At 46.3% G+C, this 72,089-nt stretch overlaps 1 protein-coding gene across 1 annotated transcript; it reads right to left on the bottom strand.

Annotated features, from left to right (window-relative positions):
• Positions 1-2,469: 2,469 nt before the first annotated feature.
• Positions 2,470-6,930, bottom strand: LOC309405963 (N-alpha-acetyltransferase 20-like; the record flags this gene model as incomplete). The annotated part of the gene is given in 8 exon segments (XM_082000944.1): positions 2,470-2,553; positions 3,968-4,113; positions 5,080-5,132; positions 5,136-5,215; positions 6,502-6,568; positions 6,574-6,591; positions 6,711-6,735; positions 6,878-6,930. Coding segments are annotated over 8 exon segments (526 nt in total), but the record flags the coding sequence as incomplete, so codon positions are not given.
• Positions 6,931-72,089: the final 65,159 nt, after the last annotated feature.

Here is a 72,089-nt window from a genome sequence, read left to right on the forward strand (position 1 = left end):
TGGGTCACGCACGTAACAAGTGCCTGGAGCAGGTCTGCCCTGGGGCTCGGGGCCTGCCCCTGGGACACCTCGGCAGTCATTCCCGGAGCTGCGTTCGTCGCTCCGGCAGGGAACAGGCAGGTGGGCGGCTCCTGGAGCAATGGGCTGCTGGGCAGAGGCCGCCAAAAATGAGGAGTGGGGCACAGGACGGAAGAAGAGAGGAGAAAAGCGGCAGCTGGCTGGACAGCGGGGGTGTAGTGAGAAAGCATGAGGTGGGGAAGAGAATGGAGAAAGACAGAAAGAAGAGACATGGACAAGAAAAAGGACAGAAGCACAGGGAGAGAGGGGAAAAAAGGGAGCAGGACAGAGCTAGAGAAAGAAGCAGCAGGGACAGAGGAGCAGAGAGGAGCAGAGGAGGCCGAAAGAGGGAGTGGAAGGAGGACAGAGAAAGAAAAATAAGTACAAGGCAGCAGGGTAGAGATGAAGAAAAACCTGGAAGAGGCAGCACAACAGAGCGTGATTAAAAAAGAACAGGGGCAGGGGGCAGAACAGAACAACAGAGATTAAAAAAAAAAGGGGGAGCATGAGAGAAATGGGGGGACGGGAGGACAGATAAAAGGGCAGAGCAAGAGAAGGCAAGAGGAGCGATACCCTGGGACAGAATGAGAAAAGAGGGGCAGCGAGCAGGTAGAAACACAAGAAGGACAGAGGGATAGAGAGACAAAGAGGGAGACAAGGACTGCCAGAGATAATGACTGGGGGGGTCGGGCACAGAAAGACAGGGGTAAGGAGCAGCAGAGAGGGATGGAGAAAGAGAAGGATGAGGAGCAGCACAGAGAGTTATAAAAAGAAAAGTAACGTGGGAAAAGGACTGAGGAGCAGAGACAGAAAGGTACAGGGAAAAGGACATTGAGAAGGAGAACGGAATAGGGTCAAGGAGCAGGACAAAAGGACAAAGAAAAAGGAGAGGAAGAAGGAAGCAGAGATAAAGGTGGGGACAGGGAGTGTGACATACAGAGAGAAAAAAAGTAGGACAGAGAACAGGGGAGAGGGATTGAGAGATACAGAGAGAAATGCAGATTAGGACAGAGGGATGAAGAAGGTAAAAACAGCAACGGGCTGGAGGACCTGCTTCTCATACCATTCTCACTCCTGATGTCAGTTCTCTGGCCTCAAAAACGGGACATGGCACAAGACTGGGGAACTGGGGAGTGAAAGAAAAGTCACAGGGAACTTTAAAAAAAAAAACAAAAACAAGACAGAGCAAAATAGCAACAGGGAATGGGATAGGGATGGAGAGCAGACAGAACAAGAGCAGAACGAGGGAGACGGGACACTGGACAGAAAGCGAGAGGAAAAAAGGGATGGAAAGCTGGATATAAGGATGGAAGAAAAACAGGAACAAAACCTGGTATTTATTATACAGTGTGTATAATGAAAATGAAAATATTCTACCAGCTTGAACAGAACTGCTTACAATAGTGGCTTACCCTGCATCTTGTCTAAGTTAGCATCCATTTCTTGGCAGTGTACGCAGAACTATAAAACCCACTATAAAACACAGAGGGAGAAACATGCTTATAGGAGTAAGCTAAATGGATTATGGGCACAAGAGCTAATATTACTCTGTCTCAATCCTAGCTCATACAGTCAATAAATACTCAGATCTCCAAATATAATTTCTTATATTTCAATGTAAATTCCACATTTATTCATGCTCCTCAATTAAAAAAGATAAATGGCATTCTCTCAGTGTTAGATATAGGGTTGTTTGAAGATGCTGTGAATGTAAGGAGAGACTTCTCTTTTGCAGGTTATTTGGAAAACCTACATTGACCCTGAAGTTGAGCAAGAAGAGTATGAGAAAATGAGCAACACTTACTGCAGATTACTTTGGTGGACATGGCGTGTTAAGGTATGTACAGTCACCCAGAATGCAGAATCGGTCTCGAATCTGGTCCACAGTGGAGAGAAAGCCTCGACTGCTTCGGTTGTCTGGCTTTTTCAAATCAACGGTCACCCTAAGTTCAGTCCCGTGCCTGTGCCATGAAGGGGGAAAGATGTTTCTACGTTACGTAGAATGAGTTGATCTTCTATGCAAGTATTAATACATTGCTTTCCCCTGCTGTGTTTCTTGGGTATTGCACGGTATTTTCATTGGTCGTGAATAAATGCGGTTGAAGAGTTTTTACTATTACTGACTTCAGGTATTTTTTGTTTGAAAAAAAAACAGGAAAACACCATACAGGAATTAATTTCATTTTATTAGTCTCTGAATTTCCAGTATTTGAAAGGAAAAAATAATAGGGTAAGTGCAGTAGTATGCAGCCATTAACAACAGAAGCAGCATTAGCAAGCTTCTCAATATTGTTTTGTGATATTTCATGGGGAAAAACATTGAGCCTAAGATTTCTCATCTGTAACTTCTCAGGGGCTGGAGGCAGAAGGAACGTGATGCTCTTAGTAAGGTGCCTGAGAATCACAGCTTACGGTTAATGTCTTCTGGTCGCACAGGATGAGGTAGAGGTATAATTGCTTTCTTCTCCATATATCTGGAAAGAGCTTTTCTCATATCTGTGCAAAAGAGAAAAAATGCTATTATAATAAGACAGTCATGGCACAAAGCCATGTTACATGAATGGTCTGTTACAATAAGATAATTTTTAATCAAGAAGATTTCTGGAATCCTAGAATACCTCAAGTTGGAAGGGACCCATAAGGATCATTGAGTCCAACTCCCCGCTCCTCACAGGACTACTTAAAACTAAACTGTGTGACAAAGAGCATCATCCGGATGCTCCCCGAACTCGGATGGGGCTTGGCGCCGTGACCGCTACACTGGGGACCCCGTTCCAGTGACTGACCACCCTCTCAGTGGACCTTTTCCTAATGTCTGACGTGAACTTCCCCTGACGCAGCTTCATTCTGTTCCCTCGTGTCCTATTGTCGGTCACCGCAGAGAGGAGATCAGCGCCTCCCCTGCTGCTGCCCCGCCTTGAGCAAGTTGTAGACTGTGATGAGGTCGCCCTTGCCCTTCTCTTCTCCAAGATGAGCAAACTGAGTGACCTCATCCACGCCCTGTACGTCTCGTGTTCAAGACCTTTCACCATCTCGGTCACCCTCCTCTGGACACGCTCTAATAGTTTGATGTCCTTAGTGTTGTTCAGCAGCAATGTTATCAATTGTGCTATAACACTGTGTGAAACTCAACTGATGGAAATGGCAGGCTAAAGGGACAAACATATGATTTAAGGCATCCACAGCACTGATAGATGTCTGTCCGTAGCCCCTGTATTTTGTATTACTCCTGCATATCAAATGAACTGCATATAAAAGATACGCAGCATGGCCACATAACCCTTTAGGGATGATATTTGAAGGAAAGAACATCTAGAAAGAGGAAGTGGCTGGTATTTCAGTTTTGTTAACAGAATTAACATACTTCAATCTCCATGTTCCTTCCTCCTTAAATTGAAAATGCCACCCAATTCTCTGCCACTGTTGACTGCTCACGCTGGTAAATTTGTAGCTAGACATCTGAGCAAAACAAAGGTTTGAGTCCCTGTTAGGGGAAGAAAGGAGGAAAGCACTGCTGTCTCTTCCCCCGATAACATTTGCAAAAGGCTCAGCCACTGGGTGTGAGTGTTCCTTGGAAAGAAAAATTAGAAAAAAACTGCATTTTTATTTTCATCTTACCTACAGGATAAATGTCTTACTACTTAGTAATTTATTCTTGGTTTGTAGTTTATTTTGCCACGGACAGTACAAAATGTGTAAACTACAAGATCGTATTTTGTAACCAATGTAATCTTCTGTAGGAAAAGCTATCTAAAAGAGTATAAAAAATCCCATTCGTCAACAACTATCTGAACTTGTTTCATTTAAAAAAACAAACAAACAAACAAACAAAAAACGAACAAACCAACCCAGCAACCCTCAACATGAGGTCCCAAGGTCCATTCCACTTGGGGCAGAATGAAGTACTTACCGTAAGCATCTTCATCCGGCTCTCCGCCGCTAGCAGACTGGTACTCTAATATTGTCTGGTACACACTGTAGCCTGGTTGCTGATACGTATTTACCGCAACCTGATTTGATACTCTCACAAAGAAATTGACAAAAAACCCACCCTTTCTTGGAAAAAATACACAGTGAGGAATAGCAGATGAATGTATTTCTAAATAATAACCCATAGCTTGTAATCACACCAAGAGCAGGTCTGACAATGTGGTACGCTAATCAAATGCCTTTCACACCATAGTAATGGATGCGCTCCTTTCCCAAGCGGCAAATCCAGTATAAGCACAAATAGAATTTTATTTTTGTAACATGACCGCTCTTCTACACCAGCTAGTGGGTTCAGAATTATCAAGAGAAAGAACAGGACAAGCTAAATGGACACGCAAGCCTCATCTCCATAAGAAATTATTTGAAAAAAAAAAAAAATCCACATTTTAAGCTGTGTTGGCTTAGATACTGCCTCTTTCAAAGTGCATGGCAGGGGAAGTGGTGGAATCGGTCGCAAAATTCAGTTGTCTAATGGGAGACAGCCCTTTGCCTCCCAAGGCAAATTTTTCAGAACGTTGTACTATTGTCCAATTTTACCAACTATGGTGGGGTTTCCCTGCGAACATGAGTTGAGGACATTTCCCTGTGGGTTCATTTGACACTAAATTAAAGTTTCGGAAGGTACAAGCAACCAAGCATGAGGTGGAAAGTAAGCTAAGATACTGTCTGCCATACAAAATTTGTTCAAGATTGTGCCTGCTGGAATCACACAAACCCTGTGATTACCCAACAACCCCGACGTTTTGCGAAGCTCTTTTTCTGTCAAGAAAATGACCTTTTACACAGTGCCTCTATTGGAATGCACGTTCCTTCCTACTCATTCTGGCAAGTTAGCTTTCATGGAAATGCTAAGATCTTAAATGGCCAAGCAACGTTCATAATTCTTCTCTCACTACAAGGAATTTCAGCAAATCAGAACACCGCCTAAAGCAAAATTCTGGGTCTGTTTCAAATCAAATATCTAAGCCAGGGACAGGTGTCTGTAGAAAGATTAATTTGAAAGAGGAATTTAAAGATAAGGATAGTACTCACTTTTCTGAAATTTCTTCCAGTAGTTCCATCCATTTCGCAGCCAAACCCAGCCGTCAAAATTCTGGTGCAACAGAGCGAGCGGTAACGTGTCTGTGCAGTTCTTCCCTAGCTGCAGAGCCTGCCATTTTACCAGTTACTGTGAACGTACAGACCATCAATGCAGTAGCAAGCTTGGAGTAATGCACCACCCAGAGCTATACATCTTTACAAAAGAACCAAGCAGCGTATAAATGAACATTGCAATGATTGCAAACGAACATTGCAATGATTGCGGTGAAGGCTCAAACGGGGATGTCTACGTTATCACTCAGCGATTCAGCAACCGCCAGAAGTGTCATTTTGCTCAAGTATTACAGTAGTTTCTTGACTAGTGTAAAAATAAAATTTTTTTTGCAAATTCATCCTTTGAGGCGTGACTTCCAAATGCAAATTTTAAGCAATCTTTATGAGTCTTTAACTGAATGGAATTCAGGATCTGGCAAAAATAATGGAGAAACAAAGGGCTAGAAGCCCAAAACTAACTTGCTGTCCTGGCAACTGTTGGAGACTTTTGGTGACTATGGGGGAATAGAGCTTGGGAAGCTTTGCCAGTCGGGCAATAGAAACCTAAGGCCCCGCAAACACGGTATTTTTAAGAAAAAAAAAGGGGGGGAGGAGAACTTGTTTTGGGGAGCTTCTTTACAGTTCCTCTCCTTTCTACACAGAATGAAACCAGTGTTAGTTCACTAACGAATATTCACGCTTCTGCACGGTACTCTTATAAACATCGCAGTCACTGCTACTATGCAACTGATGTGGTGAGTATAGAGAAACCTTCTGTACAGTAAATGCTTTAAGCTTTCTGATGTTCAATACTTTATTTCCCAGTTCCCTGCAAAGACCCTTATTCTGCCCACCCCCCCGTGCCCAAAAAGAGGGTAAAACAACACAGAAAGAATAAACAAACCGAGTTCTACTTGGAATGATTTCTGAGAAACACAGATATTCCACAGCACATAAGCAACTGACATCCAGACACAGAGCTTTCCTTTACAGGACAATGCAAAAACCAAGCCCGGCATTTTTACTTACTGACGACTGACTTTGTGTGAGATCAGAGCTGAGCACAAGGATTTAATTCCAGGATTGCAGAAATGCTTTTACACGTACATTCACCCGTATGAAACCTGGGTGGACGTTACCGCACTCAAGAGTCCTTGCTGCGCTAGGAACATCAAACTGAAAACTAATGCTACGAGTCCTACATAGTACCCGTAGACTTTTATGGAATGGGAAGATGCTATGTGACATTCCTCTTCCTTGTTTGGTATTTGGAAAATGTGAAGAGTAAGAAAAGCTCCTGCATTATAATCCCCCAAATATGCAACACAGTAAGACAGTAATGCTGGAAAACTTGGCACCGTGGAGTCACACCACAGTCACCATAACCCACTGGCTCCCTGCCGGGCGCCTCAGCAACAATGAAATGCTCGGGCCAGCAGGCTGGGTACTACAGTAGAAGAGTATCCCATACTGCGGCGCTGGGTTAAGGAGCACACTGTCACCGCCAGGACTGTTGCCTCCAGGACTGTCAGCACCTGCACTAGGCCCCACACCTCCTTTGCAGTGACCAGCAGCAGCGGGAAGGATACGGTCTCCACCAGCGGGTCCAGGTTGCTGTGGAGGAGAGTGGTGCTCATCATGGGCCCAGGGTGAGGGGGAGTCCCTTGCATGCACCTGTGGGCCAGGCATTGCAGAGGGTGAGTATGGGGTTTGGGGGCATGAAGAAGAGCAGAGGGAAAGGCGGATGGGTGCTCACATGTTGTTGAAGCAAAATATGTCATCGCAGCTGAAGGTGTGGAGTGTTGTCATGCTGCTCCTGGTGCTGCCGCCACCCCAGAATCACTCCCACCACCCAAGGGTTCCTTCTGCCATGCAGAGGTGGCAGCAGAGTGCCCTGGTCCCACCCTCGCTAGGCCACATGCCCCCGTGGGCCATACCGGGCAGAAGTGGCAGAGGGGCTGTGGCTGGCCGCAGGCGCTGAGAGCGGCAGGGGGGTGGCTGGAAAGACTGGGCCTGCCTGTGGTGGAGGAGCAGTGGGGATGGGCCAGTGGGGATGCGGTGCCAGGATGTGCTGGGAGCCTGTCTCCGGGAGGCGGGGAGAGCTTGTGCAGTGCCCAAGGAGGACCCCGTGGTGACCCTCAGGCCAGGACCCCCAGCTCCACCCCAAACAAACACACACAGGTTGACACTGTGCACAACATGACTGTAGTATGCAAGAATGCCACAGGCAAAACAAACAGCTCCCAGAGGAGGGAAGAGGCCACTGGACATGAAGTCCTACAGTACCACAACAGCATGGTACAGATGCTCTATGGCAGACCTGGGAAAAACAGCCAAACGCCAGGCTCCATGACAAAAAGTTACGGTCAAAACTGGGACGGCGGATGCCCAAGAAGCCAGGCACTAAGAATTAAGACTGTAAGAATGCAGGGAAGAAACAGTAGAAGAGGATCCTGTAGAAACTGAGCACTCAAGACAAGAGAAGAGCTGCTGACACAGCCTGGATCACCACTGCAAAGATTACTGTCCAAAATCAACCGTGATGCAAAACATGCGAGACATATCCAGGCTTCTGCATATGACTGCTAGACAACCAGTGCATGACTAGCACTATGACAATGAGGAGATGCAGTCAAGACTCTACAGATGCCTACTAAGGTGCACACCAACCTTAGTGAGCACCTTAAAGAAAGGAGTGAGCATTAAAACCTGAGTATGGTATAGGACACAGAACACAGACTACACAAATGACACCACAGCACAGACGTAGGCTGGAAGTGCCTACCCAGCACATGCTCACCTCAAGTACAATAAACCCTACACCCTTGAATGATCTTGAACATACCTCTCCGCTGCTCTGACTTTAACACCTTGTGCATCACACACTGCAATCTCTCTCCACCCAAGCATACCGCTTGCCCTTCAACTTTGCTTTCAGAGCTTTAGGGATCAGAATCCATCCTTGAGAAAAAACACGTCATGTAAGCATGATGTTGTAGCAATCAGCAGGTGTATCTTCACCATCTGCAAACACAGGATGCTGGAGGCCACTCCCAGATCACAGAGAATTAACTCCAGGCTGGCTAGAGTGGCATTCCGGTCATGAAGACGGTGTTCTGGAGGCTAGAGAATCCTCTCCGATCCCAGAAATCATCATGAATATGTCCAGGACAGCTAGAGTGGCATTCCAGTCATAGAGACTGTTTTCCCATGGCTAGAACATCCTCTCCAATCTCCAAAGTCCTCCTGGATCATGGAGACATACCTCTGGGACTGCTACAGGAGACTTCCAGACATGGAGTTGCAGTTCGGGCACCTATAGAGTCCCCTCCAATCACAGTAGTGCTCCAGGATTATGGAGACATATCTCTGGGATGGCTAGACTGGCATTCCAGTCATAGAGATGGTCTTCTGGCACCTAGACAGTCACCTCTGATCCCAAAAGTCCTCCTGGATCATCAGAACACACCTCCATGAAGGCTTCAGTGAACTTATTTTCATAGAGACCGTATTCCAGCAGATAATCAGTCACCTTGGATCCCAGCCATCCTCCAGATCTTTTAGACATACCTACAGGACAACTACAGTAGCATTCAGGTCATAGTGTTGCAGTGTGAGAGACAGCGATAGTGATGAAAGTTAGTGTTGCAGTAGTTGGTCACCTCCAACCCCAGAAGTCATCCCAGATTAGAGAGACATACCTCTTGGATGGTCTGATTGCCCTTTGTGTCTTTGAAATGCCATTGCCATGGCAAGAGAGTCCCCTCTGATAACACAAGTCCTCGCAGATCACAGAGAAGTAGCTCTGGGACAGCTACAATGCTATTCAGGTCATAGAAATAGTGTTCCAGTGCCAAGAGAATCACCGCTGATCACAGAATTCCGCCCAGAACATGGACACAGACATCGCAAATGGCTAGAGAGGCATTCCAGTCATAAAGACTGTTTTCCCTTGGCTAGAGAGTACCCTCTGATCCCAGAACTCCTCCCGGCTCCTTGAGACATACTCCTGGGACACCTAGAGTGGCATTACGGTCCTAGAAATGGTATTCCCACAGTTAGAGAGTCACCTCCAATCATGAAGTTCTCTCAGATCATGGAGACATACCTGGGGAACAGCTAGAGTGGCGTTCCAAACATAGCAACGGTGCTGCAGCAGTTAGAGAGTCCCCTCCTGTGGAGTAATAGGGCATGGACTCTGGTGGGGATTCAGGCCAAAGACCTTTATTGCGACAAGTGCCTGCTTTTTATGCAGTTACAGCTCTTTCACATGCCACAGAATACGTCCTGGTTGGTTACCACACACAGTCCACGCGCTTCTCACAAAGTCAGGATTTGCTGCCTGCAAGTGTCCACACACTCCTTTACTTCCTCTTACTTGTTTACCAGAGCTCCTTCTCCTCAAGTCCAAGCCCTGCAAGGCGTCCAACTGTTTACTAGCTTCTCAATGCCACAGGTCCTTCTCCTCAAGGCCGAGCGTGCAGATGTCCAGCTGATTACCAGCTTCTCAATGCCACGGCTCCTTCTCCTTAAGGTCGAGCCCTTGCAGGGTGATCCCAACACACTCCTATTCCAGATGCCCTCCTTGATCATGGAGAAATACCTCTGGGATGGGGAGAGGGGCGTCCAGGACAAAGAGATGTTCTACCAGTGACTACAGAGTTGACAGAGGCCAAAAAAGGGTGAGAGGCTGCAAAGGTGTGGGAGGCTGGAGGGGAGGTAGAGGCCAGAAAAAATTGGAGAATGAAAAGGGGTGGGACACTGGAGGAGAGGTACAGGCCAGAAAAATTGGACACTGAAAACTGGGGAAGGCTGAAGAGGAGTGGAATACTGGAGGGGAGATAGAGGCCAGAAAAAAATGGAGGCCGAAAACGGGTGGGAGGCCGCAAAGGTGTGGGAGGCTGGAGGGGAGGTAGAGGCCAGAGAAAAGTGGAGGCCAAAAAGGGCTGGGAGAGGCCAAAAAGGGCTGGGAGAAGCCAAAAAGGGCTGGGAGGCTGGAGGGGAGGTAGGAGGCCAGAAAATGTGGAGACCGAAAAGGGGTGGCAGGCCACAAAGTTGTGAAGGGGTGGGAGGCTGGAGGGGAGGTAGAGGCCAGAAAAAAGTGGAGGCCAAAAAGGGGTGTGAGGCCGAATACGGCAGGAGGCCACATGAGGAGGGGGGAGGCAACATGCGGTGGGGGAGGCCTTAGTCTAAGTAGAAGCCACAGATGAGTGGAGGCCAGAAAAGGATGGGAGGTTGAGGGGGACGTAGAGGCGAGAAATAAGTGGAGGCTGAACTTGTGCTGTAAGCCAGAAAGATGTGGGAGGCCAGAGGGCAAGGAGAGGCTAGAAAAACGTTGAGGTTGAAAATTAGTGAGGGGCTGGAGGGCAATTTAGGCCAGGAAAAAACGGAGGCTGAAAAGTAGCGGGAGACTGGAGTGTCTCCCACATCACAGAGAAGTTACGTCCGGGATGGCTAGAGTGGCATTCTGGTTGTGGAAATGCTGTTCTGGAAGCTACAGAGTGCCCTCTGCTCCCACAAGTCCTCCGGGATTAGAGAGACATACCTCCCACATGGCTACAATGGCATCCCAGTCACGGATGGGATGTTCCGGCACCCGGAGAGACCCCTCTGATCCCAGCCGGCCTCCAGATCGTGGAGGTATAGCTCAGGGATGCCTAGACTGACATTCTGATCATAGAGATGCTGTTATGGCAGATAGAGACGGCAGTCCGATCCCAGATCGCCAAGACATACATCAAGGATGGCCAGACAGGCCTTCTTATCATTGTAATGGTGTTCCCACAACTAGAGAGAGTTATCTCTGATCCCAGAAGTCCAAGCAGATCATACAGACATACCTCCCAGACAGCCAGAGTGGCATTCCAGTTGTATGGAATGTGTCCCCGCACCTAGAAACTCCATTCCAAACCCAGAAGTTCTCCCGGATCATGGAGACATACGTCCAGGAAGGCTACAGTGGTATTCCGGTCACAGGGGTGGTATTCCCATGGCCGGAGAGTTGCCTCCGATCCCAGAAGTCCTCCGGCATCATGGAGACGTACCTGCTGAATGGCTTGAGTGGCATTCTGGTCATAGAGCTGGAGGTCCTGCAACTAGACCATCACCTCCGATCCCAGAAACCCTCCTGGATCACGGAGACATATCTCTGGGGCAGCTAGGCTAGTATTTTGGACCTTAGAGACAATTTTCCCACAGTTAGAGAGGCGAAAATGATCCCAGAAGTCCTCCCGGATCCTGGAGGCATACCACCAGGACAGCTAGAGTGGCATTCCCATCATAGAGATGGTTTTCCCACCATTAGATAGTCGCCTCTGATCCCAGAAGTCCTCCCGCATCATGGGGCTATACATCCAGGACGGCCGGAGTGGCATCCTGGCCATGGAGACGGTGTTCCAGCAGCTATAGAGTCTCCTCCAGTCGTGGAAGTCCTCCCATGTCATGGAGGCATAACCACAGGATGGCTAGACGGGCGTTGCAGTCATAAAGGCCGTGTTCGGGCAGATAGAGACACCCCTCAAAAGACAGCTTTCCTCCCACATCATAGAGAGTGGATAGGATGCTGGAGGGGAGATAAAGGCCAAAAAAATTGGACACCGAAAACAATTGGAGGCCGAAAAAGGGTGGGAGGCCGCAAAGGGGAGGTAGAGGCCAGAGAGAGTGAAGTCCAAAAACGAGTGGGAGGCTGGAGTGGAGGTAGAGGCCAGAAAAATTGGAGGGAAAAATGCCTGGGAGGCCGCAAAGGGGTGGGAGGCTAGAGAGGAAGTAGAGGCCAGAGAAAAGTACAGACCAAAAAGGGGGGGAGGCCGGAACGTTCTGGGAGGCTGGAGGGGTGGTAGACGCTAAAAAAAAAAAACGAAGGCCGAAAAGAAGTGGGATGCTAAAAAGGGATGGGAGGCCAAAAAGAGGAGGTAGACGCCAGAAAAAAGTGAAGGCCGAAGAGCGTTGCGAAGCCAAAAAGGAGTGGGAAGACAAAAGGGGAGGTAGAGAGCAGTAAAAAAGTGAAGGCAGAAGAACGGTGGGAGACCAAAAAGTGGCTGTAGAGGCTAGAAAAAAATGGAGGCTAAAAGGGGGTGGGAGGCTAAAACGGGGTGGGAGGCTGGAGGGGAGCTTGTAGCCAGAAGAAAAGGGAGGCCGAAAAATGGTTGGAGGCCAAAAAAGGCGTGTGAGTCTGGAGGGGAGGTAGAGGCCAGAAAAACTGGAGGCTGAAAAGAGCTGGGAAGCCAAAAAGGCGTGGTAGGCTGGAGCGGAGATAATGGCTACAGAGAATTGCAGATCGAACAGGAGTGGGAGAATAAAAAGGGGTGGGAGGGTGGAGGGGAGGTACAGGCCAGAGAGAATTGGAGATCAAAAAGGAGTGGGAGACTAAAAAGGGGTGGGAGGGTGGAGAAGAGGTAGAGTTCAGAAGAAACTAGAAGACAAAACAGCGTGGGAGGCCAAAAAGAGGAAGTAGACGCCATAAAAAAGTGAAGGCTGCAGAGTGGTGGGAGGCCAAAAAGGGGCTGTAGAGGCGAGAAAAAACTGGAGGCTGGAAGCCAGAAGAAAATGGAGGCCAAAAAGAGGTTGGAATTCAAAAAGGCATGTGCGGCTGGAGGGGAGGTAGAGGCCAGAAAAACTGGAGGCTGAAAAGGGCTGGGAAGCTGAAAAGCCGTGGCAGCCTAGAGGGCAGATAGTGGCCAGAGAGAATTGGAGATCAAAAAGCAGTGGGAGCCTAAAAAGAGGTGGGAGGCTGAAGGGGAGGTAGAGGTCAGAAGAAACTGGAAGCCGAAATGGGTTGGGAGGCCAAAAAGGGGTGGGAGAGGCCAGAAAATGCGGAGACTGAAAAGGGGTGGCAGGCCACAAAATTGTGGGAGGGTGGATGTGAGATAGAGGCCACAAAGGGGTGGGAGGCCACAAAGGGGTGAGAGGCCAAGGCCATGAAAAGTGGAGGCTGCAAAGGAGTGAGAGGCCACAGAGGGGAGGTAGAGGCCAGAAAAACTGGAGGCCGAAAAGGGGTGGGAGGCCAAAGAGAGGTGGGAGGCCGCAAAGGGGTGGGAGGCTGCGGCCAGAAAAAGTGGAGGCTGAAAAGGGGGTGGGAGGCCAAAGAAGAGTGGAAGGCTGGAGGGCAGGTAGAGGCCAGAGAAAGTGGAGGCTGAAAAGGGGTGGGAGTCCAAAGAGGAGGAGGAGGCTGAAAGGAGGTGGGAGGCTGGAGTGGAGGGAGAGCCCAGAAAAAGTGGAGGCCGAAAAGGGGTGGGAGGGCAAAGAGGAGTGGGAGGCTGGAGTGGAAGTAGAGGCCAGAGAAAGTGGCGGCTGAAAAGGGGTGGGAGGCCAAAGAGGACTGGAAGGCTGGAGGGGAGGTAGAAGCCAGAGAAAGTGGAGGCTGAAAAGGGGTGGGAGGCCGAAGAGGAGTGGGGGACGAAAGAGGGTGGGAGGCTGGAGTGGAGGGAGAGCCCAGAAAAAGTGGAGGCCGAAAAGGGGTGGGAGGCTGGAGTGGAGTTAGAGGCCAGAAAGAGTGGAGACCGAAAAGGGGTGGGAGGCCGCAAAGTTCTGGGACACTGGAGGCGCAGTAGACGCTAGAAAAAAAATGCAGGCCAAAAAGCGGTCGGATGTTAAAAAGGGCTGGGAGGCCAAAAAGGGGATGTAGATGCCAGAAGAAAGTGAAAGCCGAAGAGAGGTGGGAAGCCAAAAAGGGGTGGGAGTACAAAAAGGGGATGTAGAGACCAGTAAAAAAGTGAAGGCAGAAGAGCGGTGGGAGGCTAAAAGGGGGTGGGAGGCTGGAGTGGAGGGAGAGCCCAGAAAAAGTGGAGGCCGAAAAGGGGTGGGAGGCCGCAAAGGGGAGGTAGAGGCCAGGAAAAAAGTGAAAGCCGAAAACAGGTGGGAGGCCAAAAAGAAGAGGTAGAGGAAAGAAGAAAGTGGAGGCCGAAACGGTGTGGGAGGCCACAGAGGGGAGGTAGAGTCCAGAAAAAAGTGAAGGCCAAAAAGAGGTGGGATGCCAAAAAGCATAGGACGAGGCCAGAAAAATTGGAGGGAAAAATGCCTGGGAGGCTGCAAAGGGGTGGGAGGCTAGAGGGGAGGTAGAGGCTAGCGAAAAGAAAAGGACGAAAAGGGGTGGGATGCTAGAAAGGGGTGGGAGGCCAAAAAGTGGAGGTAGACACCAGAAAAAAGTGAAGGCCGAAGACCGAAGGGATAACAAAAAGGGGCTGTAGAGACTGAAACGGGGTGGGAGGCCAAAGAGGAGTGGAAGGCTGGAGGGGAGGTAGAGGCCAGAAAAAGTGCAGGCCAAAAAGGGGTGAGAAGCCAAAGAGGAGTGGGAGGCTGGAGGGGAGGTAGAGGCCAGAAGAAGTGGAGGTTGAAAAGGGGTGGGAGGCCGAAAAGGGGTGGAGGTAGAGGCCAGAAAAAGTGGAGGCTGAAAAGGGGGTGGGAGGCCAAAGAGGAGGTGGAGGCCAAAAAGGAGCTGCAGAGGCTGAAATGGGGTGGGAGGCTGAAATGGTGTGGGAGGCTGGAGGCTAGAAGAAAATGGAGGCCAAAAAGAGGTTGGAAGCCAAAAAGTTATGTGAGGCTGGAGGGGAGGTAGAGGCCAGAAAAACTGGAGGCTGAAAAGGGCTGGGAAGCCGAAAAGGCGTGGCTGGCTGGAGGGCAGTTAGTGGCCAGAGAGAATTGGAGATCGAAAAGGAGTGGGAGAATGAAAAGAGGTGGGAGGGTGGAGGGGAGGTAGAGGTCAGAAGCAACTGTAAGCTAAAGCGGGGTGGGAGGCCAAAAAGGGGTGGGAGAGGACAAAAAATGCAGAGACTGAAAAGGGGTGGCAGGCCACAAAATTGTGGAAAGGTGGAGGGGAGGTAGAAGCCATAAAAACTGGAGGGAAAAATGCCTGGGAGGCCGCAAAGGGGTGGGAGGCTGCAGCCAGAAAAATTGGAGTCTGAAAAGGGGGTGGGAGGCGAAAGAGGAGTGGGAGGCCGAAAGCGGGTGGGAGGCTGGAGTGGAGGGAGAGCCCAGAAAAAGTGGAGGCCAAAAAGGGTGGGAGGGCAAAGAGGAGTGGGAGGTTGGAGTGGAAGTAGAGGCCAGAGAAAGTGGCGGCTGAAAAGGGGTGGGAGGCCAAAGAGGACTGGAAGGCTGGAGGGGAGGTAGAGGCCAGAGAAAGTGGAGGCTGAAAAGGGGTGGGAGGCCGAAGAGGAGTGGGGGCCAAAAGGGGGTGGGAGGCTGGAGTGGAAGGAGAGCCCAGAAAAAGTGGAGGCCGAAAATGGGTGGGAGGCTGGAGTGGCGTGGGAGACTGGAGTGGAGGTAGAGGCCAGAAAAAGTAGAGGGTGAAAAGGGGTGGGAGGCCGCAAAGGGGAGGTAGAGGCCAGAAAAAAGTGAAACCCGAAAGCAGGTGGGAGGCCAAAAAGAAGAGGTAGAGGCCAGAAGAAAGTGGAGGCTGAAACGGTGTGGGAGGCCACAGAGGGGACGTAGAATCCAGAAAAGAGTGAAGGCCAAAAAGAGGTGGGATGCCAAAAAGCGTAGGACGAGGCCACAAAAATTGGAGGGAAAAATGCCTGGGAGGCCGCAAAGGGGTGGGAGGCTAGAGGGGAGGTAGAGGCCAGCGAAAAGAAAAGGACGAAAAGGGGTGGGACGCTAAAAAGGGGTGGGAGGCCAAAAAGGGGAGGTAGAGGCCAGAAGAAAGTCAAGGCCAAAGAGAGGTGGGAAGCCAAAAAGGGGTGGGAGTACAAAAAGGGGATGTAGAGACCAGTAAAAAAGTGAAGGCAGAAGAGCAGTGGGAGGCTAAAAGGCGGTGGGAGGCTAAAAGGGGGTGGGAGGCTAAAAGGGGGTGGGAGGCTGGAGACCAGAAGAAAATCAAGGCCAAAAAGACTTTGGAAGCCAAGAAGTCATGTGAGGCTAGAGGGGAGGTAGAGGCCAGAAAAACTGGAGGCTGAAAAGGGCTGGGGAGCCGAAACGGCGTGGCAGGCTGGAGGGCAGTTAGTGGCCAGAGAGAATTGGAGATCGAAAAGGAGTGGGAGACTAAAAAGAAGTGGGAGGGTGGAGGGGAGGTAGAGGTCAGAAGAAACTGTAAGCTAAAGCGGGGTGGGAGGCCAAAAAGGGGTGGGAGAGGACAAAAAATGCGGAGACTGAAAAGGAGTGGCAGGCCACAAAATTGTGGGAGGGTGGAGGGGAGGCAGAGGCCAAAAAGGGGTGGGAGGCCACAAAGGGGAGGTAGAGGCCAGGAAAGAAGTGAAAGTCAAAAACAGGTGGGAGGCCAAAAAGAAGAGGTAGAGGAAAGAAGAAAGTGGAGGCCGAAACGGTGTGGGAGGCCACAGAGGGGAGGTAGAGTCCAGAAAAAAGTGAAGGCCAAAAAGAGATGGGATGCCAAAAAGCGTAGGACGAGGCCAGAAAAATTGGAGGGAAAAATGCCTGGGAGGCTGCAAAGGGGTGGGAGGCTAGAGGGGAGGTAGAGGCCAGAAAAAGTGCAGGCCAAAAAGGGGTGAGAAGCCAAAGAGGAGTGGGAGGCTGGAGGGGAGGTAGAGGCCAGAAGTGGAGGTTGAAAAGGGGTGGAAGGCCAAAGAGGAGGTGGAGGCCGAAAAGGGGCTGCAGAGGCTGAAATGGGGTGGGAGGCTGAAATGGGGTGGGAGGCTGGAGGCCAGAAGAAAATGGAAGCCAAAAAGAGGTTGGAAGCCAAAAAGTTATGTGAAGGTGGAGGGGAGGTAGAGGCCAAAAAAACTGGAGGCTGAAAAGGGCTGGGGAGCCAAAAAGGCGTGGCTGGCTGGAGGGCAGTTAGTGGCCAGAGAGAATTGGAGATTGAAAAGGAGTGGGAGACTAAAAAGAGGTGGGAGGGTGGAGGGGAGGTAGAGGTCAGAAGAAACTATAAGCTAAAACAGGGTGGGAGGCCAAAAATGGATGGGAGGGGACAAAAAATGCGGAGACTGAAAAGGGGTGGCAGGCCACAAAATTGTGGAAGGGTGGAGGGGAGGTAGAAGTCAGAAAAATTGGAGGGAAAAATGCCTGGGAGGCCGCAAAGGGGTGGGAGGCTGCGGCCAGAAAAAGTGGAGGCTGAAAAAGGGGTGGGATGCCAAAGAGGAGTGGAAGGCTGGAGGGGAGGTAGAGGCCAGAGAAACTGAAGGCTGAAAACGGGTGAGACTCCAAAGAGGAGTGGGAGGCCGAAAGGGGGTGGGAGGCTGGAGTGGAGGGAGAGGCCAGAAAAAGTAGAGGGCGAAAAGGGGTGGGAGGCCGCAAAGGGGAGGTAGAGGCCAGGAAAAAAGTGAAAGCCGAAAACAGGTGGGAGGCCAAAAAGAAGAGGTAGAGTCCAGAAGAAAGTGGAGGCCGAAACGGTGTGGGAGGCCACAGAGGGGAGGTAGAGGCCAGGAAAAAAGTGAAGGCCAAAAAGAGGTGGGATGCCAAAAAGCGTAGGACAAGACCAGAAAAATTGGAGGGAAAAATGCCTGGGAGGTCACAAAGGGGTGGGAGGCTGGAGTGGAGGTAGAGGCCAGAAAAACTGGAGGCCGAAAAGGGGTGAGAAGCGAAAGAGGAGTGGGAGGCTGGAGGGGAGGTAGAGGCCAGAAGAAGTGGAGGTTGAAAAGGGGTGGGAGGCCGAAAAGGGGTGGAGGTAGAGGCCAGAAAAAGTGGAGGCTGAAAAGGGGGTGGGAGGCCAAAGAGGAGGTGGAGGCCGAAAAGGGGCTGCAGAGGCTGAAATGGCGCGGGAGGCTGAAACGGGATGGAAGGGTGGAGGCCAGAAGAAAATGGAGGCCAAAAAGAGGTTGGAAGCCAAAAAGTTATGTGAGGCTGGAGGGGAGGTAGAGGCCAGAAAAACTGGAGGCTGAAAAGGGCTGGGAAGCCGAAAAGGCGTGGCTGGCTGGAGGGCAGTTAGTGGCCAGAGAGAATTGGAGATCGAAAAGGAGTAGGAGACTAAAAAGAGGTGGGAGGGTGGAGGGGAGGTAGAGGTCTGAAGAAACTGTAAGCTAAAACAGTGTGGGAGGCCAAAAAGGGGTGGGAGAGGACAAAAAATGCAGAGACTGAAAAGGGGTGGCAGGCCACAAAATTGTGGGAGGGTGGAGGCGAGGTAGAGGCCACAAAGGTGTGGGAGGCCACAAAGGGGAGGTAGAGGCCAGAAAAAGTGGAGGCCGAAAATGATTGGGAGTCCACAGTGGAGGGGGAGGTCGAAAAGGGGTGGGAGGATAGAGGGGAGGTAGAGGCCAGCAGAAAGCGGAGGACAAAAAGGGGTGGGATGCTAACAAGGGGTGGGAGGCCAAAAATTGGAGGTAGATGTTGGGATCACTCTGCACGGCTCGACCTTAAGGAGAAGGAGCTGCAGCGTTGAGAAGCTGGTAAACAGCTGGATATCTGCACGGCTCGGCCTTGAGAAGAGGGAGCTGTGGCATTGGGAAGCTGCTAAACAGCTGGACATCTGCAGGGCTCGAGCTTGAGGAGAAGGAGCTGTGGTAAACAGCTAAGAAGCAGCACTGTATAAGAAAAACAGGATGGAACCCGGACCACGTAGCAGTAACCACAAGTAGGAGGAGTATGATAATGCAATCTTTAGAGTTAAGCCAATGATTGTAAGACAAGTATGCATAAGGTAGAACTTAGTGTATAAATATGTGTAAGGTTTTGCAATAAAGTTGAAGCTTGCCTTATCACTAATATTGAGTCAACTGCTTGCCTTCCCTCGCTCGTCACAAGTGGCGCCCGAACAGGGACCCCATCCTTGTTTTTCACCGGACAGCGAGATCGGAGAAGTACTGGTAGCAGCGACCAGGGAGCAGAAGATCAGCGGATGCTGCCGCGGCGCGCCTGATCCGTGCTTGAACCCAGGATAATTAAGAAGGGGTTCGCCGTCCAAAAGAAGGCTACCCGTGGGAAAAGGCTGCAAAAATAATTGACCGGATAATTAAGAAGGTCAACATAGCGCGCAATGGAAATAGAGGTAGCGTTCGAAATCTTAAAATGCTTTTTAGAAAAGCGGGGAGTAAGCCAATTAAAAGATCTGGCTGGGTTAATTGCATTAGGGAAAGCAAAAGGGTTTTTTAAAGACCCTGAAAGTATGTTTGAAGTAGACGAGTGGCATTCTTATGGAGATTGTTTGTGGGATCTAGTAATCGATGATGATAAATCAGCAAAAAAAATTAATGAAATCTTGGAGAGATGTTATTAATTGCATGAAAAGATATAAAACTGAAAAGTGAATAGCACAGGCAACAAAGACAGTATAAAATTTACGACGCCCTGGAGGTTGATCCTAGAGACATTAAAAGAACTAAAGGCAGAACGCATCACATGAAGAAGGGGCGATGGTCAGACTCCTGCCGCATATGCTCTCTAAGAGAGGACTGAAATATGATGAATATACACTTAGAAGGCTTCTAATTTGGTGCCAAAAAGGGTACCCCCCCGATGCGTCTGTGGCATTTAAGGCAGAGACGTGGGAGGAGATAGGAAAAATGTTATAGGAACATATTGGGAATGGAGATAAAACCACCGCAGAGTTAGTGACGGCATGGAAGTTGATGTTAACCACATTAAAAGCCTTAAAGGCAGAGAGAAAAGCTGCAGCTGATATGGAGGAGGCTGTTAAACCGTCTTCAACCAATCCCTTTTTAACTGAGTCAGAGGGTCCAGGACCTTCAGCAACTCTGACTGCACCTCCTGAGGTGCCAGATGCACCGAGTGAACCGGCTGCATAGATAAGTCAGAGAAACAGATCTACGATGATGTATGTGAGGGCAAGACGGGACAACGTTGCCCAGAACAATGTACTCAATGTTCCCCTGTGTGCCCATGTGAAAGATCAATGGGGTGAGTCTCGAAAGGAGATGGGCAAGCAGCGGAGCTAGCAACAACGTGGCGATTGCTATTTGAGACTGTTTTGAAGAGTCAGGGGCTAGCAGCAGACTCTGCAACAGCTTTTGAGTTACCTACCTGGGAGAAAGCAGGGAAATTGGTGTTTGAGGCAGCCTCTAAAGAGGATCATACGGCTGCGAAAGTGTTAACAACCTGGCGATTAGTCAGAGACTCTATAAAGGCGATAAAATCAGAGCGGACGGTGGCGGCAGCAGCTGCCGCTGCCACAGCCTCAGGAGAGAAGGGAGGCCGAGCTGGGGATGGCGAGAACGAGCAACCCCCGCCAGCCTCCCCCCCAACCCCTCCCGCCCCCCGCCCCCGCTAACGCAACCAACGGAGGTGGCAAGTCCTCCTTGGCCCCCGCCTCCTGACCCGTGCCGCAACAGGAGGGGGCTGCCTGGGATGATCCTTCCCCCAAGTCAAGATACGACCCTGCCCAACATTGGCGAGGCATGAGACAAGAGACTTTGGAAGAGAGGGAGGGGACGGTCGGTACGGCCGGCAGTAAGACCTGAAGATCTTGTCACACGTCCCACGGACGCAGTCAACTCCGACGTACCGCCAGCTGATGCTTTCACTCTTTTGTATGCGGAATGATGGCTCGTTGACTGTCTCAGCGGCACTCCCCAGACGTTCAAGACCAGGAACTTCAATATGCCGTATTTGTAAAACGGTGTTGTGGGTTTGTTCTATGTCGTTGTAATTATTGTCACAAATGTATCATTTCTTTTGCAGGGAATCGAAGAGTATATTTCAATTGCTTTTTTACCATTCCCTTAGCAGCTGAGGATGCAGAGAAGTTTGCCTTTATGGTACCATCGGTAAATAAAGGAGAGCTAGCAAAAAGTATCATTGGGTAGTGTTACCACAAGGAATGCAAAATTCACCTACGATGTGTCAGACATTTGTGGCATGGGCTCTAGAACCGGTGTGGGAAAAGTATCTAGATTGAATAATGTATCATTATATAGATGATATATTAATAGCAGGGACACAATTGAATGCAGACCACATTTTACAGCACTTAGAGCACTATTTAGGGTTTAAAAATAGCACCAAAAAAAATTCAAAAGAAGGGACCATGGCAATATTTGAGCTGGATTATTACCAGGGCAGCGGTCCACTCACAAAAAATAAAGATTAAGGTGAAAATAGAAAATCTTTCTGATGTCCAAAAATTAATGGGGGATATACAGTGGGTTCGCAATATTTGCGGAATTACTAATGATGATCTGAGAACATTGATGCCGCTCCTGGAGTCTTCGGTGGAGGCTCCAGAGCGACGTCAACTGGACGAGGATCAACACCAGGCTTTGCAGAAAATTACTGAGAAGATAGCAACAACCTATGCTCACAGATGTTCACCTACTGAGAGTATCTCGCTTATGATAGTTAATTCAGGAGGGGAATGGCAATATCCACTAGGATTGATCGTACAGTTAGGAAATAGAGCAAACAGTTTGAAAGTATTAGAATGGGTTTTTCTCTCCTACCAACCCAGAAAAATAGTGGTCACCAGATATGAATTATTTGCACAACTCATTATTAAGGGAAGACAAAGAATTGTAGAAATATCTGGATTAGAACCTGTAATAATTTATGTTCCTGTATCTCAAAAGTACTTAGATTGGTTGTTAGCCAGTTCTCTGGAGTTTCAGATCGCAATCTCTGATTTTTTAGAACACATTACAAATAGCTATCCGTCCGATAGATTATTGTCACTGTTGGCTAATCAACGGTTTGAAGAAATGCCTATGCAATCGGAGACCCCAGTGAATGGGATGACAGTCTTTACTGACACAGGACGCAAATCCCGTTGTTCGTGAGTCTGATAGTCACGTGTTTGATATACCAGGTTCAGGCGTGGTTTTCCGTTCAACCAAGAAGAAATATCTGGGTTACACTAGCTAATCAAACAGGCCAAGGCCACCTTTGCTTATCTATATCCACTGCTGAGAATCTGTTTACAACATGCTTAGTTGATCTGCCCTTAGGGGACTATGATTCGGCAATGGTGGTAAAGAAGACCGCCCCTGATCTAGCCTTGTTTTTAAAAAATAACAAGCACCTCTGCAGCTATGGATAAGTGGGATGGATGGATGACACACGGACCACGGGAGTTGTTGGAACCGCAGGAGTTGGGTATTTTAGGATGCATTACAGCCCCTACCTGTTTATATTTTAATTATACAGGACAGGACGATACCAGGTCACAGGATGTAAACCCCACGTTAGCCATTTTTCAGAATGCTACCAATTGGTGTAATTATACAACGAGCAACATCTCGCACTCTACTATTATCCTAATGAGACTCCCTAAAGGAATATTCTTGATTTGTGGTGATCGTGCATGGCAAGGTGTTCCCTCCCATTTGAGAGGTGGTCCTTACACATTGGGGCACCTAACATTGTTAACTCCCAACACTTCTATGATATTGAACCTTACCCGACGGCATAGAATAAGACGACAGATTTGAAAATATCAGGAAGAGTGCAATGACCAACTGGATTTTTGGACTGCGGACAAAACCATACTAACCTCTTTCCTTGCCCCTGGGGTCGCTGCTGCCCAAGGCTTAACCACTTTAAATAAATTGGGATGTTGGCTAGCGAAACAAACCAATGCTACTTCTGCAACACTCAGTGCTTTGTTAATGGAAACTGACTCAATAAGGCATGCGACATTGCAAAATTGGGCAGCTATCGACTTCCTACTTTTGGCCCAAGGGCACGGGTGTGAGGAGTTTGATGGCATGTGTTGTATGAATTTAACAGATACATCACAGTCGGTAACTCAACAATTGCAAAAACTGAAGGACTTAACGGACAGGTTACAGACAAGTTCACTAAACCTCGAATCATAGCTGTCAAGTTTGGGCCTAAGTGGATGTTTACAAGACTTAATAAAAGGGGCAGTTGTTATAGTACTTGTTATCTTAATACTAATGCTTATTGTACCATGTTTATTGCATTGTCTACAAGGAATGGTTCAAAAGGTAGTAAAGAATGCTTGGCTAGCTAATAACTCAAATGAGTATCTTACACACCCAATGAATGAGCTTTGTTAGATAATCACGCTCAAAACAAAAAGGGGAGAGGCTACCACATTACCCTAAGAACGTTTGAATAAAGCCTTATATGTGTTAAATTATTTGCGGAAGGACAAAGGACCTTTTCAACTGCTAACCAGGGGACGAGGTTGACGGTGGTGGCTGTTTTACCCATGGTTTTACTCATGGTTTTACCCACTTTGCAGGTGCCTCGAAGTGGGTGAGGCCATGGGTGGGGCAGTCGCCATCGTCATCGTTGGACACATCATGACACTATCAGAATCACAGAATCACTAGGTTGGAAAGGACCTTTAAGATCATCAAGTCCAACCATTAATCCAGAACCACCATGTCCCCTAAACCATGTCCTGAAGCGCCACATCCACACGTTTTTTGAACACTTCCAGGGATGGCGACTCCACCACCTCCCTGGGCAGCCTGTTCCAATGCCTGACCACCCTCTCAGTGAAGAAATTTTTCCTAATATCCAATCTAAACCTCCCCTGGCGCAACTTGAGGCCATTTCCTCTTGTCCTATCACTAGTTACTTGGGAGAAGAGACCAACACCCTCATCGCCACAACCCCCTTTCAGGTAGTTGTAGAGAGCGATAAGGTCTCCCCTCAGCCTCCTCTTCTCCAGACTAAACAACCCCAGTTCCCTCAGCCGCTCCTCATAAGACATGTGCTCCAGACCCCTCACCAGCTTCGTTGCCCTTCTCTGGACACGCTCCAGCACCTCAACATCCTTCTTGTAGTGAGGGGCCCAAAACTGAACACAGTATTCAAGGTGCGGCCTCACCAGTGCCGAGTACAGGGGCACAATCACTTCCCTACTCCTGCTGGCCACACTATTCCTGATACAGGCCAGGACGCTGTTGGCCTTCTTGGCCACCTGGGCACACTGCCGGCTCATATTCAGCCGGCTGTCAACCAGCACCCCCAGGTCCCTTTCCGCCGGGCTGCTCTCCAGCCACTCCTCCCCAAGCCTGTAGCATTGCATGGGGTTGTTGTGGCCAAAGTGCAGGACCCTGCACTTGGCCTTATTAAACCTCATACAGTTGGCCTCTGCCCATCGATCCAGCCTGTCCAGATCCCTCTGCAGAGCCCTCCTACCCTCCAGCAGATCAACACTCCCACTCAGCTTGGTGTCATCTGCAAACTTACTGAGGGAGCACTCGATTCCCTCATCCAGATCATCTATAAAGATATTGAACAAGACTGGTCCCAGAACCAAGCCCTGGGGAACACCACTCGTGACCGGCCGCCAGCCGGATTTAACGCCATTCACCACAACTCTCTGGGCTCGGCCATCCAGCCAGTTCCTCACCCAGCGAAGAGTAAACCCGTCTAAGCCTCGAGCCGCCAGTTTCTCCAGGAGAATGCTGTGGGAGACGCTGTCAAAGGCTTTACTAAAGTCCAGGTAGACAACGTCCACAGCCTTTCCCTCATCCACTAGGCGGGTCACCTGGTCATAGAAGGAGATCAGGTTGGTCAAGCAGGACCTGCCTTTCATGAACCCATGCTGGCTGGGCCTGATCCTTTGGCTGTTCTGCAGATGCCCTGTGAGCACTCTCAAAACCAACCGCTCCATAATCTTCCCTGGAACAGAGGTCAGGCTGACAGGCCTGTAGTTCCCAGGATCCTCCTTCCGGCCTTTCTTGTAGACGGGTGTCACATTGGCAAGCCTCCAGTCTTCTGGGACCTCCCCTGTTAACCAGGACTGCTGATAAACGATGGAGAGTGGCTTGGCAAGCTCCTCCGCCAGCTCTCTCAGTACTCTCGGGTGGATCCCATCAGGCCCCATAGACTTGTGGGTGTCCAGGTGGCTTAGCATGTCCTTGACTGCTTCCTCCTGGATTATGAGGAGTACATTGTGCTCTCCATCCCCGTCTTCCAGCTCAGCGGGCTGAATATCCTGTGGATACCTGGAGTGGCTATTAAAGACTGAGGCGAAGAAGGCATTAAGTACCTCAGCCTTGTCCTCGTCCTTGGAGACAATGTTCCCCGCCATATCCAGTAGGGGATGGAGATTCTCCTTGCCTCTCTTTTTGTTGTTAATATATTTGTGAAAACATTTTTTATTATCCTGGTGTTCCAGTGGTTAGAGAATCAACTTCAATCCAGGAAGTCCTCTCTGATCACAGAGAAGTACCAAAAAGGGGTGGTAGGCTGTAATGCAGGTAGAGACCATATAAAAAGTGAAGACCAAAAAGTTGTGGGAGGCTGGAGGGCAAGTGGAAGCCAGAAAAATTTGGAGGCCAAAAAAGGGTGAGAAGCTGAAAAGGTGTGCAAGACCAGAGGACCATTAGAGAACAGAAAAAAGTGGATGCCAGAAAAAAATAGAGGCCGAAGAGGGGTGAGTAGAGGACAGAACAAATTGGAGGCTGAAAGGGGGCTGTGACACTGGAGAGTGAGCAGAGACTAGAATAAAAGTGGATGCCAAAAAAGGGCAGGAGGCCGTAGGGTGTGTGGAGACTAGAACAAAGTGGAGGCCAAAGAGGGGTGGGAGGCCAAAGAGGGTGAGTAGACCCCAGAAGAAAGTGGAGGCCAAAGAGAGGTGAGTAGAGGCCAAAGAAGGGCGAGTAGAGGCTAGAAGAAATTGTAGGCCAAAAAAAGGGGTGTGACACTGGAAAGTGAGTAGAGTCTAGACAAAGTGGAGGCTAAAGAGGGGTAGGAGCCCAAAGAGGGTAAGTAGGGGCCAGAAGAAAGTGGAGGCTGAAAAGAGGTGGGAGACTGGAGTGCCTCTCAGATCATAGAGAAGTACCTCCAGGTCAGCTAGACTGGCATTCTGGTCATAGAAACAATGCTCTGGCATTTAGAGAGTCCTGTCTGATCCCAGAAGTCTTCCCAGATCATGGAGACATACCACAGGAGGGCTAGAATGGTGTTCCGGTCAGAGATGATGTTCCCACAGCTAAAGAGTCTTCTCTAATCCCAGAAGTCTTCTTGGATCCTAAAGAACTACCTCTGGGACAGCTAGAGTGGTGTTCCAATCATAGAGACAGTGTGCCAGCACATAGAGAGTCCCCTCCAATCCCAAAAGTTCTCCCGGATCATGGAGACATAACTGCTGAATGGCTAGAGTGGTGTTCCAGTCATAAAGACGGTGTTCCGGCAGTTAGAGTCCCCTCCAGTCCTAGACATCCTCCTTGATCTTGAAGACATACCTCCACGACAGTTATTGTGGCGTTCTGATCATACAGACAGCGTTCTGATGGCTAGAGCTTAAAGAGGCCGAAAAGTGGTTGCAGGCTGAAAACGTTGTGAGAGGCTGGATATGGAGTGAAGGTTAAAAAGGGGTGGGAAGGTAAAAAGATGTGAGAGGCTGGAACAGAAGTAGAAGCCAAGAAAAGTGGGTGCCAAAAAGGGCTGGGACGCTGCAGGGCAAGTGGAAGCGAGAGAAAAAAAATGGAGACCCAAAATGGGAGGGAGAAGCCAGAAAAAAGGGGAGGTTGAAGGGGAACTAGAGGCCAGAAAAAAAAGAGAGGCCAAAAAGGGGCTGGAGGCCACAAAAGGTGTGAGAGGCCAAAAAGGTATGGAAGGCCAGAGGGCAAGGAGAGGCTAGAAAAAAAGTGGAGGCTGAAAAGGGATAGGAAGCTGAAAAATAGTGAAGGCTGGAGGGCAATTTAGGCCAGAGAAAAGTAAAGACCAAAGAGTTGTGGGAGGAAACACTAAAAGAAAACTTAAAAAGTGACAGGTTATATGGAAGAAAGGGAGGCACTAAAATTTAGCGAAAGGGAAGTGGATAAAGGGAATTCTTGAAAGAGAAATTGAATAGCGATGAGTCACAAGATATATAGAGAAGAAATAAAAAAATAAAAAAACCAAAACAATAGAAGGAGCCAGATAGAGGGAAATGTAGAAGGAATTTTAAAAAGCAACTGAGTACAAGAAACATAGACAAGAGTTAAAATATAGGGACAGGGAGATAGACAAAGGACAACGTAGAAAGAAAATTAAAATACTGATGGGGTACAAGAAACACTGGAATATTAAAAAAAAAAAAACAGGGACAGGGAGACAGATAGAAGGAACCATAATAAGAAAATTTGAAAACCAATGGGGTACAAGAAACACAGGAAATTATTAAAAAATAGGAACAGGGAGATAGATGAAAGGAAACACGGGAAACTATTTTTAAGCAACAGTGCACAGGACAGAGCAAAGAATTAAAAAACAGAGATGGGGTGCTGGAAAGAGGGAACTGTAGAGCAAGAAATTAAAATGCAATAAGGTACAAGAAACACAGGAAAGCATTAAAAATGGGGAGAGGGAGCCACCAAGAGGGAAACACAGGAAAAAATCAATAGGTGAAATGGTACAGGGCAGAGTCAGCAGAAGAGTAACAGGTTTCAGGGAGCCGGACAGGTAGGTGGGCCAGCAGAGAGGGAGATGGAAGCAGGGACAGGCAGGGAGGCAGAAAGAGGTCTGGGGAAGGGCAGCAGAGATGGACCAGGACACACACGAGAGAACACGTGACTCACCGCAGCTCCTGGTGCCGGCAGGAGACCTTCACCACCCCAAACCTTCTCCCTCTGCCTCTTCCTCCTCTGCAGTGCCACCTGCTCAACGCTCACTTGCTCAGCAGTGCACAGCAAACGCCTCAACGCTCCTCATCCACAAGGCTTTGTCAATCCACCGCAGCTCACACACATAGCCACCGGAGGCACCAAGCTCCCAGCACCACATGCTGGTGGTCTGCTCTGCCAGGGACATTTTGGAGAGATCCCTCCTCGCTCCAGGGACTGTCTGTTCTTTGCTGAAGGCACCAGCCTGCAATACACCCCTGGATTCCCTCCCCAACCAGTTCCCCTTTACCAGCCCCCTCAGGCAGCTGTGCCCTGGCAGCCCCTTTATAGCCAGAGCCCCAACGGCAGCAGGGCCAGCCCCCACCTCAGCCTCACTGGCCACACCTGGGGTTGCCCCAGCCCCAGCTGGAGCCCGTCGGGAACAGGGACCATGGCCAAAGCCCCACAGCACATGGCTCCCACCCCTGCACCAGTCCACAGCCACGAGCTCTGCCCCCAGGGCTGCGACCACAGCGGGGGGGCACAGAGGAGGCAGGAAAAGGTTATTCATTAATGCACCTCAGGAATCCGGGCAGCGAGTCGACTGCGAGGCTCAGTGCCCAAAGGCAGCAGGACAGAGGGAGACAAAGGGAAGAGACAACAGGAGGAAGGACAGAGGGACGTAGAGAAGAGGTGTGGGACAGGGAGCCAGAAAACAGGACGCTGTGAACAAGAGATGGATGGGGAGTGGGACAAGAGCGTAGAGAGAGGAGTGCGGAGAGATTGAGGGAAAAAAAGAGAAAAGGACAGAGAGATGGTGGAATAAACAAGAGGGACACGGAGCAGGAGCGAAAGGCAGAAGGGACCAAATGACAACAAGATAGAGACATGACAAGGGCTGGGGAAAGTGATAGGGGAAAAGAAACATAGGCAAGAAATGAAAAATACAAACAGGGAGTAGGATAGAGGTAAGCATAGAAAGAAAATTTTGAAAAGCAGCAGGGTACAAGAAACATAGGCAAGAACTAAAAAATAGGGACAGGGAGATGTAGGGAAAAAAGGACAAGTGATGGGGTACAGGACAGGGAAGAATTAAAGACAGGGAGATGGATAGAGGGAGATATAGAAAATTCTAAAAGTAACAGGATACAAGAATCAGAGACAACAATTAAAAAAATAGGTACCTGGAGCTGCACAGAGGAAGATGTAGGGAGGAAAAGTGACAGGGCACAAGAAACACAGACAAGAAATTAAAATTAGGTCAGGGAGACAGAAAGAGTGAAAGGCAGGAAGAAAAAGTAGAAAGTGACTGGGTTCAAGAAACATGCAAAAATTTTAAAAATAAGAATGGAGAGGTAGAAAGTTTCCAAAGGAGGGGGATATTAGAAACATAGGCATGAATTAAAAGTAGGGACAGGGAGCCTGAAAGAAGGGGAGGATGACCTTGTCTGGCTGCTGGGTGCTCACCAAGCTTCTCTATTGCTCCCCCTCCTCAACAAGACAGGGGGACAAAATACAACAAAAACGCTTGTGGCTTGAGATAAGGATAAAGGGATGGCTCATCAATTACTGTCACAGGCAAAGCAGACTCAACTTGGGGGAAAATAATTTAATTAATTGTCAATCAAAATCAGGGTAGGGTAATGAGAAATAAGAACAAAACAAAACAAACCCACAACTTCCTCCCACCCCTCTCTTTTTCCCTGGGCTCATCTTCACTCTTGATTTCTCTACCTCCTCCACCCGAGCAGCACAGGGGGACAGGGAGCAGGGGCTGTGGTCAGTTCATCATGTGTTGTCTCTGCCTCTTCTTCCTCCTCACGTTCTTCTTCTGCTCCAGCATGGGGTCTCTCACATGGGGCCACAGGTGCTGCCAGGAGCCTGCTCCAGCAGAGGTTCTCCACAGGGTCACAACCTGCTTCAGGCACATCCACCTACTTCAGCATGGGGTCCTCCATGGGCTGCAGGTGGGTATCTGCTCCACCATGGACCTCAGTGGGGTTCAGGGGGATGACCTGCGTCATCATGGTCTTCACCATGGGCTGCAGGGGAATCTCTGCTCCAATGCCTGAAGCACCTCCTCCTCCGTCCTCATTGACCTTGGTGTCAGCAGGGCCATTTCACACTCACATTTTCTCTATCACAGCTTCTGTGTGGCATTTTTTAGCCCTTCTTAAATACAGCATCACAGAGGTGATGGGCTCAGCTTGACCAGCAGCAGATCCGCCTTGGAGGTGGAACTGGCTGTGCCCAACATGGCGGCCACTCCTGGTGTCTTCTCACCTGCAGCCCCTGCCTCCAACCCCAGCTAACAAAACCTTGCCACGTAAACCCAATATGAAAGCGATCAGCTGCCGGGCACATGAGGGGATTGAAAAATAGGGAAAGGAGCCACAGAGATGGATGGAAAAAAAAAATAGTGATGGGCTACAGGACAGAGAGGAGGAAGGGCGATGGAACCAGACTGAAAGAGATGGAGAAAAACAAATAACAGTGATGGGCCACAGGGCAGAGGTGGAGGAAGTTAAAGAAGGGGACAGCAAGGTGGGCAGAGAGACACTGGGAAATACCAAAAAGTCTTGATAAGCTAAAGGGAATGTTACCGGAAAAGTCAGCAAGAAAACCCTCTAACACTTAGTTTGAAGTTTTAGAAGGCAGGCATTCTTTATTGCAGCTCTGGATGCACGAGGGATCACTCCACCTAACGTGCATACCCTGAAACAAAAGTTTATCCTTTATATATCTTAAAGACATGAATATTCACACATTTTCTGAGAAATGTCCACCTCCCTGCCTATCTACTACACTTACATAATGCTGGCATTGCAAAACTATGCTACGCATGTGCGAGGGTCTCGGGTGGTCGTGGGTGATTGTTAGGGGAGTTAGCCCCCTACTCCTTTTTCCCTTTTATGGTCACGGGTCTCCTGAGGATAGTTTCTTCTCCTTGGCTGTTTGCCCCTTCTGTTGTTCAGCCAAGTGGTTCTTTCTTATCATCCTTGTTTGAGCACTCCTGCTAGGATGTTTCTATTCTCAAGGTTAAGATATCTTCTCTGTACTCATTAGTTTCTCAGTTCTTGCTCTTAACCCTTCTTTGTTTTGATTTCATGAGGCCTCTTGGTTCTACACGCACACATTTCTTGTGATTAACTACTTACACATAGCTGAAATGTTAGGATTGAGGCAAGTATAGCCTAAGGACTATGAAAGTAGGCTGTTAAACATAATCACACAGTTGTTAGGCTAAAGAAATCTGTCCAAAAGTTAAACCAATCATGTAATCAATAACCCTCCAGAAAGTACATAAATGTATCAGGGAGAGGGAGAGGCATTAAAGAGTAGGGACAGGGAGCCCAACAGATGGAAAACAATAAAAAGGAAAATGGGCTATGGGACAGAGAGGGAAAACATTACAACATAGGGACAGGGATGTGGAACGAAAGAATCTAAGAAAGAAAAACTCTATCTAGAATACAGGGAAGAGAAAGAGGAATTAAAAAATAGGGACGTGGAGCCAGACAGAGAGAATTGGGGCAGGGAGGGAGGGCCAGGAACTGTGAAGGGCTAAAGGGCAAATGGGGAGGAATTAAAACAATTGGCTTAGGAAAGCAGACAGATAGATTGAGAAAGACAAAAATAGTGACGGGCTGCAGGACACAGACACAGGATTGTCCTGGTTTCAGCTGGGATAGAGTTAATTTTCTTCCTGATAGCTGGTATAGTGCCACGGTTTGCTTTTGGGATGAAAATAATATTGGTAACATTATTGATGTTTTCAGTTGCTAAACAGTTAAGGACAGCCCAGCTTCTCATGCTGGCCGGCCAGCGAGAAGGCTGGGGGTGCATGGGGAGCTGGGAGGGGACACAACCAGGACAGCACACCCAAACTGGCCAAAGGGATATTCCATACCATACCACATCATGCTTGGTATGAAAACTGGGGGGAAGAAGAAGGACGTGGGACACGTTCAGAATTATGGCATATTGTCTTCCCAAGTGACCATCATGCGTGATGGAGCCCCGCTTCCTGGAGATGGCTGAACACCCGCCTGCTGACGGGAAGTGGTGAATTAATTTGTTTTGCTTTGCTTACATGTGCGGCTTTTGCTTTACCTATGAAACTGTCTTTATCTCAACCCACGAGGTTCCTCACTTTCATGCTTCCGATTCTCTCCTCCATCCCACCGGGGGAGAATGAATGAGCCGCTGCACGGGGCTTAGTTGCTGGCTGGGGTTAGACCATGACAAGGATGAACAAAAAAAGAGGGACAGGGAACAGGACAGAAGCAGAGAGAGAAAACAAAAATCAAGAGGCAGAATGACAGAGAAAGAGGGGGACTTGGAAAACAAGAGAGGGGGAGATGCAGGGAAGCAAAAAATAAAACAGCAATGAAAGAAAGAGGGCGGGGGGAGGCAGGGAGGGACTGGGATGCAGTAGAGGGACAAGATGGCCCCAAGGGTCCAAGACTCTCTGCAGCTCCCACTCTTGGAGCCGCTGGGAGAATTTGACAGTTTGGGCTCATCTTTGTCTCTCTCCCCCTCCCTTCCTCTTGTGTACCTCTAGGTACTTGACTGTCATCCACCTAAAAGGACAGACTGGCATCTGACAGCTCTCACAGCACGAGGCTTCCCAGACACGCAGCCTCTCATGCACACATGCTACATGGTTGTACTGTGCTTTTGGTTACGCGCACAGACCCTGCCGTGCGCGTTGGCGATCGGATCTGCCGAGGGCTACGCTAAGAGAGAACCTTCCTCGCCTGGAGAGGCAGGCTGTCTCCTGCCTGCAGCTGGGGGCAGCTGCCACCTGGATCCCCTTTACTTTATTCTTTGGTTGCTTTACCTTTTTCTGGCCTCTCCAGCTTCACCCACAGCATCTCCAGACCACAGCCAGTAAGGGTCCAGCCGTCCCTTTCCACCCATGCCGCCAGGAGAATGAGGCCAAGGGCAGCCCACACAAACCTGAGCTGGACGCAGTCAACAACATCCCCAGAGAGGAGCTGGCAACCGAGTCCTCGCTGCGGCCTCTGGGACAGGGAAAGAGGAAGCAACTGCTGTCCACAGGGACTGATGGCTGCAGCTCTCCTCAGGCAGGAACCCCTCCTTCCGTAGGAACTACTGGAGACGCCGCTCTTTCCCCGAGTGATGCTAATGGCACCTGCATTTATGGTGCAATAAAGCATATTCAAGGGCCAGCTTGCTGCTGTGAGGATGGGGCTTGGGGGCAGCCAGTGGCTATGGGACAGGCTTCAGGGAAGGTGCTGTTAAGATGACTGAGGAGACAGGACTCTTTACAAGACCAGGAGCATTCAGACAACCACAGGGACATGACTATTTATATGACCACAGGGAAACGACTGCTCAGACGACTGTGACTGTTAAGATGACCACATAATAAGGATTCTTTAGATGACCGTGACTCATAAAATGACTGCATAGATGCAACTCTTTAGGAGACTGGGATTGTTAAGATGACCGTGGAGTTGCGGCAGTTTAGATGATCACTAAGATGGGCCTGTTTAGACAACCAAAGAGATGGGACTATTTAGATGACCGTGACCATTAAGACGACAGCAGAGATGGGACCATTAAGATATCTGCATCAACAGGACTGTTAAGGCAAACGGGACCGTTTAGATGACTGTGACTTAAGACTAGCTCAGCGATGGGACTATTTACATGACTGCAGAGATGTAACTGTTTTGACAACTGTAGAGAAGGAACTGTTCAGGTGACTGGGACTGTTTAGATGACCACAGAGAAGGGACTGTTTAGACAACTGGGACATAAGACAACCGCGGAGACAAGGTTTGTTTAGACAGCCGTGGAGATGCAACTGCTTAGAAAACCGTGACTTAAGATGACCACAGAGATGTGACTGTTCAGACGACCACTACCCAGAGAGGGAAGTGACTGTTTATACGACACCAGAGAGAGACGAGACTGTTTATACGACTGTGACTGTTTGGATGACTGCATCTTAAGGAGTCTCCAGATGGCCGTGATTCTTAAAACAACAGTATGGATGGGATTGTTAAGTTAAAAGGGACTGTTTATACGACTGAGGTGATGCGACTATTTATATGAGTGGGACTGTTAAAGTGACTGCATATAAGGGATTCCTTAGATGACCGTGACTCTTAAGACAACCATATAGATAGGACTATATATGTCGAAAGTGACTGTTATATAACAACAGAGATGCAACTGTTTATACGAGTGGGACTGTTGAGATGACCACATAGTAGGGATTATTTAGACCACCGTGACTGCTAAGAATACCGTGGTGACGTGACTGCTTATACGACAGCAAAGACAGACGAGACAGTTTATATGACACCAGAAAGAGACATGACTTTTTATACAACTGGGACTGTTAAGATAACCGCATATTGGGGATTCTTTAGATGACTGTGACTGTTAAGAATACCGTGGCGACGCGACTGCTTATATGACACCAGAGAGAGACGTGACTATTTATATGACTATTTATATGTTAGCATGACTGCATATTAGGAAGTCTCTAGATGGCCGTGATACTTAAGATGATAATATAGACAGGACTGTTAAGTTGAAAGGGACTATTTATATGACGCCATATACGGGACTGTTTATACACCTGTGACTGTTAAGATGACTGCATATTAGGGATTCCTTAGACAATGGTGACTCTTAAGATGACCATATAGACAGGACTATCATGTCAAAAGGGACCGTTGAGACGATGCCAGAGAGAAGCAGCTGTTTATATGACACCAGAGAGAACTGACAGTTTATACGACTGGGACTGTTAAGACGACCGCATATTGGGGATTCTGTAGATCACCGTGACTGTTAAGGATACTGCGATGATGTGACTGTATACGACGCCAGAGAGAAACGTGGCTATTTATATGACACCAGAGAGAACTGACAGTTTATACGACTGGGACTGTTAAAACGACCGCATATTGGGGATTCTGTAGATCACCGTGACTGTTAAGGATACTGCGATGATGTGACTGTTTATACGACGCCAGAGAGAAACGTGGCTATTTATATGAAGCCAGAGAGATATGAGAGTTTATACGACTGGGACTGTTAAGACGACCGCATATTGGGGATTCTGTAGATCACCGTGACTGTTAAGGATACTGCGATGATGTGACTGTTTATACGACGCCAGAGAGAAACGTGGCTATTTATATGATGCCAGAGAGATATGAGAGTTTATACGACTGGGACTGTTACGACGACCGCATATTATGGATTCTGTAGACCATGGTGACTGTTAAGAATACCTTGGCGACATGACTGCTTATATCATGCCAGAGAGAACTGTTTATACAACTGTTTATACAACTGTGACCGTTAAGACGACCGCATATTAGGGATTCTTTAAGACCACTGTGACTGTTAAGAATACTGTGGCGACGTGACTGTTTATATGGCGCCAGAGATGTGACTGTTTATAGGACTGTGACTGTTAGGATGACTGCATATTAGAGAGTCTCTAGATGGCTATGACTCTTAAGACAACCGTATAGACAACTGTTAATTCGAAAGGGACTGTTTATTTGATGCCAGAGAGACGCGGCTGTTTATACAATGCCAGAGAGAGACACAACTGTTTATATGACGCCAGAGACACATGACTGTTTATATGACTGGGACTGTTAACGTGACCGCATATTAGTGATACTTTAGACCACCATGACTGTTAAGAATGCCACGGCGACGTGACTATTTATACGACTGTGACTGTTAGGGTGAGTGCATATTAGGTAGTCTCTAGATTGCCGTGACTCTTAAGACGACTGTATCGACTGCACTGTTAAGTCAAAAGGAACTGTTTATATGATTCCAGAGAGACATAACTGTTTATACAACTGAGACTGTTAAGATGGCCACATATTACGGACTCATTAGACCACCATGACTGTTAAGAATACCGTGGTGACGCAACTGTTTACACAACGCCAGAGATGTGACTGTTTATCCAAGTGGGACCGTTAAAACGACCACATATTACGGATTCTGTACACCACCATAACTGTTAAGAATACTATGGTGACGTAACTGCTTACACGACGCCAGAGCTGTGACTGTTTATACGAGTGGGACAGTTAAGATGATCGCATATTAGGGATTCCTTAGACCACTGTGAGTGGTAAGAATACCACAGTGATGTGACTGTTTATATGACGCCGGAGAGAGATGTGAGTGAGATATGACTGTGATTGTTAGCATGACACATATTAGGAAGTCAACCGAGGATCTTTACATCACTGTGACTGTTATGCATACTGCGGTGATGCGACTGCTTATACAACGCCAGAGAGAGACGTGACTCTTTATACGACTGGGACTGTAAAGATGACTGCATATTAGGAAATCTTTAGACCACTGTAACTGTTAAGAATATCGTGGCAACATGACTGTTTATACAACACCAAAGACGTGACTCTTTATATGACTGTGACTGTTAGGATGACTGCATATTAGGGAGTCCCCAGATGGCCGTGACTCTTAAAGCCACTAATAGACGGGACTGTTAAGTCAAAAGGGACTGTTTATACGATGCCGGAGAGACGCGGCTGTTTATACGACTGTGACTGTTAGGATGACTGCATATCAGGGATTCTTTAGACCACTGTGATTGTTAAGAATATGGCGGTGATGCAACAGTTTATGTTTAACTGTGACTGTTAGGATGACTGCATATTAGGGAGTCTCTAGATGTCCTTGACTCTTAAGACAGCCATATAGACAGGACTTAAGTCGAAAGGGATTGTTTATACGATGCCAGAAAGACGCGACTATTTGTACGACTGTGACTGTTAAGGTGACCTCATATTAAGGATTCTTTAGGCTACCGGGACTGTTTAGACAACTGTGGAGACTGGACTCTTTAGACGACTGGGGCTGTTCATAGGACTTCAGAGACAGGACCGTTAAGATGGTCATGGAGACATGATTGTTCCAACTGTGACTGTTCACGACTGCATATTAGGGATTCCTTAGGTGATCTTGACACTTAAGATGACTGTGGAGACATGACTGTTTAGATGACCACAAAGACGGGACTGTTTAGATGACCAGGAACTAAGGCAGCCACAGAGATGGGACCTTTAAGGTGAACGGGCTGTTAATAGCACTACAGAGACAGGACTCTTTAGATGACCAGGGCTGTTTATACAACCGTGGAGATGCCACCATTGAGTTGACTGGGACTTAAGACGATTGCAAAGATGTGACTCTTTAGATAACCATAGAGATGCTACCGTTTACATGACCGGGACCATTTAGATGATAGCAGAAATGGGACCATTTAGACAATCGGGACTAAAGACGTTTGTGGAGACAGCACCTTTAACACGACCATGGAGTCGGGCCCAATAAGGCAACCGCAGAGACAGGACCAATAAGGCAATTGTGAAGACAGGACTGTTAAGATGAACTTGAGTGTTAATAGGATGGCCGAGATAGGACTGTTTAAATGACCGCAGGGATAGAACTGTTTAGATGTCTGGGACATTGGGTGACTGCAGAATCGGTGCTGTTTAGACAACTGGGACATAAAAGGACCACAGAGATGTGAATGCTTAGACAACTGGGACTTAAGACGACTGCATAATAGGGATTCTTCAGATGATGGTGACTCTTAAGACAACAGTGTAGATGGGACTGTTAAGACGACTGTGACTTTTAAGACTACCACATATTAGGGATTCTTTAGACACTGTGACTGTTAAGACAACCACAGAGGTGCAACTGTTTAGGTGACTAGGACTGTTTACATGACTGCAGAGATGGGACCATTGAGATGATCGCAGAGACGCAACTGCTTAGATGACCCCGACTTAAGACGACTGCATAGACAGGACCATTGAGATGACTGCAGACACAGGACCATGAAGACAAATGGGATTGTTAATAATAACATGGAGATGGGACTGTTTAGACGACGAGGACCGTTTAGATGACTGCAGAGACACAGCTGTTTAGATGACTGGGACCATGAAGACAACCACTCATGGGAATATTTAGACGACCGCAGAGACAGAACTGTTAAGACAAATGGGATTTGTAATAGGATGGCGGAGACGGAACTATTTAGATGACCAGGACTTAAGATGATGGTGAGATGCAACTGTTTATACGGAGTCAGGCCAGTTTAAATGACCAGGACTGTTAAGATGACTGGGATTGGTAATAGGACTGAGGAGACAGGACGGTTTAGACGACCATGGAGATGGGACTGTTTAGACAACCAGAACTTAATACAATGGCAGAGGCGCGACTCTTTAGACAACCACAGAGACACGACTGTTTCGACGACCAGAACTGTTTAGACGACCACAGATACAAGACGATTTGTATGACTGAGAACATTAAGATGACAGTGGAGACATGACTGTTTAGATGATCCTGGAGTGAGGACCTTTTAGATGACTTGGACCGGTAAGATGACCACATGTATGAGACTTAAGACAGACAGTATTGTTAATAGTACCGTGGGGACAGAACTATTTAGATGACAGGGACTTTAGACAACTACAGAGATGCAACTTTAGCTGACCGCAGAGACATGACTGTTTAGATGAAAGCGGAGTCAGGAGTGTTTACATGACTGCAAAGATGGGACCATTAAGACCAATGGGATTGTTAATAGGACTGTGGAGATGTGACTCTTTATATGACCAGGACTTATGATGACCACGGAGGTGGAACTGTTTAGATGACTGGGACTTAAGATGACCACACAGATGGGACTGGTGGACCACATAGATGACCGTGGAGAGGTGACTCTTTGGACAACTGGGACCGTTTAGACGACTGCTGTGACAGGGCTGTTAAGACTACTGGGACCGTTGAGACGACGAGGGAGATGGGACCGTTAAGACGACCACAGAGACATCCTTGGAAGAACTCTTGAGAAAGAGAGGCAGAGACAAGACCTGATGGCATAGGCAAAACTAGAGGCACAAGAAAGACTTGCAAATGCACCCACAATGCTAAACCAGACTGGTGGCATCACACCACTACGTCATGCTACGAAATGAGATGTGTCTGATTGGCGCTATCCTGTAACTTGAGCCTGCTTAGATACAATGGACAGCTACTGCGATCACAGTAGGATGTGAATATGCCTGAGGCACCTCAGGCATGAAGGCTAATACAAATATCAACACCCAACACACCCTAGACATACTGCACAACTCTACCTACTCAGCTGTTTTACCAGTGCACACAGACAGATGTATCACTCTCTCTACCTGCACAAGGCTGACTCCCCACAAACTACCCTCCCATTATGTCAATGTTTGGACACACATGGTGTCTGCCACGCTCAGATTTTTGCCCTGCTACTTAGCTTTCATGGTACCATGGGTCACAGTCGATCCTCAATGGCCATCCTTGATAGTGGCCGCATCACTTAAATGGAAGGTTCCTTTAATCACCTCATGCCATTTGCTGATCTGCAAAAACAAAATACAAAAGCTGATTAATACACATTTCATCTGTGAGAGAACTGCCTTCCACACCTCTGCTCCAATTCAAAAAATACATGGTCAGAATCTGCCATGGCACTTGAAAATCCAGAGCATCATCATGAATGGTCTGCCCCAAAGCAACTGACTGCTCTGAGACCCGTCACACTGCTCCTTAGGCCTCAATGCCTCAACCGTTTCTAAAGGCTTGACACAAGGTACCTGCAAAATGAATAGGAAAACGGTTGCTGAGTTACTGGCTGACCTCATGCTGCCTCACAGTCCAGTTGTGATCTGCTCCACTCCCACTCACGTGCACACAGACCTCAAAGTCACTTTAACCCTCTACACTGGCCCTGTAATGCCATACAATACAGACACAAGTGTAGAACCGTGCAATGCACATGGAAATATAATGCCATACAATGCAACACACCCTTAGATCAGTCAAGACCAAACACAATACAGAGTGCTGCAATGGAAGATAAAACACAATACAGGCCCATATAATGCAAGACAGTGTCAAATGGCAGTCAATACAAGTACCAGGGATACAATAAAACACCAATACAGAGCCAAACAGTGCAATACAAATTCAAATACAGCAATACAACACAAAACACAACACGGGGCCATACAATGCAAGACAGTCTCAGATGGCAGTCAATACAAATACAGAGGAATACAGTGGAATACAAAATCAAATCCAGAGCCATACAATGCAAAGCAACAAATCACTGCAAAGCAAGGCAGTCTCAGATGGCAGTCAAAACCAATACAGAGTGCTGCAATGCAATAAAAAAACAGAACACTGGATGTATGAGAAACCAGGCTTTAAGACCTAAGCCCATAAGGACACAGGGATGAAATGCTGTAGGTTCTGGAAACAGAACTTTTAAGAGCTGAGCTGTCATTCCAGCACAGATCACCTCTGCAAAGGTGACCCTCCAGAAACATCTGTGATGCAAAACGCACCTTAAGCTCCACTCATGAGATGAGAAGTGCTTGACAGGCTCTGTGCTGAAGTGGTGATGCATTAGAGACCCAATGGACACCTACTGAGGTGCATGCTGAGTGGTGAGAGCCTGTGGGGCAAAAGAGACACCTATGAAAGGCACCACATACAAGACAGAACACTGGTGACACAAATGACATTAGGACAGACACAGGCTGGAACATTCACATCCTGTGGGATGGAGCCTGAATAGCCCTCTCTACAATCCACTGGCTCCACCCCACACACTGCTTTTACCTCTTGACTTATCCTTCAGAGGGCAGGGTCCAGAATCCATCCTCATCAGGAGCACATCATCTAACCAGGATGCTCCTGCATTCACTAGGTTCCTCTTCATCACCAGACACAGCGCTACCAGTCACCGATATGCCAGCCAGCACTGAATTCTACTGCAACAGCACCCTCCTCAGAAGTGCCACACTGCTCCCAAAAATCACATGTTGCAGCCAGCATCTCCCATGGAAGCTAGAAAACCAGAGAGATAAAGCACTCCTCATACTCAGAAGCAATCACCTACTCTGTGGTTCTCACGCTGCAGCTCCTCTCTCCTCCACCAGCTCACCTCAAATTCTTGGCCATTTGAGGAGAGCCCTCACAGTGCATGCAAAACCAAAGAGAAACACTTGGCCAAGTTCCCATGTGACCCCTAGCAATTCGAGCTCGTCCAAACCACTTAATAACAAGTTTCTCACCTTTTCTCAAACTGGTCATTGTTGTGTGGCTTCACTACTCTGGGAAGGAATGCAGGAAAAAGCACATGCTGAGATACCACCCAAACCCTTGGCCCACTCACAGTGATTCCTCTTTCCCAGTCCTTTACCTCGTCTGCTCAAAGTTGGATTCTTCGGTCTGCTGTGCCGAGGCCTGCCTGCCTGCCACCTGTAAAACTCAAACAACAGAGTATGATTTTAGCTAGACTGATAAGAGGACTCCTCAAAAAACTGCTATTTCAGTACACTGGTTATCACTCATCTTGCTGAAGTCTGCTCCAGTGCAGATATCCCGCTTCTCACATTGATTCGCACCTAGAAAATAAAACCTAAAAAGCATAAGCTAGTCAGTCACCAAAGTCACACCGATCCTCCAACACTGGATGCCAGCCCACCTCCATCTGCTGCTCTGCTCACCTCTTCCATTGCCCTTCAGCACACAGCTTGTTGCTCTACATATGAAAAACCCAAACAAACCATGTAAAGCAAGTCACCTGGATGCTGACCGATAGCTTGACAAGAGCAAAGGGTTGTCTTCTTTTTGCATATGCCTTCTAATTACAGCTAAAAAAAACCAAACCCCAGATATCGAGCCCCACATACACAAACTAAGGCACATTCAAGATTCAACCTGCTCGACAACCACACAAACTGCTGCTCCCAGAATTTCAGAGTCCAATCTCTGGTACTTGCAAAACACAATGAAAATAACTGTGCCAGCTGTCTACAGCTACTTACCCAGAGATGGACTGTATGGTCTCTACCGAAAGAATCTGGGCAGATCAACATACTACCACTGTTATAGGAGCCACTTTCTAGTTCAAAGAGAATCCATTGTATAGTGTTAGTAAAAAGCCTCAGGCTGCAAGCTGTGAACTTTCACCTAGATACTCATGAACTTATACTGAACTCTTACTTAGTTGCATGAGGGAAGGCCCTGAAACCAGTGTAAAATGGAAAGATAAGATAGCCACATCCATCAGCAGAAGTTGGCTCCTTAATAAAATAAAAAGAACAGCCCACCTGGAAACAGTGGAAGGATCCAAGGAGGAACAAGGAGACTCCAGACCCAAATACTACTGTTGGACTGAACCGACTCATGAGGGGAGGGGAACTTAGCTTGTAAGGGTGTAATTGCCCAGAGATTCTTTTGTTCAGGGTCCCTCTCCGGAGGCACCCAGCTTGAGCTGTTCTTCATCACTGTACCACTTGATAAAATTGTCTGGTGTACGTCACGTTGGAGATTCTGCTTTGGGAAACCCAGGGTCGAGCCTAAGGGAAGAGGAGGCACCTGAGAGTGTGTGTGTGGGAGCAGTCGAAAGGGGCACCTGTCGGCTCACTGGAGTTGCCTGCTGCCAAGGGACTACAGTCCCAGCAGTTAAAGTCTCGGGTGATGTATGCGCATGACTCCTTGATTGATGTGCGAACGCTCAGGCAGCAGCTTCTCCCTTAACAGCTATACCGCCATAAAGCTACACTATCCCTATCTTTATTATTGCTGCGTCCCTGGGCAGGGAAGCTCCAACCCTGACACAGACTGACACTGCACACAGACACCTCAAACATGACCGTGAGAGACGAGAAGACCACGAGTGAGAAGAATGACTCTCGTAGGGAAGATGATTATGGCAGAGAAGCCCTACAGCACCACAATAACGCAGATGCTTTATAGTGGCCCATGAGAGGAAGCTACCATCAAAACCAGAATGATGGGTGCTGTAGAAGCCAGGCTTTAAGACCTAAGACTGTTAAGGATGTGGGGGTGAAACCCCAGAAGACAAGTCTGTGCAAACGGAACTCTCAACAGCAGAGCTGCATGGGCCACCTAGCTTGCCACTGCCAGGGATGACTGCTCAGAAAGATCTATGACACAATGCACACCAAACAGATCCATGCTTTAAGCTGTAATTGCAAGACAAGAAGGGCTTGACAGGGGCTATGCTGTTGAGATGATGCACTTGACTCTCAGGAGGGCTACTAAGGTGTCTGCTGATCATAAAGAGCTATGGAGACATCAAGACCTGAGGAAAGTATGGTATAAAATACAGAAGACAGACTACACACACTACAAACAGACACAGGCTGGAACTGCCCGGCACATGCTAGCGTCATGCTGAAGAGTAACCCAATCCCTTTGCCTGCCCAAAGGGGACTGTTCCTGGACAGCCCTCTCACCTACCTAAATTTAAAACCCTTCCCTGCAATTGCCAGCCTTGTCCCCTCCTCCAAGCCCTTCCCCAGCCCTGCTCCTTCAACTTAGCTTTCAGAGGGCCCAGGGTCTGAATCCATCCTCAACAAAAAAAAACCCAAACTACACATTGGGTAGCTGGGACATTCCTGCAGTTGCCACCTTCCTCTTCATCTGCAATAAAAAAACCCCACGGTGCCAATAGTAGGCATCACACTGGTCAATGCCAACTTCTTGGCAAGTGCCATGGTGTTCCACTCACCTGCTTTGTGCTGATTCCAAAGTTGGACGCTGCAGCCATCATTGCTTGTAGCACCTATGATACCAGGAGATAAAATTACTGTTGCACTTGACAAATCACCAGCCCCATGCTCCTCCTCATTAATACCCAGTTCACCTCAAATCAATCATAGAATGATTTGGGTTGGAAGGGACATTTTAAAGGTCATCTAGTCCAACCCCCCCTTCAATGAGCAGCGACACCTTCTACTAGACCAGTAGGCTCAAAGCCCCATACAACCTGTCCTTGAAAACTTCCAGGGATGGGCCATGATCCAATTCCAAAGGCAGCTCAAACAGTGCGTGCAAAACCAAAGGTAAATGCAGAACCTGTTTGCCATATAATAATACTTTCCTGTTAGACACTGACCTGGCTGACAACCGTGTAATCTTCTCAGACAGCTTGTCAGGGTGCGGCTTCACCGCTCTGAGACTGTGTGCAGCACGTACAAAAATAAAAAAAAACCAGACACATGCTGAGATACTGCCTGAAACTGCAGCCTGCCTGCAGCAATTCCTGTCTCCCACTCCTTTACCTTGACCACTCACCAGCCCTGCCTCTGCCATTTACAGGTTGTCACACTGATGCTTCAGTACCACCTAGAAGCATCCCTTGTTGTTTGTCTTATAACTTCACTAACTTTACAACACCTGAAAAACAACTGCTACTTCATACCAACTAGTCATTGCTCACCTTGCCTGAGTCACCTCCAGTGCTGATATCCAACTTCACTCATTGCATTACACCTTCAAACCCGTCCCCAAACCTATAAACTAGTCATATAGCCACCAGTCGCCTCTTCCCTCTGACACCACATGCCAACCCACCTTCTTAAGGTACTCTGCTCACCTCTCTTCCATCGACCTTTGGCACACAGCTCATCCCTCTGCATCTGAAAAGAGAATATCAAACAACTAATCCAGATGCTGAGCGATAACGTAACAATTCCAGAGGTCTTGTTTCCATTTAGGTATACTATCTAGATTCTAACTTCAGCCTACCATTAAAAAAAATCTGGTCATCCCATGTTCCTGCATAGTACCATGGAAATAATCCTCCTCAGCTGCTGCATATATGGCTACCTGCTCTGAAATGGACTGCCACCCTTTGCCTCCAAGGTCTAGGCTTACTAACATGTTAAACACAGAATATTACTATTATTTTTCTGCTGACTATCACTGCTATGCCCCCAGGCAGAGCAGCTCCAACCCAGACACAAATATAGAATCATAGAATCATTAAGGCTGGAAAGGACCTCTAAGATCATCAAGTCCCACCGTCAACCCAACACCGCCATGCCCACTAAACCATGTCCCAAAGTGCCACATCTACACTTTTTTTGAACACCTCCAGTGATGGTGACTCCGCCACAGACCAACACTGCACACAAGACAAATGACATGACCCAGAGACATAAGCAATCTAAGAAGAATGACTCGTGGACCAGAGATGCCATCAGATGAGAAGATCTAGAGGGCTGTGAGGAAGAATCTATGGCAGCCCAGAGAAAGTCAACACTGTAGCCCATGACAAAAATTACAGCTGTAACTGAGATGAAGCATGTGCAAGAAGCCTTGCTTAAAGACCTAAGAATGTAACAATGCAGGGAAGTCCCAGAAAAAGGATCCATGAAAACAGACAGCTCAAGATCAGAGATGCTAATGCTGCATGGAATCATGCTGCAAAACCAAACCAACCAGAAACTTCCACGACACAAGACCAATCCATGCTTTAAGCTTGTTATGCAAGAAAGGAAGTGTCCAACTGGCACTATGCCGATGAGTACAGGCATTCGAGACCCTAGCAATGCTGCCTGAGACACATATCGTGCTCCTCGAGTGCAAATGGCAATGAGGACATTGCAACCCAAGGAAGGTCTAAGACAAAGGAGACAGACTACGCAAGCTACACAACACAGACTCAGGCTGGAACTGCACTGCCCAACACATGCTAGTGTCACACTGAAGAGTAATGCAACCCCTTTGTGTGCCCAAGGGGGATTGTTCCTGGACAGCCGTCTCCCCTACACTAACTTTAAAACCCCTCCCTGCAGTTCCCAACATTGTCCCCTCCTCCCAGCCCCTCCCCAGACCTGGTCCCTCAACTTAGCTTTCAGAGGGCTGGGGGTCTGAATCCAGCCTTGACAAAGTGAACAATATTGGCTAACTAACTGGGATGTTCCTGCAGTCATGAGGTTCCTCATTATCTGCACGTTTTTGTGCAAACTGTGCCAGCAGTAAGCATCATGTCAGTCACAGACCTCTTCCACAACACCATCTTCCTCAAAAGCAATGTGGCCTTCTGCTCACCTGCTCAGATTACAGTGTCAGATGGTGCAGGCATCATTGCTTGTGACACATAAGATACCAAAAGACAGAAGACTACCGTTGTGCTTCTGAGAAACCAGTCCCATACTCCTACTCACTCCTACCTCAGCTCATCTTAAATGCTCATCCAATTCCAAAGGCAGCTCGCATGACACCTGCAAAATCAGAGAGAAATGCTTTAACCAAGCTGCCACTTGATTTTCTGCTCTTGGATGCTGACCTGGCTGACAACTGCCTCACCTTCTCGGACCACTCATCAGCATGCAGCTTTGCCGCTCCGAGGCTGCTTGCAGCACCTGAAAAAAACAAAGCAAAAGACCCAGGCTGAGATACTGCCTGAAACCACAGCCTGCACACACCAATTCCTGTCTTCTGCCCCTTTACCTTGGCTGCTTGCCCAACATGCTCCTGCTGTTTACAGGTTGTCACACTGAGGCCTAGGTATCACCTGTAAAACACAAACAACAAAGGATGCTTATAACTTCACCTACAATGACACCAGAAAAATATTTGCTACTTCAAACCACTAGTTATTGCTCACCTTGTCTGAGTCAGCTCCAGCACAGATATCCTGCTTCACTCATTGCTTTGCATCTTCAAAATAAAAAATAAATTAAAACCTTTAAGCTAGTCATATAGCCACCAGTCACATCTTCCTTCTGACACCTTGCACCAACCCATCTTCTTACAGCTCATCTCTTTGCATCTGCGAAAGCAATATCAAAAAAGTCACTCAGAAGCTGATCGATAGCTTAACAAATACAGAGGTCTTGTTTCCATTTATGAATGCCATCTAGATTCCAACAACAGCCTGCCATTAAAAAAAACAAACAACATTAAGCCCTATACATACAAGCCTTAGCACCTTTCAGACTCAATCTGTTCAACTACCACTTGGGCAGCCTCTCCCAGATAGTTTCTGTCATCCTCTTGACATCCTCACCTGCTGCTGCAGGCTACTTCCTCTGAGGTGAACTGTATGGTCTGTAAGCAGTTTAGGGCTATCAACATTAACTATAGACTTTTACTGTTATTCACAGAATCACAGAATCATTAAGGTTGGAAAAGACCTTTAAGATCATGAAGTCCAACCATCATCCAACTAACATTGCTATGCCCCCAAGGCAGAGCAGCTCCAACCCAGACACATGCGTAGACTGACACTGCACACAAACAAGACAAATGACTCGAGCCAGATCCATAAGACAACTCTCAGTAAGAATTACTCCCAGAGGAAAAATGCCTTTAAGTGAGAAGACCCAGAGGGCTGCGAGGAACAATCTTCGGTTGCCCCAGAAGTCAAACACCACAGCCAATGGCAAAAAGATACGGCTGCAAGTGTGACGATGGACACATGAGAAGCCAGGCTCCCAGACCAAAAGATTGCAGAAAAGTAGCCATCCCACAAAAGGGCTCCATGAAAACAGACTGCTGAACAGCAGGTATGCTGATGCATCTTGGATTGCTGCTGTGAGAGGAGACGGACTGTAAACTTCTCAGACACTGAAAAATACTAAAACTCCATATACAGATGCATACAAGTTGTGCACCCTAACCCCTGCTATAAAATCTCACCATCTGTCCTATAAAGGAGGTTATATCAGCAACTTACACAATATACAGAAAAACTGGTAAAAAAAGACAAGCTTAACCTCGGCTGGTCCTGAAGCTCTTACCTCAGACACATCTGCTTCTTTAAATGTCAACACACATCTGCCATAATAGCTGAGACAGCGCAAAGGCTGCATTTGACTGCAGGAACAGTAGAGTGCTGAGCCCAGAGGCGCCCAGAGGCAGAATGAGCTCCCTGATCAGAGGCTGTGGCTCATGTATCCGGACCCTGCCCACCACCCTTCCCACAGCCACCCTGGGGGGCGCAACCACCAGAAGGCATAAAGGAGGAGCAGCAGCAAGTTTCCAGCATGTAAAGTGCTGAACAGGGAAAGTGACCCTTGCTGGAAGCAACAATACCTGCTCTTTTACTACAGCTAGAACGATTACGTCAGAAATGCGACTGGGTAGGTAATTAAACTTAGGTAGGTAGAAAAAGATAGATGTCTACGAAGCTATATAGGAAAGTAGTTCATTAAATACAATAACAATTTTATTGTAAAAAATCATGTGCTTTTGTTTCTTATAAAAAAACCAAAATGCTATGAGGTTTCACTTAATTTCTTTCAAGACCATGCATACTACATAACTTCTACCAGAACTACATTCTGGATAGGACTGAATGACAAAGCAGAATTAGATCCTGTAAGAATCCCTTCTCAAAAGTATCTCTGGTTGCAAAGTTATTTACTGTGAATCACTGATGTTTCAGTCACCTTGATGGCCACTCCGACTGACTTTAACAGAACTAGATGAGTCCCAAAGGACAGAAAACACAAAAAACCAGAAATACAAGAAATGTATCAGAAACTGTATGAAGCAGCCTAATTAACACCGTAGTAGCTAGAATAAAAATGAATTGCAAAACATAACAAAAAACACGCTGGGAGATGTTTGACAAAAATAGATGAAGGCTATTGCCTCCTTTGAGAAACTCAAGAGGAGATCTGAGCCGATGATAGACATCCTTGGGGTACCAAATAGAAACATACTATAAAACAGCAGACAAAGTCTCTGGAGAGTCTATTATGTACTGTGGGATGAATAACAGCTCACCAACTCTACCTCTTGATTCCGTGTTAGCAGCCAAAATGCAACTGAAGATTGTAAAGGTATAATTTGGGAAGCTTAAGGGAGAAAGAATTTTCTTTAAAGCCGTCAAGTCTTTCATACTTTGCAAGTGTTTTAAATTTACCTCAGTGAGGTTGAAAATCTACGGCAATTTGATTCTCTGTGTTACAGCATAGCAAAAATCTTTTATTCTCAACCAATGCTTATTATGTGTTACATCTCACGCATTCTTTAGAAACGAAAACCCACAGCAGCAGTGGCAGGTGCAAGACATGCTCAGCAAGCCATGCTCTGGGAGGAGACGGTGGGAAGGGAGGTGACAGCTTGCCCCAGCATGGCAGGCACCTGCACGCGGCCCCCGTGCCTGGCCCCGCCGGGCAAATGCGCAAGGCCGGGGCAGACCCCTTGTGCCGGCATGTAGCATGGCCGAGGCCTGGGCTCAGCGCTAGGGGGGTCCTGGGGAGTGTGGCCTTTGGGCCTCAGGCTTTGGGGTAGCTCAGGGCCTCACGGAGGACTGGGGCGAGGAGGTGGTGGTGTCTGTTCTGTGTTAAGCTCAAAATCTCATCTGTGGGCAAAGAGAAAACGCACTTTATAAATGTGGCCAAAAATTACTATATGTGTAATGGAAATCTTAACAGTTTAATCCAAGAATTGTTAGTAGTCCAGATCTCATTATTTCAGAAACAGAAAAAATATGTATATGCAGAAAATGTATTAATAATCATAGGAATGATAACAATAATACCATTAGAACAGTTATACTCGTGATTCCCTGCTTCTGCTTTTCTCAGTGCTGTGCTCACCTGTCATGGCTTAGCCCCAGCTGGCAACTAAGCACCACGCAGCCACTCGCTCACTTCCCCCCTCCCCCAGTGGGACAGGGGAGAGAATTGGGAAAAAACTCATGGGTTGAGCTAAAAACAGTTTAATAGGACAGCAGGAGAGAAGGAAACAATGATGATAACAACAATAATAATACCAACAAAGGAATGTACAAGAACAAGTGATGCCCAATACAGCAATTGCTCACCACCCAGCGATCGATAGCCCATCTCTGAGCAGCGATTCCCGCCCCTCGGCTAACTCCAGTTTATGTACTAGGCATGACGTTGTATGGTAGGGAATATCTCTTTGGCCAGCCTGGGTCAGCTGTCCCGACTGTGTCCCCTCCCAGCTCCCCGTGCACCCCCAGCCTGCTCGCTGGCCAGCCAGCACAAGAAGCTGGACTGTCCTTGACTACTTAGCAACAACTCAAAACATCAGCACATTATCAACATTTTTCTCATCCCAAATCCAAAACACAGCCTCACACCAGCTTCTGTGAAGAAAACCAGCTCTATCCGGGCTGAAACCAGGACATCACCCCCCCACTACTTCTTCGGCTGCTCAAGCCAGCGGTATCACTCTTGTGTTGGAGGTGGGGTGCGGGGCTGTTAAACCGAGTCATCAGCATCTGGAGCCCTTTGCTAGTGTGGGTATGTTGTAGACGTTGATGGTTTCTTCTTCCTCACCGTAGGATCCATTAGGGGTCATTTTTCTATGTTTGTTATCATGCTTTCGTACCTTTTTATTCAGCTCCATTCTGCAGCTTCATGTTGCATCTGTATTGTGGCTTTTCCCACAATAGAAATTATTGTTAAATTATTAAGAAATTATTAAGCCTTAGATAAGGCTTACCTTGTTCTCTTTGTTACACCTAAAGACAGTTTTGTCCAGCTCTCAGTCTGTTTTTCTATGTGACTTTTTATTAATGGTGTGTTGTTTATACCCACGACGTCTCTCATTTCAGCCTGTGCCCCATCTCTTATCACATGCCTGTGCTCCTCTGTGCTGCATCCTGAGCCTCCACCTCTCCCTCAGACCTCTGCTATTATACCAGACCTGTATTTCCCTACACTGCATCATTATGTGAGTCACGAAATCATGCTGGCATAATGCAAATATAAACAAAGACAGACAAATTGGTCATAGACACCTGATCAATTAGGAAAAATGCTGTTCAAGGTGAACTAGGTAAAACAAAAGCTTCCGGCAGCTCAAGAAAAATCCATCCAGAGCAGGCCTGACAAACCTCTCTCCTGAGGCCCTGCAAGCTCTGTACAAAGTTTATGGCCTGTTACCAGCAATAGCAATACTGAATCACCTGGCTGAAAGTTTGAGGAGATCAGAGGGGTCCATGGTGACTGGGGAAAGGAAATTGTCACACCTATCTTTAAAGGTGGCCAAAAGAATGATCCAGGAAACTACAGGTGGATCAGATTCACTCTGGTTCCTGAGAAAATCATGGAGGGAGTCCTCTCAGATTTTTTCGAGGAAATCTCACAAAGGAGAAGTGATTTGGAACATCTGGCACATAATTACCAAGTATAAATCACACCTGACCAACCTTCTTGCCTGCTAGCATGAAATGACATTCATTTGTGGATGAAGAAAGAACGGTGAATGTCATTTACTTTCACTGTAACAAGGCTTTCAACACTGCCTCCCACAGTTCTCCATAATAAGATGCTGTGGTCTCGTTGAGTAGTCGAACAGATGGAGAAGACCTGGCTGGGTGGCCGGGCCCAGAGCGTGCCAGCGTAGTGACCACCAGAGCACAGCAGGGGATCTCCTGGGACTGCTGCTGTTAAACACCTTTGTCAGCGACCCAGAGCAGGTGGTGGCGCATGCTCTTGTTAAGTTTGCAGATGACACCTGGGGACCTGGTCGAGAGTGCAAAGGCAGGGCTGCCATCCAGACAGGCTGGGGCCAGCTGGAGGAATGGGGTGATGGGAGCCTCATGAGACTCAGCATAGGCAAGTGCCAGGTGCTGCCCAGGCCGAGGAGCAACTCTGGGGAACGCCTGGGGTCCCTGTGGGCAGTGAGCAGGATGGAAACCAGGCCTCAGTGCATGACAGCCCTTGCCCAGCCAGGGCGAGCCTGGCAGAGGTTGCAAGACAGTCGAGCTGGAGCACTCGCCCCATGAGCTGCAGCCCCAGGCAAGGTGGCATTGTGGAAGCTGATGGGTGCTGTGCCAAACCCGTGAGGGGTTATCAGGGAGGTGGGGCCAGTGCTACAGGCAGGGTATGGTGGGAGTATGTGAGAGCAGGGCATATGCCAAAGCCAGAGTGGCTCGTCTGGACATGGGGAGAAATGTTCTCTCCCAGGCAGGGAAGCATGGAGGACAGCCTGTGGGATCTCTGTCCATGGAGGTTTTTGAGAGCCCACGGGGTAAAGCCCTGAGCAACCCGGTCTGAGCCCAGGGCTGCCCCTGCCCTGAGCAGGGGCTGCGGCAGAGACCCACGAGATGTCTTCCTAACTGAATTATTCTGTGATCTTATGAACGGATCTAATGTGTAACAGTTCAGATTTTTCACGTTAATTCTATTTTTTCCAATGCATTTAGACAGCTTAATGATTTAATAATTTTTTCTACATTCTAAAACACATCAGTGAGACACCTAGATTAATCCTAATTTTAACCAATTGTTTTTTCTTACTATTTATGTTGCTGCGGCCCTTTTGACATATAGATCTATAGTAATCAATCAAGTATTTTCACTACATCCAGGAGAGGGCACTGCAGCATGAAAAGAAAGCCTGCAGCCCCTTGTGAGTATCGCTGACTCATTATTTTTGGAATGAATATTTTGGAATTAATAATAAATATTAAATATAGCCAGGGTATTTGCTAAAGATTATTTTTAGCACATTCTATTTTCACTATGTCTGGTGTAAAAGACTAAGTATACAAAAAATATATGCATTTTTAGATTTTTCTACTTTAAAATACCAGTTTCAATCCTACATTTTTATGTCAGCATTTGAAATAGTGTTAATGTCTAGCATTCGTACTTGTCTTTGTTTTACTAGAGTGGGGGTTGTTAAACCAATTAAATTTTTTCTGTGTACTTTTTTCAGTCTAAAGGACAAATTTGACTGTGCTTATTTCTGTGTATTCTTAAATCAGTAGGAACAGACTTTAACCATGAAATTTCAGCAGGGAGCTACCACTCTTCATGAGAAGAATATGCTAAATGACCGTGATCTGTAGTTTTATGATCTTCTAATGAGGAAAATAAGCTTCAAGAATTGGAATGGTTTTATCAGTTGTACTCAATAATTTCTTAGTCAAAGTAAAAATGTGTGAAGGAAAATTTGAGTTATTGCAAAACTTGCAAAGAGGGGCACTGCAGTGCAATTGTATTTAAATGTATTTAAAGGGCTTAAATAGCATGTGGAGCATAATCCCAGAGTAACATTCCTCCTTCTCTCCTCCTTTTTGGAAAGAGTATAATCCTAGATGTGCCTAAGCATTTCAGTGTGCTGAGGAGTCAAGCCATTAGAGCTCAGCTGGCCTGACATGCGGTCGCAAGTCTTATCCCCAGACTGGTGATTAATGAAGAAGGTGATTGTAGAGACAGATGGTAGAGCAGTAGATGGGTGTAATACAAGGAATCAGAAGCCTTTCATTTGATTTCAGTGGTTTCAGGGCTGTAGAACAGATTTTGAGGAAAAGAATTCAGAAACAGAAGGTAAATGGCGGGGGGGGATCGTATTAATGTATCTCTAGTATAAATGTGCTAGACTATGCTAATGATAGATTTGGGTGAGAGAACTGATTTGCTAGACAAAGAAAGTCAGCAAAGCCCTAATTTAGCTGAACTTTAAGCATTGGATCACTTGAGTCATGGCACAATATTGGCTAAGTTGCAGAATATGACCTCAGAACTGTTAACAAAAGAAGGGAAGGTTTGGTAAAATTTGCTGTTGACATAACATTGGAAGGTAGTGGTAATATAGATGAGAATGAGAATACTGTACAAGAAAAGTAAATGGCCCTGTAGGCTGTATTAACAGAAATGCTATGAAAACTGATAATGCATCATACAAGATAAAGTACTTCTAACTCAAATAAGAACTTCTGCTGTAACTTGGGAGCTGATTATTAGGAGAGGGGGAATCCTATGTCTGGATTTCTTTTCCAGCAAACAGCAATTTTAAGAGAGACATAATGGCCACTGGTGGACCTATCCTTCATGAATTTTACCAGCTCTCTTTTAACCCATTTATTTTATTTTCCACATTATTTTATGACACAGAGTTCCACAATTTAATCAAGGCCTACTGCATTTTGTGTGATTCAAATGGCTGCACAGGTGATCAAGAGAATGGAGAGTTTGTTTCTGACAAGAGAATATGACAGTTTAGCTTGTTCAGCCTTGTCAAAAGAAGACTCAGTGGGATTATGATCATCCTGTACAAATACATCTGGAAGGTAAGTATTGGAGATTAATTATTTATATAAAAAGATATAAATTATGCAATTTAAATTAGATTTCAATCATTTAGATAGGAATTTAAGATAATTATTAAATGCAAAATTCTTAAGTGTTTCACTCAGTCTTTTACCGGATTTTGATCTTCTCTGTCTTATCTTTTCAAGCTCTTTAAAGACTCAGAAATGGGTTTCAGCTGTGGTAATGTATGTGATTTATATGTGCATTGGAATCAAATACTATTTTGGAAGAAATACCTGTCAGTGAACAGCAACTGTTAGACTTTAGCAGTTGTTGGTTTCATCTTCCTTATTCCAAACTGTGGCAAAATGTTTTAATTAAAATCAGGAAACAGAATGGATTTTTCCAGTTTTCATTTTCTGGTATTTGCACAGATGTCAAGAAAGAAGGGTAAAGCCATAAATACATGAGGAGGACTTAAATTCCTGGTAGGATGCCATCAGTGGGTGGAAATGGCTGATGTCCAAGGGAGCAGATCCCACCTCAACACCTTGTTTGGCTCAGAATTGAGGCACTGTGTTGAGGCTGCACATGAGCAGGGGAGAAGTGCTGCAGTGCAGGGTGAAGCTATGATTCCTAAATTTTCTTGGAGACAACAGAAAATTTAGTTGCTGAACATGAGCTACCAGTGACACTGAGCAATAGGAAGCACATAGTGGAAGGGAGATTCTTCCCATGGGATGCTGCAGATTCTTGAAGGTTACACTGATTAAAAACGAATTATACAAGTTAATGGAATAAAGTCCATGCAGGATTGTTAAATTTATGGCCACACTTCTGGGTTTCTAGGATAGTATCTGTATATACTTGCTCTGCTCTTACGCTCTACCTAGTGCATCTGCTTTTAGTCACTGTCAGGGATGCACACTGAATGGCTCAGAGGAATGCTGCAACTACCACGCTGCTGAAGACCTGCAGAACAAAACAGAACAAGCAAATGCTGGAGAACAAATGGTATCAATAATTGCTATTCCATTTATTCCTAGCTGTAAAAGTATTCAACCAGTATTCACCAAACCAAAAAATGAAAGATGATCCTTAGAATGAGAGAAGAGTTCTGGAACTGCAGGTTGCAGAACATAACTTTGGACTCAGTGATTGCAAGCTGATCTATTTTTTAAAACAAGCAGCTAAGTAGATCTTTCACAATGAACTCCTACAGTTTGCTTGAGAAAACAGGTTCAAAGCTGACCCATGTTTCATCCTTGGCTTTAAAACCAAAGGCTTTCGCTGGTTCTAATTTTTCTACTGTTCTTCTTTATATATTTTGAAATTTCCTATCTATCTGATCTGTCATCAGTCATCAATGCTCTGATGCCCGGATGAAAGTTGTGCAGGACTTCACCAAATAAGATAATCACAGATTTACAGAAAGAATTGAAACCAGTAAAGGGCTTTTAGAGGATCAAGTCTGAACATGACAGAAAATATCAACATTAAAATATATTGTTATTACCAATACGTAAAAAAAAATTGAAAGAATTCTTTCCAGATCCAGCCAATGCAGTTAGCACTGTGACTCTTAAGTATACTGTCAGAACACGACTAACAAGTGAATGCTGAAATAGAAAATTATTTGGAATATTTGTTTCATGAAAGCTTTCTGTTTCAAATATCTAGGTATTTATGTGTTATTTATGTATTTATGTATTGAAAATTTCTGACATTGTTGTCCCACAGTTGGGGCTGGTACCCGGTGTGCCATCGGCCAGTCTTGCACACACAGCCGAGACATTTATTTATGTCACGTTTGCGCAAAGGTGGGTGCCGGGTGGCAATTCCCCAAAGCTGGCACACCGCACGGAGGAACGACCGCGTGTGTCTCTTGTTAGGTGTTTAGTAAAGACAGTGGAAAACCCACCCAAATTTACATTCCCTGGCTAGTGATTACCCTGTCACTTGCTCCTGCTCAGGTATATTGAAATGAGCTTCGCTTGCTCTGTCAGTCGGCACGCCTGCTCTTGGCAGCCAGGGAGGCAATTTGCATGGTCCCTCCATGGAGTCGGTGGTCGCGATCTCCCCCTGCCGCCTCTACCTTCATCCCGGTCGCTGTGGGTTCTGCTGACTTCATACCAGCGACGTTCTTCTGTCCTTGTTACATTAACATCTTGTAGCAGGATGTTTCCCTTTGCCCATCCCTGAAGTTCCTCTTTTCGGTTTTCCTCTGGAGGCTGGTGGTGAGCGAGGCGGGCGAGTTTACACGAAGCAGCCAGGCCTCCATTAAACAGTGTCACTGTCCCCCAGGCGCTAACCCAGACACGCAGCTTTAATCAGTTCACAACATCAGGAATGACCTATATCAGGAAGATCTTTGTACCTAGTCCTAAGACATTACTTTAATCCAAAAAGCAGAAGTGTACTAGTTAAGTGTTGAAACAGCATCTCAACATCCATCACCTTACAGCTGGTTTGTATGTGTTACATCACATCAGCCACTCTCTGCTGTGGATGATGTCTGAAACACAAACAAAGAGCAGGATCTCCTGAGCAGTTAAGCAGTATGGAGGGCTGCGCGCAGAGGTGATGGAGTGAGCCAGACGACAGAGGTATCCTGTGACACTGACCAAGAGGCCCTGTCTGGAGAATCCAGAAGGCCTGTACTGGCTCTGGCTAGAGTGGAGCTAATTTTCAGATAATAAACAGACAGCACTGATTTCTGATTTTGGTGACCCTAAAATGCTCCACAAGCAAACTGTGGATGGCCAATGAGCTTGACACATAAACCTTTTCACCTTTTAAACAGCATCGCCATAGAAATAGAGATTGATAGCCAAGTGAAGTTCAGATTTGGGACTTGAACCCATGTGTCAAGGCTGAAGAAAACATGTGATGCTATCAAGACTAGCCATGTCTTAGAGCACTGCTGTGTGCAGTCAGCTCTGTGTAGCACTTGGGATCTAAGAAAGACACTTCCCCTATTCTTGGATACTCCCGAGTCCAGTGACACAGGTACCTATATGCACCCTTAACAACAACAGAGTTGTGAATTCTGGTGAAGAAATCACAGAATTGGTACGGTAGCTTTCTTTTTTCCACTTTTTTTTTATTTGTTCCAAGTCAGATATACGGGTTAATGAATTTTTTATTAGGAAACATCTTCCACCTATGCTGTGAATATGTCCTTTTTACATTCCTTTCCATGACCTAAAGAATATTGCTTCCTATATAAAACAAGTAACTGCAAAATTCTTATCTTTCTAGTTTGAAAAATGTTCTCAGTCTGCAAGGCAAGTCTCTCTGCTTTCTTCACTCCAGGTCTATATGTTCCTAATGGACTTTCAACTCATTTCTTTTATGTCATTCTTGGTTTTACATGGCCTTTTACTGCCTACAGAAGCCAAGAGTGAGTGTATGAAATTTCATTGAGAGCGTGGTGATGGGAATGCAGATAATGTCACACTCAAGCAAATCTGTAACTAGATCTTACCACCAAATGGCTAGTAAAAGCAAGTTTGAGATAATCTAGTCACCTGGGATTTACAAAAAAAAAGCAAACCTAAGGAAATGTAAAGTTTTGAAGTCTCATTCACACAGGAAAGTAATTAATAGCTGACCTCACCCAGACTGCACATTGCTTCAATCAACAGATAGAAAGATAGCCTGTTTCCTGAATGACTGTAGTTTTACCTTCTCAAGGGCAGTGGGAGACAGTGCTTGTATCTTCCCCAAACCTGGTGTGTGTGGTTGTGCGTGTGCCATTTGTTAACGAACTCGAAGCTGGACTAGCCAGTGAGTAGGGGACCCATGAAGAGGGTAAGAGGGACTGAGATCCAGGCAGGGGTGTCGGGCAGACAGAGGGATCATGCCAATGCTTTGGGGGACCAGTGAATGTGTGTGTGCTTGTGACTTGAGAGAGTGAGAGGGGTGTGTGCCTTCACTAGTGACCATCAGTCCTGACGAGTCAAAGAGGAGGAAGGCACTTAGCTGCCTGCAGTTATGTTTCATGCCAGTCCTATATATGGGTGCTGTGGAAAGCAGTGCCGTGCAGCTGGCTGTGTCCATGTTCTGTGCGTGTGCTTCTGATATGTCCTCAGCCTTTCTACTGGTTGAACCTGCAAACAGGAAAGTGGCAGTTGTGTCCCTTGGCCATGGATGGAAACCCCTGGGCTCCAGCAGCCAGAAGGAGGAATCCTCAATCCCCAGGGCAGCTGGAGGTGGTCACCACTTATGACATTCCAAACAAACAGTGGTGAAACCACCCTAATGGTTGCTACAGACTCACAATACCTACCTGTGGCTGTGTAGTGAAGAGAGGAGAGAAACACTAGTTTGAGAACAAACGAGTGCTGTGTAGTTCTAGGCAGACCAGAATTCAATTAGATACAAAAACTGAAGCCAACTGTTCCCCAAGCTACCATCTGCCCTGCAAGAAACAGAGGGTTTTGTTTCATGCATTTTCCCCTCTTCTAGTCACTTGCTTGCTAAAAGCACAAAACTTTGCAACTGAAAATCTGGGATTCTAGTGCCTCCCAGATGTTTGTAACATTCATCTGTTCTATTTTCCAGGTGTTTTAATATCTTTATTGTGCAATCAAAAGCTCTTTATATACCAGCAGTCAGTGATCTGTGTCTTCAAGCTGTCTTCTTATCCCAGGCAAATCCAGCCTTCAGCTCATATAAAAGTAAGTTCTCACGCTAACAGCAAATTTGGGTGACCCCCCTTGCCTCTGAGACTTCCCATCTGACTCAGTTGTTCCAGTCCTCTTCTATGGCTCAGAGCAGCTGGCAATAAATGGCACATGAATAGAGCAGTGCTCCAAAACCATGTCTCTGTTGACAGACCCTTGTTTTTAATGCCTGGCTAAGTGAGCAAATGTACACATTCATCTTTATTTTGCTTTCATTCAATGGTGTAAAAATATTAAAGAAAAGATAGACATGAGTCTGAGGCAGTATGATTGAAGAACAAGCGCTAAAGGAACATAGCATGAATTGTGCTAATAATTCTGCTCTGGTAGGCAAGGAACCATCAGCTTTCTGGTGCAGAACACAGCACAGCTCTGAGTGGTCATTGTGTTGAGTCTTTCATGCCTGCATCATTTGTCTACACTGTAAAACTCCTAGGACAGATCATGGTGTAAATATTTCTGTGCATTCAGGCTGAATTTAGAACCCTTGCAAACAGGACAGGAAGTTCCCTCTAAGGATCATGTATGGAATCATGGACTGGTTTGGGTTGGAAGGGACCTTTAAAGGTCATCTGGTCCAACACCCCTGCAGTGAACAGGGACATCTTCAACTAGAGCAGGTTGCTCAGACCCCTGTCCAACCTGACCTGGAATGTTTCCAGGGATGGGGCATCTACCACCTCCTAATCCAAAAGTGATTTTGATTTCTGTATGTTCTTAGCTGTTTTTTTGGGTCAGGCACACAAGTGAGCTTGCCTTTGACAGGCACAGGTGAAAACTTGTGTGGATAGAGAATTCCACCTACCAAAGATCCTGCATCACTCTAACTCTGCAATGAGAGAGATCCAGTCTGTTTCCCTACCTTTTGCAGTCACCAGCCATCCTCTTACAAAGCAGCTGGAACTAACATCTGAACTACTATCCTTTCCTCTGCTTTCCCTTTGGCAGCTACTGCCTAATAGCGACTATTTCAGCAACATAATAGGGTTCTTTCTGCTCATTGGCTATCTGGTGTTGTGAACAGTGGAGCTTTTTCCCCCCGTTTTTTCAAATGTAAACTGACCCACATGTATCTGAAGCACTTCCAAGGCTAATTGAGATTATTCAAGTTATTTTAATAGGAATATATCTGACAAAAGTGGTTACATGCTAGGTGACATGTATTCCTTGAATACAAGGAAGGAAAATTCCATTTAAAATTCAGAATGGGAAGGACTTCTTATTTTTAATGAACAGGTCTCACTTTAGAGCTTGGTCTTTTTCTCAGAAACATTATTTCATTGTTCTTTTGTTCCATCTTCATAGAAGAGTTCTTTATCAGTTCTGAAAGAATATCCATCATTCAATCCACCTTTGGTTGGACAACTGATTTTTTTGGTTATTTTACTTGAGTGGAATTAACGAAAAGCCAAATGTGATTATGAAAAATAATGTATTCTCATGATGTGGTTGAAGGCAACCTTCTTTCAGTACCTTGGGCAAACCCCATATCATTGAGCGTCACTGATTTCAACACAGCCTCTTATCAGTATGAAAACCTCGCAGACAGGAGTTTGCTGTGCCTTTTGTGAATATCTGCCAAGAAATTAAAGTATTAGAAAGAGGATTATCTATTAGTGTTTCAGAGTTGCAGTATATAGTGGCCAATGGGAAAATAATAAGAAAACTCAGAGCTGGCTTGTTTTTCCAAGCTGCAAATTTGTTTTACATTGAATAGTGCATGCTTCTTTCTGCAAACGTATGTGTACATTGAGGCTTTATAGAGGGGGGTAAAAATATTTTTTGTGAAGCAACCAGGGTTTCTAAAAGCATATCTGTAAAACTACTACACAGTAAAAAGGCCCAAACAGAAATTATTTGTTTCATAAGGGTTCATAAAACTCCTAATCAATGGCCTGAACCAGGGCCTGTGAGTTCACTTTGCTCTGCAGGAACAGAAGTGTTTGGAGGGGGAGGAGAGCGCTTTCTGCATAGACTGTGGTGAAATGGGATGGTGGAGCAGCAGGCTGGCTCGCAGAGGAAGACACAGTCATGCTTTTCCCAATATGCATTAAGTCCAGTAATGACATATTCATCTCTGGGTGGTAATAGGGCACACTATGATATGTCTTTTGATGGGGATGTTGCATATTAGGGCTATTATAACAGCAACCAACTTAATCGGTTTAGGTGATTTAAACCCAACCTGGCCCAGGAAGTCCTTGTGCTGCAAATTGCTGGAAGCTGGAAAAGAACTAAGGAGAGGCATATATTCCCATGCTTTCTTAAGCTCCTGTTAAGGCAGTGACAGATGGGATGAAGCTCTGAGACAAACTGTTAAAGATGCTTTTATGTTGTTCTCGATAAGGATGGGTGATTTCTGTGTACTAGTAAAATACCTACATTTGAAGCTATTACCTAAACAATTAAGAAAGGCTTAGGATCATGATACACAACTATCAAAATCTTTCATCCTTATTGTGTAGACAGAAGAAAGTACCATTTGAAATGCAAGCTGAAGGTAAGGCAAGGTCTTGGCAAGAGCACGTGTGCTCCCACTGTGACCAGCTCTGGCTAAAGAAAAACATTTTGTGATAACCTCAGCTCCCTGATAGAATTACTTAGCCACCAAGAAAATTTGCAGATTCTCAGCCTTCAGTGCTGTGAAGGGAGGCATTACTGCATGTGGAAATACCCCTGGGAGGGGTGGCCCTATGAAGCAGCGCGCATTGGTGAGTGCCACTTTCTCTGACTGGGCACCCCGCTGCTTAGAATCACAGAATCATAGAATAGTTTGGGTCGGAAGGGACCTTTCAAGGCCATCTAGCCCAACCCCCCTGCCATAAGCAGGGATATCTTCAAGTCGAGCAGGTTGCTCAGAGCCCCATCCAACCTGACCTGGGATGTTTCCAGGGATGGGGCATCTACCACCTCTCTGGGCAGCCAGTGCCAGGGTTTCACCACCCTCATTGCAAAAACTTTCTTCCTTACATCTAGTCTAAATCTACCTGCTTTTAGATTAAACTGTTATCTCTTGTCCTATAGCAACAGGCCCTGTGTCCTGATTTCAGCTGGGATAGAGTTAATTTTCTTCATACAAGCTAGTGTGAGACTAAGTTTTGGATTCAGGATGAAGAAATGTTGACAATATACTGATGTTTTTAGTTGCTGCTAAGCAGTCAACAACTTTTCAGCTTTCCGTGCTCTGGCCGACTAGCAAGAAGGCTGGGGTGCAGGGGAAGCTGGAGGGTACACAGCCAGGACAGCTGACCCAAACTGGCCAAAGGGACATTCCATACCATATGATGTCATGCTCAGTACATAAACTGGGGGAGTTGGCTGGGGAGGGACCACAGCTTGGGAACTAACTGGGCATCGGTCAGTGGGTGGTGAGCAATTGTGTTGTGCATCACTTGTTTTGTATATTCTTTTATCATTATTATTAACATTTTTTTCCCCTGTCCTATTAAACTGTCTTTATCTCAACCCACGAGTTCTAACTTTTTTGTTTTCTGACTCTCTCCCCATCCTGCTGTTGGGGGGAGGGTGAGTGAATAGCTGTGTAGCTGTTTTAGCTACCTGCTGGGTTAAACCACAACACCCTGCTGAAAAGTTTTCCCCATCTTTCTCCTCAGCCCCTCTCAGGCCTGGCAGCTGCAGGAAGGTCTCCCCGGAGCCTTCTCTGCTCCAGGCTGAGCCCCCCCAGCTCTCCCAGCCTGTCCTCCCAGCAGAGCTGTTCCAGCCCTCGGAGCATTGCTGGGGCCTCCTCTGGCCCCGCTCCAGCAGGTCCATGTCTCTGCTGTGCCGAGAGCTCCAGAGCTGGACGCAGCCCTGCAGGGGGGTCTCCCCAGAGTGGGGCAGAGGGGCAGAATCCCCTCCCTTGCCCTGCTGGCCACGCGGCTTTGGGGGCAGCCCAGGACACGGGTGGCTTCTGGGCTACGAACGCACGTTGCCGGCTCCTGTCCAGCTTTTCATCCACCAGGACCCCCGAGTCCCTCTCCATGGGGCTGCTCTCAGTCCCTTCACCCCCAGCCTGTATTGATACCGGGGGTTGCCCTGACCCAGGTGCAGGACTCTGCCCTTGGCCTTGTTGAACCTCATGATGTTCACATGGACCCATCCCTTGCGCTTGTCCAGGTCCCTCTGGATGGCATCCTGTACCTCAGGCGTGTCAACTGCACCACTCAGCTTATGAAGGGTTTGTTTGTATAGTTTCATGTCTGCCGTAACAGAAATTAATTACTTTCATTCATACAATGCAACAGTTCTGAATTGTTTATTGGGTTTCAAAAATTTTTAATACTATGACAAGAATGCATTTAAAAATACTATTTTTCTGAATGGACTTTGAATTTCCAATAAGTTAGTTAGTTTCAAAGATGTTAATCTTTAAGACAGTTGGGTAGCAGTCATTAATACGGATTACTATTGTGAAATATGTTTATCTGATTCGTGTGATGAAGTGTAATCTTCTGTACTTTCATGGATTTCTCCTGCACCATAAAAAGGGGTATTTTACAGGAGAAAGTTAAACTACTTTGCTGGTATATCAGCTCAAACCAGTTTGACCACTGACCGCATAGTATTGTGTAAAGAAAGTGCATGCATAAGGTTTGGGGTCATCCTGGGGGCACGCCGAGGAAGATTCGAGAAGACTCTAGCAGGAGAAGAGGGCATGCGCTGAAGAAGACACGCCTGTTCATTAATATGTATTAGAAGACACGCCTATTCATGAATATGTATTGGCGAACAGGATCAGCTGAGGAAGAGGCGAGAAGATTCTAGAAGGAGAAGAGGGCATGCGCCGAAGAAGATACGCCTATTCATGAATAAGTATTAACGGACAGGATATAAACCAGGAACAGGAACTGAACCGCGTGCATCTTGGTGGAGCAGAGACTCCCGGCGCACCCAGCGCTGTTTGCTTGCCTCTATTTGCTTAATAAATTGTAAATTTGAATTGGAATCCTGTTTGGGACTAAATAATTTATAACAATTGGGGGCTCGTCCGGGATGGTCTTGGTTCCTGAATTCTGACTTGATCTAGGAGGGGCGCCCCACCTTTTGGTGGCTCCTGATCGGGTCGGGTCGGGTCTAACGCCATCCTGAACCTGAATAGGGGCAAGCAAAGAATTTGATTTTTTATGAGCTCCCTTGCCGGCTGCAGCAGTTTATTTTGCCCGTAATTCTGCGCGCGAAGATCTGAACGAAGACGACGGAGTCGTAAGTATTTAAGGTGTATACCGTTCGGTTGGGTAGGATTCGGTTGCCTGTGTGTGTAAGAGTGTGACTGAGATGGAACCTAGTTCCGAAGCGATTGTGGAGGTCTTCTAACCGCAGTTCCAATCTCCCGTGAGGGACTTGGCCGGTGAAGGACCGAAGCGATTCTTAGAGGATTCGTGGGTGGGTGATAGGTCCTAAACCCCCTGCAAGACACTCTTACTGGTAGCCAAGGGCTGTAGGAATTGCCACAGTAAAAATTCCTAGATGGGTCAGACGAAATCGAGAACCCAGGACCAGAAGAAAGGGAGCGAATTACTAGAAATACCTCCGAGGAGTCCATTAGGAATAATGATTGAAAATTGGAATGATAGGGGCCCCAGAAAAGGAAAAAGTAAATTAAAATTAGTTCAATATTGTATGGTAGAATGGCCAAAAGAACCTTTGAGACCACATGTCTTTTGGCCTGTGTTTGGATCTTTTGAAGACTGGGTCTGCCAGGCCTTAAATATATATGTTAATTCAAAGGAACCTTTTAGTCAGGAGGAAAGTGATTATGCAGGATTATGGGACAGAACTTTACGTTCTTTTCCAGCCTCAATACTTACATTAAAAACAGATGAAAAGTTTGAGGAAGAAGAAGAGGGGAAAAGTGAAAAGGAAAAAGATGATAAATGGGAGCCACTGGATAACCTACCGCCTCCATGTTCTAATAATCCATCTCCGGCGGCGGCTCCCCCTCCGGTGGCCGTAGTACCTCTATCTGTACCACCGTTGCCCCTATCTCCACCACCAACAGCACCGGAATTAGATCGACCTCCAGCTGCATGTACGAGAAGTAGGACTGCTGTAGCTGAGGGAGCTTCTCTATATCCCTTACGAGAAGTACCCCTCGGAGGCAATCAGGGAAGCATCGGGTTTGTGGCAGTCCCATTAAATACCACAGATGTAAGAAATTTCAAGAAAGAAATGGGGACCCTATTAGATGATCCCCTCGGAGTAGCTGAAAAATTGGACCAATTCCTAGGCCCCAACACTTATACCTTGGAAGAAATATAGTCCATTTTAGGGATCCTATTCACTGTTGAGGAAAGGGGAATGATTAGACAAGCTGGAATGAGAATTTGGGAAAGACAGAATCAGGCAGGACCCCCGGGAGATCAGAAATGGCCAAATGTAGATCCCCACTGGGATCATCAACAACCCCAAGGAAGATTTGAGAACGTTAATCATACAGGGAATAAGGGAAGCGGTTCCCCGAGGGCAAAACATTACTAAAGCATTTAATGAACAACAAGGGAAAGACGAATCTCCAACAGAATGGTTGGAGAGGTTGAGGAAAAACCTACAAATGTCTTCTGGAATTGATCCGAATACAGTGGCTGGGACCGCACTCCTTAAAACACAATTTGTAGCTAAATCCTGGGGGGATATAAGAAGGAAATTAGAAAAATTGGAAGATTGGCAAGAAAGAGGATTAGAGGAGTTACTTAGAGAAGCCCAGAAAGTCTATGTTAGGAGGGACGAAGAAAAACAAAAAACAAAAGCAAAAATTTTTGTAGCAGCAGTAAGGGAAAGTCAGAAAAATAAGACGACTCCTGGAGAGAAAAGGGAAAAAAGAATAGAGCAGACACCCTGGGGACAGCAAAGAAGACTAGAGGTGTCAGGGGCTCTATCTTCTGGGGACTTCAACATCAACAGAGCCCTTGATAAAATTATTAATTGGTCCCCATAAAGAGGAAGTTTTATTTTTAGTGGATACAGGGGCCAAAAAGTCAACCATTCAAAAACTTCCAAAAGGAATAGAAAAAGGGAAGAGTTACGTGTCAGTAGTAGGAGCAAAAGGAGAGCCTTTTAAAGTAAATATATTGAAAGATGTAGAAGTAGAAACAGAAAAGAAAATTTGTCTTAATGATTTACTTTTGTTCCCTGAAGCGGAATACAATTTATTAGGAAGGGATTTGATTTTGAAGTTAAACTTGAGCATTCAGAGTCAAGGGGACAAACTGCAGATTAAATTATACACTTTAACACAAGAGGATGAAGAAGCTATTAACCCCTCAGTGTGGTATAAGGAAGGGGAAAAGATAAAAATGGACCCCATAAGGGTTCAAATAATAGATCCACACCGCCCAATTAGAATCAAGCAATACCCTATACCTATGGAGGGTCGAAAAGGATTAAAACCTGTAGCTGACAGACTTTCGGAAAAAGAAACCCTAGAACCATGTATGTCACCTCATAACACGCCCATTCTTCCCGTAAAAAAACCGGATGGGTCATACAGGATGGTGCAGGACTTAAGAGCTGTGAATCAGCGAACAATCACTAAATTCCCTGTGGTGGCAAATCCTTATACTTTATTGAGTCATATATCTCCCAAACATACTTGGTATAGTGTAATAGATTTGAAAGATGCTTTTTGGGCCTGTCCTCTGGATGAGGGATCCAGAGATTATTTTGCCTTTGAGTGGGAGGACCCCAAAACAGGACGAAAACACAATACCTAAGGAGGTAAAATTATTGCAATATGTGGACGATTTATTAGTAGCAGGAGAAACTGAAGAGGGGATCCAAAAAGCCACCATTAAATTGTTAAATTTTCTAGGGGAAAAGGGATTAAAGGTGTCCCGATCAAAGCTACAGTTTGTAGAACAAGAAGTAAAATACTTAGGACATTGGCTGAGTAAGGGAAGGAAGAAGTTAGATCCTGATAGGGTATCTGGGATTCTATCCTTAAGACCCCCACAAACTAAAATGGAAATTAGGCAAATACTGGGATTATTAGGATATTGTAGACCATGGCTTGAAAATTAGAGTGATAAAGTAAAATTCTTATATGAAAAATTAACTAATAACCAACTTAAATGGTTTATTGAAGATGATCAGAGATTTGAGGAAGTAAAAAAGGCATTAATACAAGCACCTGTATTGAGCCTCCCAGATCTAGAAAAACCTTTCTATCTCTTTGTGAATACATCAAGCCAGACAGCATACGGAGTTCTTACTCAAGACTGGGCAGGAATCAAAAAAACCTGTGGGGTATTGTTCTAAGTTACTTGATCCAGTAAGCAGAGGATGGCCAAGCTTTGGTTGCTACAGCATTATTAATAGAAGAAGTTAGGAAGATTACCTTTAGTTCTCCTTTAAAAGTGTATACCCCACACAGTGTCAGAAATGTTTTACAACAAAAAGCGGAAAAATGGTTAACGGACAGCCGAATCCTAAAGTATGAAGCAATACTAATAGACTCCCCTGACTTAGAACTGAGGGTGACTTCTGCTCAGAGTCCAGCACAATTTTTGTTTGGAGAACCATCAGAGGAATTACAACATAACTGTTTAGAGGTAATTGAGACCCAGACAAAGGTGAGACCAGATTTAAGAGATGCTGAGTTGAAAAATGGAGAAGCGCTGTTTATAGGCGGCTCCTCCAGAGTGGTAGAAGGGAAGAGAAAATCGGGTTATGCAGTAATAAGGACTTGGAACTTGTGGAATCAGGACCTCTGAGTCCATCATGGTCAGCTCAGGCTTGTGAGCTGTATGCCCTATGTAGGGCCCTGGAATTATTAAAAGGAAGAAGTGGGACTATATTTACAGATTCTAAATACGCATATGGGGTGGTCCACACTTTTGGAAAAATTTGGGAAGAAAGAGGTTTGATTAATACTCAAGGGAGGAATTTAATACGTCAAGAATTAATACTAAAGATTTTGAAGGCGTTAAGAGAACCAAAGGAGATAGCAGTGGTACATGTGAGGGGACACCAAAAGGGATTAGATTACCGAACTAGAGGAAATAACTTAGCAGATAAAGAGGCCCAGGAAGCAGCCTTGAGGGCTAAAGTTGCCAAAATTAATGTAATACAAAGGAGGACACCAGCAAAGAAGAACGAGAGGAAAGAGAGAAGAAGTTTACGCCAGAAGAACAAACAAAATTGGAGAAAATAGGAGCTAAATTAGAACAAGGAAAATGGACACTGCCTGATGGGCGAGAAATGTTGCCAAAAGCCTACACCAGGCGAATATTAGAACGTTTGCATGCGCAAACACATTGGGGTACAAAAGCATTAAGTGATCATTTTCTTAAACAATTTGGTGGTATTGGAATTTTTGAAATAGCAAAGCAAATTACACAAGGTTGCTTAACCTGTCAAAAGGTAAATAAGACAGTGTTTCGACAAACAGCCACGGGAGGGAGAAAAACAGCTTACAGACCTTTTGAGAAAGTACAAGTCGATTTCACTGAATTGCCTAAGATAGGGAGGATAAAATATTTATTGGTAATAGTAGATCATTTAATGAATCAAACAATAAAACAACAATTGGCTAAATTAATGATTGAGACGCAAATGCCCTGGATGAAATGTTTACCATTGGCACTTCTAAACATAAGAACGAAACCATACAGTGAGACTGGATTATCGCCATATGAAATGTTATATGGCATGCCTTATTTTCAAGGAATGCCTCTGGGGAACAATGTAATTGAGGATCATAGTATCCAACAATATATAATTACCATTGGAAAAAGATTAAAAGAATTAAGAGAGATTGGGATGGTGGCCCAAACACCACCTTTAGGATTTGCAATTCATCAGTTAGAACCAGGAGATAAAATTCTGATAAAAACATGGAAAGAAGGAAACTTATCTCCCCTCTGGGAAGGACCTTTCCTTGTTTTATTAACTACAGAAACAGCTGTGAGAACTGCTGAAAAAGGATGGACACATGTGCCACGAGTGAAAGGTCCAGTGAAGGAGTGGAAGGTCACATCTGACTAAATTGCTGTGGGAATTTTATTGCGGCTACTCCTGTAATGAAACAGGAGTGAAACATGAAATTCCCACAGTTGCTAAAAATCTATTTGTAAAGTCATTGAATATAACTAATTGTTACGTTTGTGGTGGAACAAATCAAGGTGAACGATGGCCATGGGAAGCTATGGAGAGAAATGTAAGTAATCCCCAAGTTTGGAAAACAATGGGAAAGGGTAATAGGAAACAACAATGGGTACTCCAAACGAGTATAATCGGAAGGAGTTGTTGGCAAAAGAAGAACAGGAAAAAGGAGCTGGAACTAGAATTTGTCCTTTGTGTAGAAGGTGGTGTGTATTTGTAAGATTAGTGTTGCAGGCTAACTGGCAGTTTTCTGTAGCCATAAAGCCTTGCAAATAAAGAGGATTGCCAGGCTTGGGCAACTGCTCAGGTCTGGACAAACCACTGATCTAGCAAAGCTCTGGCCTTCACAAGCAGTGCTCAATTAATTTGGGTACTAAGAAAGCACCCCCTTAAAGGAAAGAAGAGGGCAAGACCGGAGGGTAACTGGTGTTGTGGCTTAAAAAGGGTCTGCCAAGAGCTGCAACCCCTTCGGGCTGTGACCGCCGATCACTATGGCCCTGACCGGACCTCTTCTAGTTCTACTTGGGGGTGAGTTCCTTGGAACAAGTCCAGCTGGGGTTTACCCCAGAAAAATGGAAAAAGTGAGGACCTTTTCTAATTGTACAGCGCATACCTGTAATGAACAATAAAACCTAGTTTTTTCCTGTTACCCATAAATTAGGGAGAACGAATGGCCTCCTGAGAGACAAACTTGGAATGGAATCAATCTAGGAGGATTTTGGGGAGATTTTATGGGTGGTGATCGGCTTACTAAAATGGGGATAGTTGTATTGAGGATATGTGGGGGATTGTTACTAGATTAATCTACTCGGTTATACTCAATTGGAAATGAAAACACGAATCAATACTATAAAGAAAAAGATGGGGGATTGTGAAATATGTTTATCTGATTCGTGTGATGAAGTGTAATCTTCTGTACTTTCATGGATTTCTCCTGCACCATAAAAAGGGGTATTTTACAGGAGAAAGTTAAACTACTTTGCTGGTATATCAGCTCAAACCAGTTTGACCACTGACCGCATAGTGTAAAGAAAGTGCATGCATAAGGTTTGGGGTCATCCTGGGGGCACGCCGAGGAAGATTCAAGAAGACTCTAGCAGGAGAAGAGGGCATGCGCTGAAGAAGACATACCTGTTCATTAATATGTATTAGAAGACACGCCTATTCATGAATATGTATTGGCGAACAGGATCACGCTGAGGAAGAGTCGAGAAGATTCTAGAAGGAGAAGAGGGCATGCGCCGAAGAAGACACGCCTATTCATGAATATGTATTAACGGACAGGATATAAACCAGGAACAGGAACTGAACTGCGTGCGTCTTGGTGGAGCAGAGACTCCCGGCGCACCCAGCGCTGTATGCTTGCCTCTATTCGCTTAATAAATTGTAAATTTGAATTGGAATCCTGTTTGGGACTAAATCATTTATAACACTATTAATACGGTAATCATACTTAAAAGATCATGTGTCTGTTTCAAATATGAGATAATGAAAAAAGACAGCATAGAATTCATCTGCTTACCTCTGAAACTATGCATTTAAAATTTGTAATTTGCCAGGAATACCAAACCTGCAGCAAGGGAACAGTTCATATAGGTGAAATACATATTGCCTTCATCAAGTTAAACTCGGAAGCCCGCTGCAGATTAAGACTGTATCTTTTGAAAAACTTATGTGAGCCAATGACAAAATATGAGAAGAAAAATAATCTATGAAACCAGCCATACTATAGTTTTTGGCAGGTCCTTGGTTGATTGATCAGATTATTAGCTGGGACTGTCTTTCTCTAAGAGGCTACTCAGAGGCAGAGCACTATCTAGGGTGATCTTAGAGGTGCACTGCAAGGGAATTTAAAAAGTGTGGAGGTGGTGGTGTGCAGAGGAGAAGCAGTGCACCCAGAGAGTAACTGGCCACTGGATGCAGAAGAAAGTAACAAGGAACTGGAGGGAGACCTCCCCTTTTTCTTGGCTCAACAGTCTGAGACCATGCTGCTGGGACAGCTGGAAATATTTCTGCTCCTTTGGCCCGTGGTGCAGGAGCAAAACTGTGTACCAGTTTTATGTGAACCAAGTTCAGAGTGACATTTCTGGAAGTAGTTGGAGAAAGAGGACAGGGACCCCATATCCACGCTCCCATAATAATCCTCTTCCCCTGCACTCTCCCGTAAGAGATGCCCACACCAGCAACTGGGGAAATGTACAGGCAGTCAAAATAATTCTTACCCAAGCATCAAGCAGCTTTCCATGGACCTTACAGCAGGTACAGGCTGTTCTGAAAAATAAGCTCTGTTTTAACTTTTGAGTTCTGACTGTCTCACAGAGTTTTGGAAAACAGAGCTGGAAGGGATCTGAAGTATTCCTTCCATCTGTCTCCCCTGAGATTTGTGTCACGCTCTCTCCAGCAAGTAATTCCATCATGAGTTTTACTGTTAGGTAGTCTGTTGTTATTTGTTCCTTAATAAAAGAGAATATTCTGAATTATCTTGTCATATTACATACACAAACCATACAAATATTAAATAATACTAGATTCAGGATGGACCTTTGTGTAACTCTGTTCTACACAGCTCCCTAGTTTGACAGTGAATGGCTGATAATTGTTCTGCAAATAGGGTTTCCAATCCATTGTTCATTCACCTATTTCAGTTTTCCTCAGTCAATATTACCCTATGCTGCTTATAAAAATATCAGAGCTGAAGTTTTAGTAAAAATCAAGACAGAATACATGCACAGTTTCTCTGTATCTACATGACTCAACTCTGTTACAGACAGAAATTAGCTTTGTGAAGGAAAACACTGCTAACAAACACCTAGTTGTCTTCATAAACTATTTTTTATTCCACTATTTTCCTGCAACTTACTGTTAATCTCACTGACCTAAAATTTATTCTGCCCTCTTTCCCTTTTTTGGAAAAGGCCAGGTTTTCTACTTCCAAGTTTTCCGTAACCTCATTTAACTTCTATTATTTCCCAGAGATAACCATTAATGCTTGCAACTGCCCCAACCAGTTTTCTGTCGAGCTGCAGGATCATTTCTTCAGGGACAGATGGTCTGAAAACATCTTGCCTATCTAAGGCAGCGGTTTGACAGCAGTGCCAACTTAGGTAGCACGCCGCTCCTGCCTGGGCCAGGCATCCTCCACTTTACCCCTTGGCTGCAATAGATCTGAGGGGCCACGGAGAGCACACCTCCTCCTCCAGAGCCATTAAGTCAACAGATATCCCATAATACAACTAACTTAGTTTCTTAGCACTCTTTCTAGTTTTCCTCTTCTGTGTCAGGACTCTTATTCTAAGCTACTCAAAATTCAGTTCTCCATCCATTCTCCTTTTTTGTGCTTGTCCCTTGACAGAACTTGTCTAACTTTATGAATGAGTCAATGGCTGCTTTTCTGAAGTCTATGACTGTTGTTGTTATTCTTTTTCCACCCCTTCCCAAAGGCTATGAACTCTGTCATTTTATGGTCGTTCTTTCTCACTCAATTTGTCTTCAAAAAAATCCAACATGCCCCCCCCCCCCTTTTCTGTGCTGAAGAAAAGAAATAACGTTCCCCATGTGTTTCAAGAACGTGCTGCAGGTTTCCCTTTTTTAAGCTCTTTGCAGCTCGGGCAGTTAAAAGTCCCCATCAGCACTGGTCCCATATCAGTGGGATCTGGCCAGTTTGTCAGCCTATGACAGACCAATGTGGTGACAGAGCCTTTGTTCTTTTCCACTTCAGTTATTGCCAAAAAAATTTCATTTAGTCTACCTCCCTCTTCCTTCTGGGACTAAAAGCCTCATGTTTAGGGCAACTCTTTTCTTTCCCTTATGCCTTTCTTTCCTGTTAGAATGAAAAGAGCCAGCTTTTTCAAGGCCTGGTGCTGTAGTGCATGCTGCGTGAAGGACAGAAATTGCATCGCTGGCATGTGTGGGGCTGACCTTGGCAGCATTGTCTGAAGAAGTCCTGT

Source organism: Phaethon aethereus (assembly GCF_964289735.1).
Source record: "Phaethon aethereus genome assembly, chromosome: 5".
NCBI lineage: Eukaryota > Metazoa > Chordata > Aves > Phaethontiformes > Phaethontidae > Phaethon > Phaethon aethereus.